Source organism: Dipodomys spectabilis, unplaced genomic scaffold, assembly GCF_019054845.1.
Source record: "Dipodomys spectabilis isolate Male_0828 unplaced genomic scaffold, ASM1905484v1 ptg000178l, whole genome shotgun sequence".
NCBI lineage: Eukaryota > Metazoa > Chordata > Mammalia > Rodentia > Heteromyidae > Dipodomys > Dipodomys spectabilis.
Genome location: NW_024870855.1, coordinates 13,944,078 through 14,015,052, shown reverse-complemented (window position 1 = coordinate 14,015,052; position 70,975 = coordinate 13,944,078). Strand labels below are relative to the sequence as shown.

Sequence of the window (70,975 nt, the reverse complement as noted above, 5' to 3'; positions counted from 1 at the left end):
CATCCTGGAAGTCACCTCTCTAGTGCCGGTGCAGAACCACCTAACCCAGAAACCTGGTCCACAACTGTCCTCAGGACAGGCCCATTCCTCACCCCACCAGTAACCCTCCCCCAAACCCTCAACCCCATGGAGTAGGTCTACACCTAAGCTCAAACCTATCCCAAGTCTCACCCTAACCCCATCTTCCATACTGAAATCGCACCTGACCCCTGTCCCCCACCTCTTCCCTAAACCTCACCTAACCCAAGCCTAAGGCCAATGCTGACCCCAATTCACAGCCAAAAGCTGAAGCCCAACGGAACCCCCGCCCTAACACCTAATTGGACCCTTCAGCCCAACCTCTGATCAAGACCTGCACAGCAGGTCTCTAGATGCCACCAGGGCCCCAAACCAGCAAGGAAAACCAGGGAGGACAGGACTCCCTTGGACGGTACATGAAATGGGAGGTCCCCAGTGTGGGAAAGCACGGGCGTGAGGCTGGTGCCTTGTCCTCTTTCTGTCCATCCAATCCAGCCTTGCCAGCCTCCTGAAACCACTGTGACTCTGTGTTTGCGCGAAGGGAGGGGTGATTCTCTCCCTAAACCAATTGCTCTGTCTTTCTCTCTCTCTCTCTCTCCCATGTCTCTCTCTCTCTCTCTCTCTCTCTCTCTCTCTATCTCTCTCTCTCACTCTCTGTGTGTGTGTGTGTGTGTGTGTGTGTGTGCCTGCACCGAACTTAATTCCAGGCTTCACTAGATCCCACAGGGTGGGGATGGCTTGCATACATTGGAGGTGGCTGCACAAGGCCCCCTGGGCCTCTGTCCTTCTGAGCACAGCCCAGCTCCCATGCCAACCCTCCCACCGTACTTCGTTGCGGGGACTGAGCATTCCAGCCCTGGTGGCCAACTGCTTCTTCTGACTGCCAGGCTTCTTCTTCACCTCGTGTCTTCTCAAGGTGGCAACTCCAACAGCTTCCAACCCATCTCCCTTGTGCTTCCTAGGGTGTGTGTTGGCAAGGCGGTGTGTAACTGCAGGGTCATTGGGCTCCTTCCCCCAAGGATCCCAAATCACTGGGGGTTCTTCTTCACAACAGCAGCCCGCACCTCTCACCCTGCAAAGTGGGATCCCACTTTGCAGTATGTGCTTCCCAGGGGGAGACACTGTGTCCCAGCCCTCCTTCCTCCCCACTGCACGCATGTAGGCACCCAGCGAGGCTCTGGAATCTCTCCGTCTAGTCTGCCTGCTGGATGTGCTGACAGCAGAGACTCCTCCTGGGGGCTTGTGCATGGGCTCAACAAGATGGCAGGCATACCAGGAGCCTCAGCTTTCTAGTCAAGCAAATGGCTGGAGTGTGCTCTATGCTTCTCTGTGTCCCTCCTTCTCTTGGCTAGTCTGTCCTGGCATTGAAGCTCAGGGTCTTCAAGCTGCTAGGAAAGTCCACAGGCAAGCAGGCCGGCAGGCAGGCAGGCAGGCAGGAAAGGCTTTCTTGGAACACTTGAGCCAAGCCTCATTTCAGTGATAGCAATTCATCTATTCAAGGAGTAGGCATCCCACATAGAGAAGGTTGGGCAAAGCCACAAAGAAGCCCCTCAGGTACCCACAGGAAGTCATGCCAGGCAGTAGAGGGGCGGGTGGAGTGGCTGAGTGATGGGTGGGTACGGGTCCGGCCGGGGAGCTGCTGGCCACAGGCTAGATGTGCTTGCAGCCAGAAGCGAGAAACCAGTGAGCTAGGCAAGAGCAGTGGGGTGGGTGTGAGTGCGCCACCGTGCGGAAGTGCGGGGTGTGGCACGGGCCTGCGGTGTGGTCAGAGTGTGTGGGGTGGGCAGGGGCTCCCTAGGCAGGGCTGTGAGCACAGTGGAGCTAGGGTTTGAGTGTGTGTGGAGCAGGTGATTGTGATTGTGACTGTGAGGGAGTCAGCGTGCCAGGAGGGTGTGTGAGCATGTGTGGGGAAAGTGTGCAGAAGGCAGGCTGAGCGGTGCGGGCTGGGGTTGTGAAGAAGCCGACTAAGGTGGGCTGGCTTGGATGAAAGAAGAGGGCGGGGGGGGGGGGGGTGGAGGGCGGCGGAGGAGGCAGTAGGCCTGGGGTGGGCGTGGAGAGGTGGAAGGCCGGGGCGGGCCCCCGGGCCGGGTGGAGGCAAAAGCCTACAGCACCCGGTATTCCCAGGCGGTCTCCCATCCAAGTACTAACCAGGCCCGACCCTGCTTAGCTTCCGAGATCAGACGAGATCGGGCGCGTTCAGGGTGGTATGGCCGTAGACGCCTGCTGCCGCTGCGCGCAGCCCCAAATGCTGCTCGCCGCCTCTGCAGCCTCCGCTCTCCACGCTCTCGCCAGCCTCTGCCTGCGGCTCTCGCCTCACACACACCTGCTGCGCCTGCCTGCTCGCACAACTGCATCGGAGCACGCTCGCACCAACGCACGGACCGCAGCCTCTGCCAGCAAGCCGAGCCTGCTGCTCTCGCCGCCAAGCGCTCTCTCCCCCCTTCCACCCAACCTTCCCCACACACGCACTAATGCCCAGAAGGAGACCGGGCCGATTTCCCAGCGACTCACTGCCCTGCCCTCCTACCCCACAGCCTGCCTGCGTCAGCCTTGCACATTCAAGCGCTTAAGGCAAGTGCACTTGCAAGGCTCCCCACCTGTCTTCTCCGGCCGCCAGGCTACTGAGGGACCGCTTCCATCTCTCGGTGCATGGCTGTGCATTTGGCTGCTTCCCCATGCTTTGCATCTCACTGCGCTTGCCTCCCTCCCTCCCTCACCTCGCTTTGCCCTCACCGGCCATGCACTCAGCAGAGGCCTGGGCTTTGCAGAGCATCCTGGAAGTCACCTCTCTAGTGCCGGTGCAGAACCACCTAACCCAGAAACCTGGTCCACAACTGTCCTCAGGACAGGCCCATTCCTCACCCCACCAGTAACCCTCCCCCAAACCCTCAACCCCATGGAGTAGGTCTACACCTAAGCTCAAACCTATCCCAAGTCTCACCCTAACCCCATCTTCCATACTGAAATCGCACCTGACCCCTGTCCCCCACCTCTTCCCTAAACCTCACCTAACCCAAGCCTAAGGCCAATGCTGACCCCAATTCACAGCCAAAAGCTGAAGCCCAACGGAACCCCCGCCCTAACACCTAATTGGACCCTTCAGCCCAACCTCTGATCAAGACCTGCACAGCAGGTCTCTAGATGCCACCAGGGCCCCAAACCAGCAAGGAAAACCAGGGAGGACAGGACTCCCTTGGACGGTACATGAAATGGGAGGTCCCCAGTGTGGGAAAGCACGGGCGTGAGGCTGGTGCCTTGTCCTCTTTCTGTCCATCCAATCCAGCCTTGCCAGCCTCCTGAAACCACTGTGACTCTGTGTTTGCGCGAAGGGAGGGGTGATTCTCTCCCTAAACCAATTGCTCTGTCTTTCTCTCTCTCTCTCTCTCCCATCTCTCTCTCTCTCTCTCTCTCTCTCTCTCTCTCTCTCTCTCTCTCTCACTCTGTGTGTGTGTGTGTGTGTGTGTGTGTGTGTGCCTGCACCGAACTTAATTCCAGGCTTCACTAGATCCCACAGGGTGGGGATGGCTTGCATACATTGGAGGTGGCTGCACAAGGCCCCCTGGGCCTCTGTCCTTCTGAGCACAGCCCAGCTCCCATGCCAACCCTCCCACCGTACTTCGTTGCGGGGACTGAGCATTCCAGCCCTGGTGGCCAACTGCTTCTTCTGACTGCCAGGCTTCTTCTTCACCTCGTGTCTTCTCAAGGTGGCAACTCCAACAGCTTCCAACCCATCTCCCTTGTGCTTCCTAGGGTGTGTGTTGGCAAGGCGGTGTGTAACTGCAGGGTCATTGGGCTCCTTCCCCCAAGGATCCCAAATCACTGGGGGTTCTTCTTCACAACAGCAGCCCGCACCTCTCACCCTGCAAAGTGGGATCCCACTTTGCAGTATGTGCTTCCCAGGGGGAGACACTGTGTCCCAGCCCTCCTTCCTCCCCACTGCACGCATGTAGGCACCCAGCGAGGCTCTGGAATCTCTCCGTCTAGTCTGCCTGCTGGATGTGCTGACAGCAGAGACTCCTCCTGGGGGCTTGTGCATGGGCTCAACAAGATGGCAGGCATACCAGGAGCCTCAGCTTTCTAGTCAAGCAAATGGCTGGAGTGTGCTCTATGCTTCTCTGTGTCCCTCCTTCTCTTGGCTAGTCTGTCCTGGCATTGAAGCTCAGGGTCTTCAAGCTGCTAGGAAAGTCCACAGGCAAGCAGGCCGGCAGGCAGGCAGGCAGGCAGGAAAGGCTTTCTTGGAACACTTGAGCCAAGCCTCATTTCAGTGATAGCAATTCATCTATTCAAGGAGTAGGCATCCCACATAGAGAAGGTTGGGCAAAGCCACAAAGAAGCCCCTCAGGTACCCACAGGAAGTCATGCCAGGCAGTAGAGGGGCGGGTGGAGTGGCTGAGTGATGGGTGGGTACGGGTCCGGCCGGGGAGCTGCTGGCCACAGGCTAGATGTGCTTGCAGCCAGAAGCGAGAAACCAGTGAGCTAGGCAAGAGCAGTGGGGTGGGTGTGAGTGCGCCACCGTGCGGAAGTGCGGGGTGTGGCACGGGCCTGCGGTGTGGTCAGAGTGTGTGGGGTGGGCAGGGGCTCCCTAGGCAGGGCTGTGAGCACAGTGGAGCTAGGGTTTGAGTGTGTGTGGAGCAGGTGATTGTGATTGTGACTGTGAGGGAGTCAGCGTGCCAGGAGGGTGTGTGAGCATGTGTGGGGAAAGTGTGCAGAAGGCAGGCTGAGCGGTGCGGGCTGGGGTTGTGAAGAAGCCGACTAAGGTGGGCTGGCTTGGATGAAAGAAGAGGGCGGGGGGGGGGGGGGGGTGGAGGGCGGCGGAGGAGGCAGTAGGCCTGGGGTGGGCGTGGAGAGCCCCGGGTGGAGGCAAAAGCCTACAGCACCCGGTATTCCCAGGCGGTCTCCCATCCAAGTACTAACCAGGCCCGACCCTGCTTAGCTTCCGAGATCACACGAGATCGGGCGCGTTCAGGGTGGTATGGCCGTAGATGCCTGCTGCCGCTGCGCGCAGCCCCAAATGCTGCTCGCCGCCTCTGCAGCCTCCGCTCTCCACGCTCTCGCCAGCCTCTGCCTGCGGCTCTCGCCTCACACACACCTGCTGCGCCTGCCTGCTCGCACAACTGCATCGGAGCACGCTCGCACCAACGCACGGACCGCAGCCTCTGCCAGCAAGCCGAGCCTGCTGCTCTCGCCGCCAAGCGCTCTCTCCCCCCTTCCACCCAACCTTCCCCACACACGCACTAATGCCCAGAAGGAGACCGGGCCGATTTCCCAGCGACTCACTGCCCTGCCCTCCTACCCCACAGCCTGCCTGCGTCAGCCTTGCACATTCAAGCGCTTAAGGCAAGTGCACTTGCAAGGCTCCCCACCTGTCTTCTCCGGCCGCCAGGCTACTGAGGGACCGCTTCCATCTCTCGGTGCATGGCTGTGCATTTGGCTGCTTCCCCATGCTTTGCATCTCACTGCGCTTGCCTCCCTCCCTCCCTCACCTCGCTTTGCCCTCACCGGCCATGCACTCAGCAGAGGCCTGGGCTTTGCAGAGCATCCTGGAAGTCACCTCTCTAGTGCCGGTGCAGAACCACCTAACCCAGAAACCTGGTCCACAACTGTCCTCAGGACAGGCCCATTCCTCACCCCACCAGTAACCCTCCCCCAAACCCTCAACCCCATGGAGTAGGTCTACACCTAAGCTCAAACCTATCCCAAGTCTCACCCTAACCCCATCTTCCATACTGAAATCGCACCTGACCCCTGTCCCCCACCTCTTCCCTAAACCTCACCTAACCCAAGCCTAAGGCCAATGCTGACCCCAATTCACAGCCAAAAGCTGAAGCCCAACGGAACCCCCGCCCTAACACCTAATTGGACCCTTCAGCCCAACCTCTGATCAAGACCTGCACAGCAGGTCTCTAGATGCCACCAGGGCCCCAAACCAGCAAGGAAAACCAGGGAGGACAGGACTCCCTTGGACGGTACATGAAATGGGAGGTCCCCAGTGTGGGAAAGCACGGGCGTGAGGCTGGTGCCTTGTCCTCTTTCTGTCCATCCAATCCAGCCTTGCCAGCCTCCTGAAACCACTGTGACTCTGTGTTTGCGCGAAGGGAGGGGTGATTCTCTCCCTAAACCAATTGCTCTGTCTTTCTCTCTCTCTCTCTCTCCCATCTCTCTCTCTCTCTCTCTCTCTCTCTCTCTCTCTCTCTCTCTCTCTCTCACTCTGTGTGTGTGTGTGTGTGTGTGTGTGTGTGTGCCTGCACCGAACTTAATTCCAGGCTTCACTAGATCCCACAGGGTGGGGATGGCTTGCATACATTGGAGGTGGCTGCACAAGGCCCCCTGGGCCTCTGTCCTTCTGAGCACAGCCCAGCTCCCATGCCAACCCTCCCACCGTACTTCGTTGCGGGGACTGAGCATTCCAGCCCTGGTGGCCAACTGCTTCTTCTGACTGCCAGGCTTCTTCTTCACCTCGTGTCTTCTCAAGGTGGCAACTCCAACAGCTTCCAACCCATCTCCCTTGTGCTTCCTAGGGTGTGTGTTGGCAAGGCGGTGTGTAACTGCAGGGTCATTGGGCTCCTTCCCCCAAGGATCCCAAATCACTGGGGGTTCTTCTTCACAACAGCAGCCCGCACCTCTCACCCTGCAAAGTGGGATCCCACTTTGCAGTATGTGCTTCCCAGGGGGAGACACTGTGTCCCAGCCCTCCTTCCTCCCCACTGCACGCATGTAGGCACCCAGCGAGGCTCTGGAATCTCTCCGTCTAGTCTGCCTGCTGGATGTGCTGACAGCAGAGACTCCTCCTGGGGGCTTGTGCATGGGCTCAACAAGATGGCAGGCATACCAGGAGCCTCAGCTTTCTAGTCAAGCAAATGGCTGGAGTGTGCTCTATGCTTCTCTGTGTCCCTCCTTCTCTTGGCTAGTCTGTCCTGGCATTGAAGCTCAGGGTCTTCAAGCTGCTAGGAAAGTCCACAGGCAAGCAGGCCGGCAGGCAGGCAGGCAGGCAGGAAAGGCTTTCTTGGAACACTTGAGCCAAGCCTCATTTCAGTGATAGCAATTCATCTATTCAAGGAGTAGGCATCCCACATAGAGAAGGTTGGGCAAAGCCACAAAGAAGCCCCTCAGGTACCCACAGGAAGTCATGCCAGGCAGTAGAGGGGCGGGTGGAGTGGCTGAGTGATGGGTGGGTACGGGTCCGGCCGGGGAGCTGCTGGCCACAGGCTAGATGTGCTTGCAGCCAGAAGCGAGAAACCAGTGAGCTAGGCAAGAGCAGTGGGGTGGGTGTGAGTGCGCCACCGTGCGGAAGTGCGGGGTGTGGCACGGGCCTGCGGTGTGGTCAGAGTGTGTGGGGTGGGCAGGGGCTCCCTAGGCAGGGCTGTGAGCACAGTGGAGCTAGGGTTTGAGTGTGTGTGGAGCAGGTGATTGTGATTGTGACTGTGAGGGAGTCAGCGTGCCAGGAGGGTGTGTGAGCATGTGTGGGGAAAGTGTGCAGAAGGCAGGCTGAGCGGTGCGGGCTGGGGTTGTGAAGAAGCCGACTAAGGTGGGCTGGCTTGGATGAAAGAAGAGGGCGGGGGGGGGGGGGGGTGGAGGGCGGCGGAGGAGGCAGTAGGCCTGGGGTGGGCGTGGAGAGCCCCGGGTGGAGGCAAAAGCCTACAGCACCCGGTATTCCCAGGCGGTCTCCCATCCAAGTACTAACCAGGCCCGACCCTGCTTAGCTTCCGAGATCACACGAGATCGGGCGCGTTCAGGGTGGTATGGCCGTAGACGCCTGCTGCCGCTGCGCGCAGCCCCAAATGCTGCTCGCCGCCTCTGCAGCCTCCGCTCTCCACGCTCTCGCCAGCCTCTGCCTGCGGCTCTCGCCTCACACACACCTGCTGCGCCTGCCTGCTCGCACAACTGCATCGGAGCACGCTCGCACCAACGCACGGACCGCAGCCTCTGCCAGCAAGCCGAGCCTGCTGCTCTCGCCGCCAAGCGCTCTCTCCCCCCTTCCACCCAACCTTCCCCACACACGCACTAATGCCCAGAAGGAGACCGGGCCGATTTCCCAGCGACTCACTGCCCTGCCCTCCTACCCCACAGCCTGCCTGCGTCAGCCTTGCACATTCAAGCGCTTAAGGCAAGTGCACTTGCAAGGCTCCCCACCTGTCTTCTCCGGCCGCCAGGCTACTGAGGGACCGCTTCCATCTCTCGGTGCATGGCTGTGCATTTGGCTGCTTCCCCATGCTTTGCATCTCACTGCGCTTGCCTCCCTCCCTCCCTCACCTCGCTTTGCCCTCACCGGCCATGCACTCAGCAGAGGCCTGGGCTTTGCAGAGCATCCTGGAAGTCACCTCTCTAGTGCCGGTGCAGAACCACCTAACCCAGAAACCTGGTCCACAACTGTCCTCAGGACAGGCCCATTCCTCACCCCACCAGTAACCCTCCCCCAAACCCTCAACCCCATGGAGTAGGTCTACACCTAAGCTCAAACCTATCCCAAGTCTCACCCTAACCCCATCTTCCATACTGAAATCGCACCTGACCCCTGTCCCCCACCTCTTCCCTAAACCTCACCTAACCCAAGCCTAAGGCCAATGCTGACCCCAATTCACAGCCAAAAGCTGAAGCCCAACGGAACCCCCGCCCTAACACCTAATTGGACCCTTCAGCCCAACCTCTGATCAAGACCTGCACAGCAGGTCTCTAGATGCCACCAGGGCCCCAAACCAGCAAGGAAAACCAGGGAGGACAGGACTCCCTTGGACGGTACATGAAATGGGAGGTCCCCAGTGTGGGAAAGCACGGGCGTGAGGCTGGTGCCTTGTCCTCTTTCTGTCCATCCAATCCAGCCTTGCCAGCCTCCTGAAACCACTGTGACTCTGTGTTTGCGCGAAGGGAGGGGTGATTCTCTCCCTAAACCAATTGCTCTGTCTTTCTCTCTCTCTCTCTCTCCCATCTCTCTCTCTCTCTCTCTCTCTCTCTCTCTCTCTCTCTCTCTCTCTCACTCTGTGTGTGTGTGTGTGTGTGTGTGTGTGCCTGCACCGAACTTAATTCCAGGCTTCACTAGATCCCACAGGGTGGGGATGGCTTGCATACATTGGAGGTGGCTGCACAAGGCCCCCTGGGCCTCTGTCCTTCTGAGCACAGCCCAGCTCCCATGCCAACCCTCCCACCGTACTTCGTTGCGGGGACTGAGCATTCCAGCCCTGGTGGCCAACTGCTTCTTCTGACTGCCAGGCTTCTTCTTCACCTCGTGTCTTCTCAAGGTGGCAACTCCAACAGCTTCCAACCCATCTCCCTTGTGCTTCCTAGGGTGTGTGTTGGCAAGGCGGTGTGTAACTGCAGGGTCATTGGGCTCCTTCCCCCAAGGATCCCAAATCACTGGGGGTTCTTCTTCACAACAGCAGCCCGCACCTCTCACCCTGCAAAGTGGGATCCCACTTTGCAGTATGTGCTTCCCAGGGGGAGACACTGTGTCCCAGCCCTCCTTCCTCCCCACTGCACGCATGTAGGCACCCAGCGAGGCTCTGGAATCTCTCCGTCTAGTCTGCCTGCTGGATGTGCTGACAGCAGAGACTCCTCCTGGGGGCTTGTGCATGGGCTCAACAAGATGGCAGGCATACCAGGAGCCTCAGCTTTCTAGTCAAGCAAATGGCTGGAGTGTGCTCTATGCTTCTCTGTGTCCCTCCTTCTCTTGGCTAGTCTGTCCTGGCATTGAAGCTCAGGGTCTTCAAGCTGCTAGGAAAGTCCACAGGCAAGCAGGCCGGCAGGCAGGCAGGCAGGCAGGAAAGGCTTTCTTGGAACACTTGAGCCAAGCCTCATTTCAGTGATAGCAATTCATCTATTCAAGGAGTAGGCATCCCACATAGAGAAGGTTGGGCAAAGCCACAAAGAAGCCCCTCAGGTACCCACAGGAAGTCATGCCAGGCAGTAGAGGGGCGGGTGGAGTGGCTGAGTGATGGGTGGGTACGGGTCCGGCCGGGGAGCTGCTGGCCACAGGCTAGATGTGCTTGCAGCCAGAAGCGAGAAACCAGTGAGCTAGGCAAGAGCAGTGGGGTGGGTGTGAGTGCGCCACCGTGCGGAAGTGCGGGGTGTGGCACGGGCCTGCGGTGTGGTCAGAGTGTGTGGGGTGGGCAGGGGCTCCCTAGGCAGGGCTGTGAGCACAGTGGAGCTAGGGTTTGAGTGTGTGTGGAGCAGGTGATTGTGATTGTGACTGTGAGGGAGTCAGCGTGCCAGGAGGGTGTGTGAGCATGTGTGGGGAAAGTGTGCAGAAGGCAGGCTGAGCGGTGCGGGCTGGGGTTGTGAAGAAGCCGACTAAGGTGGGCTGGCTTGGATGAAAGAAGAGGGCGGGGGGGGGGGGGGTGGAGGGCGGCGGAGGAGGCAGTAGGCCTGGGGTGGGCGTGGAGAGCCCCGGGTGGAGGCAAAAGCCTACAGCACCCGGTATTCCCAGGCGGTCTCCCATCCAAGTACTAACCAGGCCCGACCCTGCTTAGCTTCCGAGATCAGACGAGATCGGGCGCGTTCAGGGTGGTATGGCCGTAGATGCCTGCTGCCGCTGCGCGCAGCCCCAAATGCTGCTCGCCGCCTCTGCAGCCTCCGCTCTCCACGCTCTCGCCAGCCTCTGCCTGCGGCTCTCGCCTCACACACACCTGCTGCGCCTGCCTGCTCGCACAACTGCATCGGAGCACGCTCGCACCAACGCACGGACCGCAGCCTCTGCCAGCAAGCCGAGCCTGCTGCTCTCGCCGCCAAGCGCTCTCTCCCCCCTTCCACCCAACCTTCCCCACACACGCACTAATGCCCAGAAGGAGACCGGGCCGATTTCCCAGCGACTCACTGCCCTGCCCTCCTACCCCACAGCCTGCCTGCGTCAGCCTTGCACATTCAAGCGCTTAAGGCAAGTGCACTTGCAAGGCTCCCCACCTGTCTTCTCCGGCCGCCAGGCTACTGAGGGACCGCTTCCATCTCTCGGTGCATGGCTGTGCATTTGGCTGCTTCCCCATGCTTTGCATCTCACTGCGCTTGCCTCCCTCCCTCCCTCACCTCGCTTTGCCCTCACCGGCCATGCACTCAGCAGAGGCCTGGGCTTTGCAGAGCATCCTGGAAGTCACCTCTCTAGTGCCGGTGCAGAACCACCTAACCCAGAAACCTGGTCCACAACTGTCCTCAGGACAGGCCCATTCCTCACCCCACCAGTAACCCTCCCCCAAACCCTCAACCCCATGGAGTAGGTCTACACCTAAGCTCAAACCTATCCCAAGTCTCACCCTAACCCCATCTTCCATACTGAAATCGCACCTGACCCCTGTCCCCCACCTCTTCCCTAAACCTCACCTAACCCAAGCCTAAGGCCAATGCTGACCCCAATTCACAGCCAAAAGCTGAAGCCCAACGGAACCCCCGCCCTAACACCTAATTGGACCCTTCAGCCCAACCTCTGATCAAGACCTGCACAGCAGGTCTCTAGATGCCACCAGGGCCCCAAACCAGCAAGGAAAACCAGGGAGGACAGAACTCCCTTGGACGGTACATGAAATGGGAGGTCCCCAGTGTGGGAAAGCACGGGCGTGAGGCTGGTGCCTTGTCCTCTTTCTGTCCATCCAATCCAGCCTTGCCAGCCTCCTGAAACCACTGTGACTCTGTGTTTGCGCGAAGGGAGGGGTGATTCTCTCCCTAAACCAATTGCTCTGTCTTTCTCTCTCTCTCTCTCTCCCATCTCTCTCTCTCTCTCTCTCTCTCTCTCTCTCTCTCTCTCTATCTCTCTCTCTCACTCTCTGTGTGTGTGTGTGTGTGTGTGTGTGTGCCTGCACCGAACTTAATTCCAGGCTTCACTAGATCCCACAGGGTGGGGATGGCTTGCATACATTGGAGGTGGCTGCACAAGGCCCCCTGGGCCTCTGTCCTTCTGAGCACAGCCCAGCTCCCATGCCAACCCTCCCACCGTACTTCGTTGCGGGGACTGAGCATTCCAGCCCTGGTGGCCAACTGCTTCTTCTGACTGCCAGGCTTCTTCTTCACCTCGTGTCTTCTCAAGGTGGCAACTCCAACAGCTTCCAACCCATCTCCCTTGTGCTTCCTAGGGTGTGTGTTGGCAAGGCGGTGTGTAACTGCAGGGTCATTGGGCTCCTTCCCCCAAGGATCCCAAATCACTGGGGGTTCTTCTTCACAACAGCAGCCCGCACCTCTCACCCTGCAAAGTGGGATCCCACTTTGCAGTATGTGCTTCCCAGGGGGAGACACTGTGTCCCAGCCCTCCTTCCTCCCCACTGCACGCATGTAGGCACCCAGCGAGGCTCTGGAATCTCTCCGTCTAGTCTGCCTGCTGGATGTGCTGACAGCAGAGACTCCTCCTGGGGGCTTGTGCATGGGCTCAACAAGATGGCAGGCATACCAGGAGCCTCAGCTTTCTAGTCAAGCAAATGGCTGGAGTGTGCTCTATGCTTCTCTGTGTCCCTCCTTCTCTTGGCTAGTCTGTCCTGGCATTGAAGCTCAGGGTCTTCAAGCTGCTAGGAAAGTCCACAGGCAAGCAGGCCGGCAGGCAGGCAGGCAGGCAGGAAAGGCTTTCTTGGAACACTTGAGCCAAGCCTCATTTCAGTGATAGCAATTCATCTATTCAAGGAGTAGGCATCCCACATAGAGAAGGTTGGGCAAAGCCACAAAGAAGCCCCTCAGGTACCCACAGGAAGTCATGCCAGGCAGTAGAGGGGCGGGTGGAGTGGCTGAGTGATGGGTGGGTACGGGTCCGGCCGGGGAGCTGCTGGCCACAGGCTAGATGTGCTTGCAGCCAGAAGCGAGAAACCAGTGAGCTAGGCAAGAGCAGTGGGGTGGGTGTGAGTGCGCCACCGTGCGGAAGTGCGGGGTGTGGCACGGGCCTGCGGTGTGGTCAGAGTGTGTGGGGTGGGCAGGGGCTCCCTAGGCAGGGCTGTGAGCACAGTGGAGCTAGGGTTTGAGTGTGTGTGGAGCAGGTGATTGTGATTGTGACTGTGAGGGAGTCAGCGTGCCAGGAGGGTGTGTGAGCATGTGTGGGGAAAGTGTGCAGAAGGCAGGCTGAGCGGTGCGGGCTGGGGTTGTGAAGAAGCCGACTAAGGTGGGCTGGCTTGGATGAAAGAAGAGGGCGGGGGGGGGGGGGGGGGGGGTGGAGGGCGGCGGAGGAGGCAGTAGGCCTGGGGTGGGCGTGGAGAGCCCCGGGTGGAGGCAAAAGCCTACAGCACCCGGTATTCCCAGGCGGTCTCCCATCCAAGTACTAACCAGGCCCGACCCTGCTTAGCTTCCGAGATCAGACGAGATCGGGCGCGTTCAGGGTGGTATGGCCGTAGATGCCTGCTGCCGCTGCGCGCAGCCCCAAATGCTGCTCGCCGCCTCTGCAGCCTCCGCTCTCCACGCTCTCGCCAGCCTCTGCCTGCGGCTCTCGCCTCACACACACCTGCTGCGCCTGCCTGCTCGCACAACTGCATCGGAGCACGCTCGCACCAACGCACGGACCGCAGCCTCTGCCAGCAAGCCGAGCCTGCTGCTCTCGCCGCCAAGCGCTCTCTCCCCCCTTCCACCCAACCTTCCCCACACACGCACTAATGCCCAGAAGGAGACCGGGCCGATTTCCCAGCGACTCACTGCCCTGCCCTCCTACCCCACAGCCTGCCTGCGTCAGCCTTGCACATTCAAGCGCTTAAGGCAAGTGCACTTGCAAGGCTCCCCACCTGTCTTCTCCGGCCGCCAGGCTACTGAGGGACCGCTTCCATCTCTCGGTGCATGGCTGTGCATTTGGCTGCTTCCCCATGCTTTGCATCTCACTGCGCTTGCCTCCCTCCCTCCCTCACCTCGCTTTGCCCTCACCGGCCATGCACTCAGCAGAGGCCTGGGCTTTGCAGAGCATCCTGGAAGTCACCTCTCTAGTGCCGGTGCAGAACCACCTAACCCAGAAACCTGGTCCACAACTGTCCTCAGGACAGGCCCATTCCTCACCCCACCAGTAACCCTCCCCCAAACCCTCAACCCCATGGAGTAGGTCTACACCTAAGCTCAAACCTATCCCAAGTCTCACCCTAACCCCATCTTCCATACTGAAATCGCACCTGACCCCTGTCCCCCACCTCTTCCCTAAACCTCACCTAACCCAAGCCTAAGGCCAATGCTGACCCCAATTCACAGCCAAAAGCTGAAGCCCAACGGAACCCCCGCCCTAACACCTAATTGGACCCTTCAGCCCAACCTCTGATCAAGACCTGCACAGCAGGTCTCTAGATGCCACCAGGGCCCCAACCCAGCAAGGAAAACCAGGGAGGACAGAACTCCCTTGGACGGTACATGAAATGGGAGGTCCCCAGTGTGGGAAAGCACGGGCGTGAGGCTGGTGCCTTGTCCTCTTTCTGTCCATCCAATCCAGCCTTGCCAGCCTCCTGAAACCACTGTGACTCTGTGTTTGCGCGAAGGGAGGGGTGATTCTCTCCCTAAACCAATTGCTCTGTCTTTCTCTCTCTCTCTCTCTCCCATCTCTCTCTCTCTCTCTCTCTCTCTCTCTCTATCTCTCTCTCTCACTCTCTGTGTGTGTGTGTGTGTGTGTGTGTGTGCCTGCACCGAACTTAATTCCAGGCTTCACTAGATCCCACAGGGTGGGGATGGCTTGCATACATTGGAGGTGGCTGCACAAGGCCCCCTGGGCCTCTGTCCTTCTGAGCACAGCCCAGCTCCCATGCCAACCCTCCCACCGTACTTCGTTGCGGGGACTGAGCATTCCAGCCCTGGTGGCCAACTGCTTCTTCTGACTGCCAGGCTTCTTCTTCACCTCGTGTCTTCTCAAGGTGGCAACTCCAACAGCTTCCAACCCATCTCCCTTGTGCTTCCTAGGGTGTGTGTTGGCAAGGCGGTGTGTAACTGCAGGGTCATTGGGCTCCTTCCCCCAAGGATCCCAAATCACTGGGGGTTCTTCTTCACAACAGCAGCCCGCACCTCTCACCCTGCAAAGTGGGATCCCACTTTGCAGTATGTGCTTCCCAGGGGGAGACACTGTGTCCCAGCCCTCCTTCCTCCCCACTGCACGCATGTAGGCACCCAGCGAGGCTCTGGAATCTCTCCGTCTAGTCTGCCTGCTGGATGTGCTGACAGCAGAGACTCCTCCTGGGGGCTTGTGCATGGGCTCAACAAGATGGCAGGCATACCAGGAGCCTCAGCTTTCTAGTCAAGCAAATGGCTGGAGTGTGCTCTATGCTTCTCTGTGTCCCTCCTTCTCTTGGCTAGTCTGTCCTGGCATTGAAGCTCAGGGTCTTCAAGCTGCTAGGAAAGTCCACAGGCAAGCAGGCCAGCAGGCAGGCAGGCAGGCAGGAAAGGCTTTCTTGGAACACTTGAGCCAAGCCTCATTTCAGTGATAGCAATTCATCTATTCAAGGAGTAGGCATCCCACATAGAGAAGGTTGGGCAAAGCCACAAAGAAGCCCCTCAGGTACCCACAGGAAGTCATGCCAGGCAGTAGAGGGGCGGGTGGAGTGGCTGAGTGATGGGTGGGTACGGGTCCGGCCGGGGAGCTGCTGGCCACAGGCTAGATGTGCTTGCAGCCAGAAGCGAGAAACCAGTGAGCTAGGCAAGAGCAGTGGGGTGGGTGTGAGTGCGCCACCGTGCGGAAGTGCGGGGTGTGGCACGGGCCTGCGGTGTGGTCAGAGTGTGTGGGGTGGGCAGGGGCTCCCTAGGCAGGGCTGTGAGCACAGTGGAGCTAGGGTTTGAGTGTGTGTGGAGCAGGTGATTGTGATTGTGACTGTGAGGGAGTCAGCGTGCCAGGAGGGTGTGTGAGCATGTGTGGGGAAAGTGTGCAGAAGGCAGGCTGAGCGGTGCGGGCTGGGGTTGTGAAGAAGCAGACTAAGGTGGGCTGGCTTGGATGAAAGAAGAGGGCGGGGGGGGGGGGGGGTGGAGGGCGGCGGAGGAGGCAGTAGGCCTGGGGTGGGCGTGGAGAGGTGGAAGGCCGGGGCGGGCCCCCGGGCCGGGTGGAGGCAAAAGCCTACAGCACCCGGTATTCCCAGGCGGTCTCCCATCCAAGTACTAACCAGGCCCGACCCTGCTTAGCTTCCGAGATCAGACGAGATCGGGCGCGTTCAGGGTGGTATGGCCGCAGACGCCTGCTGCCGCTGCGCGCAGCCCCAAATGCTGCTCGCCGCCTCTGCAGCCTCCGCTCTCCACGCTCTCGCCAGCCTCTGCCTGCGGCTCTCGCCTCACACACACCTGCTGCGCCTGCCTGCTCGCACAACTGCATTGGAGCAAGGTACATGGAATGGGAGGTCCCCAGTGTGGGAAAGCAGGAGGGTGAGGCTGGTGTCTTGTCCCTTTTCTGTCCATCCAATCCAGCCTTGCTCAGTTTTGAGAAGCCAGGGAGGTTGGCAAGAGCCGTGTGCTTATTCGTGTTGTGGGGTCATTTTGAGTGTTCCATGGTGTGCCAGTGTAGATGTGCATGGGCTTCTGGTGTGGTTAGAGTGTTTTGGGTCAGGAGGGGCTCCTTTGGCAGCACTGTGACCGTGGTGTTGCTAGAGGTTGAGGTTGTATGGAGCAGGTGATTATTAATCTGAGTGAGTCAGGTTTCCTGGAGGATGTATAAGGCTCTGTGCAGATTGCAGGGTGATAAGTTTGGACTGTTGTTGTGAAGTAGCAGGCTAAGGTTGGCTAACTTTGATGAAAGAAATGTGGGGCATGGTAGGGAGGGAACGAATATAGGAGGAGGCAGGCAGTGGTGTAGTGGAATCCGCGGAGACAAGTGCCTTCAGCGCCTGATATTCCCAGGTGGTCTCCCATGTAATTACTAATTTGGCTAGACTCTGCTTTGCTTCCATGTTCAGATGAGATCAGGGGGGTTCAGACATAGATGTCTGAATTCTCTTGTTCAGCCCCATCTGCTGCTGACTGCTTCTGCCTCCTCTGCTGTGCATACGGTTGCCAATTTCTTTCTCTCTCTGCCGCTTTACAAACCTGTTGTGGCCACTTGCTTGGGGAACTTTATAAGATAGAGTGACAGACAGATGGAAGGTCCCCAGTGTTTTCCAGAAAGACTGCTCTTCTTTCTGTTGTCACTGCTCCTTCTCTCCCCCACCCCCACCCCATCTCTATCTGGTGCCATCTTTTTCTCTGTCTCTCTCCCTCCCTCCCTTTCTTCTTCTGTCTCTCACTACGTGAAAGAATGAGATGGCGATATTTTCTCTTTGTTTCTTCTATATTCTTCCTGCTTAACCATCTCTCTCTCTCTCCCTTATCCTCAGGGATCAGTATTGTATTCTAAGATCCTAGAAATTCATTCAAGTTGTATTTGCTTATATTTTCTCCTTTTTTTCTTGCTGGGCATTATTCCATTATGAATGTAAAACAGTGTTCAGTCATTTAGGCCTATAAGGACATGAACACTTTTCTTTTTGACTTACTATTATTTTTTACTTAATCATAGTAAGGTTTGAATTCAGAACCTTTTGGTCCCTCACTTTGCTTAATTCATTTGTGATTTACCATACTTCAAGCCCAGCTTTAACTGGTTATTCTGGAGATGGAGCTTAGTATTCTTTTCTCCCCAATCTGGCCTTGCCTAATCCTCTGTGTCTCAGCCTCCTGAGACATAGCTCCTGGTGTCACATACTGTTAAATCTTCTGTGAATATTCACATTCAAGTTTACTTACTGTTAAATCTTTTTTTTTGATCTGGTCGTGGAGCCTGAACTCGGCCTGGGTGCTGTCCCTCAGCTCTTCAGCTCAAGGCTAGCGCTCTACCTCTTGAGCCACAGCGCCACTTCCAGCTTTTTTCTTTTTGCTTATGTGGTGCTGAGGAATCGAACCCAGGGCCTCAGGCATGCAAGGCAAGTGCTCTACCACTGAGCCACCTTCCCAGCCCTTACTGTTAAATCTTGAATATTTATATTCAAGATTTTGTGCAAACCTGTTTTCCTTTCCCTAGAATACATGTTAAGGAGAATCACAGTTGAGTTATATGATAAATGTGTATACCAATTTTAACAAAGTGACTAATCTATTTCCAGAGTTCTACTTTGCCATCTTACTGGCAAAGTGTGAGAGATTTGATTTATCTGCATCTTTGGCATGTATATTTCCTCACTGGTTATATTTGTTGTTTTAAGTGGTATCTGATGATATCATGATTTTAATTGGTATTTCCCTGGAGGCTAGTGTTAAGTTACACTTTGTAGGAGGCCTTCATTTGAACTGGGCTCCTGTACTGGATGTAATAGACCAAAGCAATGAAGTGCCAAATCACAGTAAGTGAGCTTTAACACTGTAGCTAGTTATGATTAGGTGGCAAATAGTTAAGTAGTTAACCTCGAAGGAACTGACTGGTCAGTTGACTTGGCTATAGTCAGGTGATTTGTTTTCTGTGAGTCTTTTCCCCCCTATAAATGCTGTCTAAATATGTGGTTGGTGTTCTCAGAACCTGCTCTGGGTTTAGGAATTACTTGATTCATGAATTTTTTTGTTGTACTGGTGTTAAATTTCATGTATACTAACCCATCATTGATATTTATACTGGAAACTTGATATTGTCTATAGGCTGCTGAAGATCTGGTTGTTCTCAGTCTTTTCCCCTGTGGTATTCAAGTCAGTTAACGCCTACTGATCTTTCAAAGTTGTTATCTTTCATTTTCTTTCTTTCTTTTTTTTGGGGGGGGGGGTCCGGCCGTGGGGCCTGAACTCTGGGCCTGGGCGCTATCCCTCAGCTCTTCAGCTCAAGGCTAGCGCTCTACCACTTGAGCCACAGCGCCACTTCCAGCTTTTTTTCTTTTTGCTTATGTGGTGCTAGGGAATCGAACCCAGGGCCTCATGCATGCAAGGCAAGCACTCTACCACTGAGCCACCTTCCCAGCTCTTATCTTTCATTTTCATATCAACTCTAAAATTTGTTCAGATAAATTCTACCAAGTTTAGTCTGTAAAAATAAGTTTTATTTCAACCTTGCTGATGCAGTATCTTTTTTCATTTACTATCTATACATTTTTTCAGATTTCTGTCTTCATATCTATTGGCCAACTCTTTTTTTTTTGTCAGTCGTGGGGCCTGAACTCTGGGCCTTGGTGCTATCCCTCAGCTCTTCAGCTCAAGGCTAGCGCTCTACCACTTGAGCCACAGTGACACTTCTGGCTTTTTCTGTTTATGTGTTGCTGAGAAATTGAACCCAGGTTCTCATGCATGCAAGCCAAGTACTCTACCACTGAGCCACCTTCTCAATCCCTACTGGCCATCTCTTAATTGCGTTGTTTTTACTCCAGTTTTTATAACTATTTATATCATCTAAATATGAGCACATTGTCATATATATGGCTTGAAAATATTTTCTATAACTCTATATTTTGTTCTTTTCTTGGAGTTACTAAGCATGAGATTTTAATTTATGGGTTTTTCCTTTTTGTACTGTTGTAGTGTTAAATTTCTTTGTATACTAACCCATCATTGATATTTACACTGGAAACTTTGACATTGTCTATAGGCTGCTGAAGATCTGGTTGTTCTCAGGCTTTTCCCCTGTGGTATTCAAGTCAGTTAACACCTAATGATCTTTCAAAGTTATCTTTCATTTTCATATCAACTCTAAAATTGAGCATCTCTAGTGCATTATTTATTACATATATATTTACATATGGTCTCACAATGTATGGCAGGCTTTCTTTGAAGTGTCCCCAACTTTTTTTGAATTGAACTTTGGTTAAGCTTGGTTGAATATGGTCTTACTAAGCTTACCCTCTCAGTGCTGGTGCTGTACAACTTAGTCTACACCTCCAGTTAAGCTTTTTCCTGGTTAACTGGAGATGGAGTCTCATATACTGTTCTAACCATGCTAATTTAGAACCTTGATCCTTAATGTCAGCCTCCTGAGTTGTTAGGATTATAGGCATGAGCCACAAATGCCTGGCTGCCCAATCTATGAAGGGAAGAAATTGAAATACCAGATTAAAAAACATGGTAAAAAGAAGTAGAGAAAGGCAACTTATTACAAGATCCAGGTATGTCCTGGAAAGACAGCAGTTCAGTGTATTTTCAGCCACCTGTGGGGTACTGACATGAGCTAGAAGATGAAAGGGAACTGGTGAAAGGGAAGAGAGGCATGTATAATTACTACGCAGTTCTGCAAAGTATGGTCTGGTTTGTCAGAATTTCAGTCCTCCCAGAGAGATTAACACTGTCATCACTGATTAGAATGAGTTCGTTCTCATTGCCTGGTTGGTGGTTGTCCTGAGGAGGCACTAATATTCCTAGGGGATCATTTCTGGTCCCTTGTCATAAAGATATAGTCAACCCGTTCAGTCTGTCCCCGATCACAAGGTGATTACAATAAAGTCACTGCAGAGAGAATTGCTCAGAGAAAAGACACAAAATGCAAGCAGAGATGTCAAGATTTTCTCCTGCTTTTTGTTAACTTCTTTCCCCTATTACAGGTTTGAGTTCAAAGTAGTTTGGGCACAGAAATTCTCTGAATCATTGTTCTGTGCATTCTCTCTCCAATCTAGGATTTCCCACATGGATCAAAAGGGTTTCTCTGTAAGTCAGGGTCTGCCCCAGAGCAAATGAGCAAGAAGCTAGAGCTGCAGGCCTGCCATGTCTGTCACTGCTACAGAGGTTCAGAATTGTGACAAGGTCAGAAGACATCATGTTGGGAGACTTCACGCTGCATTCTACAGTGTTCTGGCTCTGGTTAGTGCAGAGGTGATTTTATTGGCACCTTTTCTATTTGTAGTTGTTCAAAATTCTAAATAATGATGGTTGACTCCACAAACACACAAGAAAATAACCATGGACTTAGTGGTTCTTTGAGTTTCATGTCTCTCTACAGTCTGCTCTGATTTAATTTTGAAAGTTTAACCCAGAGATGACTTTAGTTTGCAGTAAGTGGAACAGGCCAAATCCCTAAATATTGGCTTTTAAATAAAGAAGGTCATGGTCCAGATGTAAAGTAGAATAATTAGAGAAATATGAACTAGTTAAAAAAATATCCTCTTAAACTTCTCTGAAGAGGAAATAAGAATGGCCAATAGACACATGAAGAAATGCTCAACCTCTCTAGCCATAAAAGAAATACAAATCAAGACAACATTGAAATTCCACCTCACCCCAGTTAGAATGGCTATAATCAAGAACTCTAATAACAGCAGATACTGGGGGGGATGTGGACAGAAGGGAACCATACTGCATTGTTGGTGGGAGTGTAAACTTGTTCAATCACTTTGGAAAGCAGTATGGAGGTTTCTCAAAAGACTCCACATAGAGCTCCCCTATGACCCAGCAATCCCACTTTTGGGCATTTACCCAAATGATCACAAACAAGACCATACTAAAGCTACCAGCACAACTATGTTTATTGCAGCATTATTTACCATAGCTAAGATATGGAACCAATCCATATGCCCCTCAGTAGATGAATGGATCAAGAAAATTATATATATATATATATATATATATATATGAATTCTATGCCTCCATCAGAAAGAATGACATCGCCCCATTTGTTAGGAAATGGAAAGACTTGAAAAAAATTATATTAAGTGAAGTAAGCCAGGCCCCAGGAAATAAACATAGGTCCTACAGTTTCCCTTATTTGCAATAACTAGTATATGTCTAGGACAAGCAGAAAAGGTCAAAAGCTATGTACATATGACCAGATAAGATGATGTTAAGTGAAATGAACCCCAAGATAGGGACACAAGTGGTTTTTCCTTTCTTGTTATTGTTCCTAACATACTTATAATGTACCATGTAATTTTTTTTTCTGCTTATGTGGTGCTGAAGAATCGAACCCAGGGCCTCAAGCATGCAAGGCAAGCGCTCTACCACTGAGCCACCTTCCCAGCCCTCATGTAATTTTTTTTGTTTCTTTGTATGTTCCTCCCGCACTGTATAACCCCTGTTTTCACTGTATTTGATGTCAGTGCCCTGCATCTTGTATATACACTTCTCTGGCTGGGGGAGGGGAAGGGAAAAACAAAATGCTTAAATAGAGATACAGGTTGACCCATTGTAACAATGAGATGTACAAGACACTATGTTGAAACTCGAACTTTACAATTTAGGCGGTGAGGGGGGGTGTAGTTGTAGTGGTGGGAGGGAAGGGAGAATAGGGGAAAAACAAAGGAGGAGGTAACAATGCTTGATAGGAAATGTACTCATCACCTTGCTCATGTAACTGTAACCCCTCTATACACTATTTTTACAATAAAAAGTATTTAAAAATATCTTGTATGTGTATAGATAAACCTGTGTGGTGTACAATGAATGGTTCAATTGGGGAAAACTGAATGGGAAATTTATTTAAGAAGGGATCCTATACCCATCGCTTCTCCTCGGGAGTGTTATTTCCAAGACGGGGTGAGGACAATGTAACCCCAAATAGCAACTGTGATTTGAGGAATAGGAGGCTGAAGTCTTTGGAGGTGAAAGCTTTCCATGTGGTAGAGATGTCAGTGGAAAAGAGTGAGAGAGAGAAGAGAGAGAAAGAGAAAGCGGGAGAGAGAGAGAGAGAGAGAGAGAGAGAGAGCACTCAATGCTCACCTGGAGTTGGTCTGGACTCTAGAAAGCCTACTGTGCCTGGAGGTCCACATGATCCAGGATGCAGTAAGGGCAGGATAGGAATACCTTCTTCTGCTTCACCTTCTTCTGCTTCCAGACTCAGCTGAGCTGGGTTTAGCTGTAATCCCAAGTGCCTTTCTGAAACAAACTAGATAGATTTCAGCAGAGTATGTTCCCAGTCAGGCACAGGTCCTTGTAGTCCTGGAAGTAGATTGGAGGGATTTCAGGATCATGGCTCAGATATGGTATGCAGGAGTGTCTGCCAGTCCCTGCCAGTACTGCTGACTAGCCCTGTAGTCCCTCTTTCATCAGATCTGAACATCCCTGACAATGTTATGAACAATATGACCAACTACTACCTTGTGCTCCAGAAGTGGTATATCACCCAGTAGACAAATGTCAAGCATAGGCCCAGGTCCACCATTTTTCACCTGAAGAAAAAGGGTGAAAAACTTAAGCATTCCATGTAGGGATGTTTTTTCCTAGGTCTGGCTGGCTAGAGGATAAGCAGTTACAGACTGGAGTAGTACCTTTCATTTACTTCAAGTTTAGGACATGGAATCATTGGCACACACACCTATCTTCAGGCCAAAATGACATTGGCATTGGATATACTGACTTGTCCTCCCTCAGTGTTACAGGTGGTGCCCTCTATGCTGGGTTGACCGAGACAGGGTATTGTCTACCACAAAAAACCCAAGGATCCTGAAACCATACAGAAATGCTTCTCCTAAACCCTATTCTTCACCCCTGAAGGGCAGATAGTCAGATTGGGTGAATGTCATGCTAGTTAAAATGCCATTTAAAATGAAAACATCATCTTGGGATGCAGGAAACCTTGGAGATTTGAATTTGTGGAAGCACAGGTTCTTGGTCTGTTTAGAGATTATAGTAAATACATATTTGTATGAATAGCAGAAAATCAAATGTTTAGAGATTGGAGTGGGGCAAGTTTAGTTCTGTACAAAGAAAATGTCAGTCTTGAATATTGATATTAAAATTCTGCATTTACTGTAGTCTAGACATTGTGGCTTTAGTCTTTCACTGCTGGTGGTAATAAGATGCCTTCTTACCTGCTGTAAAATAGGAAACTTTGCAGGAAACAAAGTGGGCTTTGTCCAGAAGCAGGGAAGGCCACCATTTTTCCACTCTAATGAATGAAGTTCCTGTCCACCCTGAACAGAGCCAGTATTCATTTTACTTTCACTATACTTGGTGTCAGGCTGCTGGAGGGCAGAAGCAGCCAAGAAAAGCCACTTTCTTATACACCATCTGTCCTAATCATCCTTCAGGGCACTAGCCTGAAACCACTCAAACTTGCAAAACAAATTATCTACTAAAAGTTCCTGCTGACCCTGGCCATATAAATCCTGTGACAACCAGATTCTGTGTGACCTATCTGATCCCAATCAGGGAGTTTGCCTGGGAGTGTATCCCAATAAGATTTTCTTTTATTCACCTTTATCTCCTCCTGCATGGTCTTTCCTTGCCTAAAACCTTACATCTGGTGCCAGAAACCCAGGAAGGTGGTAGTGTTTCGCTTTGCCCTTGGGCGACCAGTGGGCACTGCCCCTTCTTGGTCTCTCTTTTCCTCTCCTCCTTTTCCTGAGGTCTTCTCCATTGGGAGCATGGAGCCTGCTGAGCTTACTTTGGGCTAAACAGCCACTTGACAGAGCTCATGGCCTCTGCCCCTGTAAGTGGTGCATATCCCATGGATAGCCATCAGGTGGCTTGGGATAATATTGGTCATCCATGTAAACTCATCTGAAGCCTCCCCCCCCCTCTCTCAGACCAGGACCTCAGCCCAGCCTTCTGAGTATCCATCACATTCAGATTGGGTGAGTCCCTGCCTACCCTCCCAGGGTGTCCTGAATTGCTCTCTGGGAACTCAGTTCCTTCCCTTTCCATGCCCAAATCTCCCTCCAGCCTTTGGCCTCCCTTGGTGCTGAAAACGATCAGAGACGTCTGATCTTCTCTGTTGCCCCTGTTTTTATTTGGTAACTCTGGCTAAGACAGGGATGCCTTCATTAGCCTTAGTTTTACCCTGGGCTGCCTGGGCCCCATGGGAAACCAAAATTCCAAACCTGACCCACAAACTCTTCTGGGTTGCTTATTGGCTAATCTCAAACCTTTAGGCCTAAGACCTGACCTTAATCTTCCTCTGTAATTGGGAATGGTCTATGTACCAGCTCGATAACCAGTCGCACTGGCCTGAAAATGGGACTTTCAATTTCAATATACTAACCAATCTCTGCAATTTCTGGGAGCAGACAGTAAAGTGGGCTGAAATTCGTTACACCCAGGGATATAACATCCCTCCATCCCTCCCTGTCTCTACTGCCCCCTATCTCAAATCTTGCTCGTGTGGCAAGATCCCTCCAAAATCTCTCCCTCTCTCTCTTCCTCTCCAGACCCTCTGGACTCTCAGTTATCCTTCCCACCTGTGGCACATCCACTGCCTTATGTGCCATCTGACCCCACTGGGCTGAAGGGTCTAATATCTCACCTGGCATGATCTCCATGTTATATTTTCCTCTGCTTTTACTGTGGAGGAGCGTGAGTGTGTCTATCAGGCTACCCAGGCTCATGGGAATGAGATCCACTTTACAAATATAACCATGTCCGTGGGAACTGAGGCAGTCCCCAGATAGGACCCTCATTGGCAATATCAGATAGACATAGCTGAGGGTCACAATGGCTGCTTGCATAGAGATGTAATGATTCAGTGCCTTTGGGCTGGATTACAGGCTGCCTCCCATAAGGTTGTTAACTTCAACAAACTGTGGGAAATTACTCAACAACAAGATGAGAATCCTGCTGCCTTTCTAGCTAGATTTACTGAGGCCCTGACCAAGCACACCTGCTTGGACCCCACCTCTTTGGCTGGTGCAAGGTTTTTGGCCTCTCATTTTAGATCTCAGTCAGCCCCAGACATAAAAATCTTAAAAAGGCCGAGGATGGCCCTCAAACTCCAATCTGTGGCCTGGTGAACATGGCCTTTAAAGTTATCCATGCCCATGAAGAACAGGAAAAGGCTGACAGGGAAGCCAGCTCTCGCCAAAAGGCATCCTACCAAGCCCAAGCTCTGGTCACTGCCCTAAGGCCCTCTACAACATGTGGCTCTGGAAGAATGCATCAACCACCCAGACCTTGCTTCAAGTGCAGCCAGGAGGGGCACTGGGCAAGGCAATGCCTTAAATCCCATTCTCCTCAGAAACCATGTCTGCTGTGCAATCAAAAGGGACACTGGAAGACTGACTGACCCTCTGTGCCTAGCCACAGAGGTATAGTCCTTCCTTCCCCTGATTTGCCACCTTTGGTCCTAGGCCTGGCCACTGAAGACAGGATGCCCTGCTTTGCCAACCCTGATCACCCTCGTTGAGTCTAGGGTAATGATCCAGGTAGCAGGTAAGGCCATTTCCTTTTTAGCTTATATGAGGGCTACCTATTCTGTCATCCCTTCCTATTTGGGTCCCTTAATTCCTTCCCAGGTCTTAGTCATGGGAGTTGATGGCCCTTCCTCCCAGCCACCATCAGTGGACTCTCCTACATGCCTAATCTATGACCAGCCATTTGTCCATTCCTTCCTGGTTATGCCTTCCTGTCATACTCCCCTTATGGGACAAGACCTACTTGTTAAGTTACATGCCACCTTGACCTGGGGACCTCCTAATTGGGCCCCAGCAGCTCCTCTGTTATTAGTTCTGTCCCCCAATGACCCTCCATCTTCCTCCTCCTCCTCTTCCTCCTCCTCCTCCTCCTCCTCTTCCTCCTCCTCCTCCTCCTCCTCCTCCTCTTCCTCCTCCTCCTCCTCCTCCTCCTCTTCCTCCTCCTCCTCCTCCTCCTCTTCCTCCTCCTCCTCCTCCTTCTTTCCCCTTCCCCCTGATTTGGTGGATCCCATTGTATCCCTGTGGTGGGAACATACCATCAGCCTGTTCTTATCCAACTAAAACATCCCTCCTCTTTCCCTGCTTGATCTTAATTTCCCATCTCCTTAAAACACCGCCAGGGTCTGTTGCCCATTATTAATCGCCCTAAAAGTAAGGGCATGTGGTGTGAGGAGAGAGGGGTCAAGATGGTGACAGAACAGTAGGGAAACACCACAGCTCTTTCCAACCAAATAGAGTTCAGGCTTCAATGCTCCATTTCTCCAAGAGACTGACAACGACAAAATGGTGAATACTCAGACAGAAACAGGAAGTGAAAAAAAGAAAATGAAAAAACTTCAGAACCTACACAAAGATGGTAAAGCCGGAAGACCCTTAACCAACTCCTTGCTGGTGGCTGGCTTCATGCCGAGCTGCCCAAGCAGCCTGGCTCGGGACCCACCGGGGACCACAAAGCCACAAGGGTGCCAAAGCTCCCAGAAGACTCCCAAGAGCCAGTGCCGACCCAGAGAAACAGAAAACTCAGAGCTCAGAACACACACGAAGACCCCTCCTCCACCTACCGTGGCGCAGGCAGCTTGAGGCAGCCCAGCCCAGGGTGGTAGTGGCAGCAGCGGCAGTGACAAGAGACCCCAGACTTGCAGCACGGCGCCTATCTACTCTGCCTGTGGAAGCAGCCTAGCCCAGGGATGCAGCGGTGGTGGCAGCGGTGAGGGACCCCAGTCTCCTGGCACAGCATCTATCTGCTCTGCCTCACAGAAGCAGTCCAGCCCAGGGCGGGGGCAGCAGTGGTGGTGGCAGTGGCCAGGTACCTCAGGTACTCCAGACTCGCAGCCTGGGGCCTCTCTGCTCTGTCCTGCAGAACCGGCCTGGCCCACGGAGGGTGGTGGCGGCAGGGGACCCCAGAGCCATGGTGTGGCTCTGCACAGCCCTGTGGAAGCAGCCCGAGCCTGTGGTGGTGGCAGCATTGGCCGAGGACCCCAGAACCAGAGTGGTCCAACCCGTAGGACAGAGCAAAAAACATCTGCAGTGCCGACCTGGACAGCATAAACAGTGGCAAAGATTGTGAAACACAGACCCAGCCTGCACCACCACCCAGCACAGCGAACGTGGAACTCAGTGGTGACCAGTGACCTACAGCACACAAAAACAGTTATCTGCCACAGCACTGCTGGACAGCTCCCAACCAGTACCAGCATAAATGAGTATCCCACAGGGGATGGCCTCCCTCACCTCCCCTGCCATGGGAGACCACCCCCAGAACTTGACTGGGACCCTCCCTACCACCTGGGCTACAGGTCCTACATAAGCTGGGACCTGTGCAAGTGCACCAGCAACCATCAGGCACACCTAATCCACCAGACTTGACCAAGTGCACCCCTGGGAGGGAACATGAGCAATCTAGGCTGCTGGTCCTTGACTGAAGGCAGGCACTGCCTAGGATATCCAGTAGGCAGCTGAAGGAACCCTACCTGCATCCCAGGCAGGAACTGGAGCTATCTTAATCACATGTCCCTGACTGTTCAGGATCTGAGTGCATACCCCAGTAGAGGGCAGAGTGTGTCTGCCCACCACAATCTAACAAGAGTAAGCCCTATGTGAGTCAGACCAGCAGCTGGAAAGTGGCCCCTCCTGCAACAGAACTGAGACCAGTTAAAGTACTTGCCAAGAGCAAGCTGCATCAATTAATCCAGGAACAAATCCAGAACCAAGCAAAGGTAGCCACCTAGTGACCAAAACAATCAGAACCTGGAATTGGTCTCCAATAATCCCTGAATCTACATGTGAAAATCACAGCAAAAAATTACAAAATTCATCAACAGCCAAGATAGCAAACCAGCAACCATACAAGGGAGAACACCAGTGGAAGCGAAAAAGAAATGGAAGACAAAGAGATCCAAGAGATGATAGAGGTAATCACTCAAGAATTAAAGGGAGAAATAGATCAGAAATTTAAAGAACAAAGGAACAAGTTATCAAAAGAGATCCAGGCCTTCAAACAAGAAACATACTCAAAAATAGATGCAGTAACACCTCACTAAACAATGAGATTACTACTCTAAGAAATGACATAGAAATTATAAATGGCTCAATTTCCTCCATGCAAAACTCAATTTCATCCATGCAAACCACAATGGAAGCCACAGTTAATAGAGTGAATGAAATCGAAAATAGAATATTAGCTACTGAAGACAAAATGACTGGAAAAAAAAGTTACAGATATGGAAAAAAAAAACACTCAAAATATGCCAAAGGGAAGTCCAAGAACAAGTAGACAGTGCCAAGAAATTTAACCTTCATATAATTGGGGTGGATAAAGGAGAGGAATACTAGAATAAAGGAATGCAACACTTATTCAATAAGATCATCACCAAAAATATCCCGTCTTAAAAGAGAAACTCTTACCTACATAACCGTGGCTTACAGAACAAACAAGATCCCAGGAGGAACACTTCTAGGTACATTAGAATAAAAATTTTAGACTTTAGCAATAAAGAAACAACCTTGCATGCAGCAAAAGCAAAGGAGGAGCTATATTACAAAGGGAAAAATTAGAATCACTGCAGATCTCTGCAGATCTCTCCACACAGACACAATGCAAGGAAAGCCTGGGAAAGCACCATCTGAGCCCTGAGAACCAATAACTGCCAGCCCAGACTGGTATATTCAGCAAAGCTAGCACTCACACTTGATGGCATAACTACAATTTTTAATAGTAAAGAAAAACTAAATGAATTCATAAATAATAAGCCAGCATTACATAGAATATTAAGAGGGGGATTACAATCTGAGGAAAACAATCAAGATCAGGGACCCATACCAGATACATATCACTAGGAGACCAAATTAGTAAACACAGGAGGAAATGAAAGAAGAAAAACTTAGGAAAGTAGGAAAATAACAGGAAGTACAATATACCTTTCTACAATAATCATAAACATTAATGCACTCAATTCACCAATGAAAAAATGAACTGCAGATTGGATCAGAAAATAAGATCCATCCATTTGCTGTCTTCAAGAGACCCACCTCACAGCCAAAGATAAAAGCAAACTCAGAGTGAAAGGATGGAGGAAGATCTACCGTGCAAATGCTCCCAGCAAGAAGGCAGGAGTTGCCATCCTGATATCTGATAAAATAAACTTTACATTTAAATCATTATGAAAATACAAAGAAGGTCATTATATAATACTACAGGGAACAATCCAAGAAGAGGATTCACCATTATCAATCTATTCGCCCCAATCACCGGTGCACCCAAATATGTTAGCAAATACTCTCAGATTTACAGGAAAAGATAGATCCAAATACAATAATACTAGGAGACTTAATACTCCACTCTTCATCAAAAGACAGGTCTATCAACCAAAGAATTGGCAAAGATGTCTCCGAATTAAGTGATGCCATATCTCAAGCATATACTGACATATACTGAGTTTTCTATCCAACAACCTAGTACACATTCTTCTTAGCAACCCATGGAACTTTTTCAAAAATAGGACATATCTTAGTTCATACAAGGAATTTAAGCAAATACAAGAGGATCAACATAATCCCCTGTATTCCATCTGACCATAGTGGAATCAAACTAGTTCTCAATAACAAGGCATACAGTAGAAAAAACTCAAACACATGGAAATTAAATAGCACACTTCTGAGCAACACCTGAGTCACAGAAGAAATTAAAGAAGAAATTAAAAAGTTCCTACATTTCAATGAAAATGAAGATATATCACAAAGAAACCTAGGGGACATGGCAAAAGTAGACCTGAGGGGCAAATTTATTGCTCTCAGTGCACACGTGAAGAAAACAGACAGACCAAGTAAACAATCTCATGATGTAACTAAAATTGCTAGAGAAACAAGAAAAAGTTGAACCTAAAATTGCTAGATGGAGTGAGATAACCAAAATAAGAGCTGAAATTAATGAGACAGGGACTAAGAAAACTGTAAATAGGGACTGGGAAGGTAACTCAGTGATAGAGTGCTTGCTTTGCATGCGTGAGGCCCTGGGTTTGATTCCTCAGCACTACATAAATAGAAAAAGCTGGAAGTGGCACTGTGGCTCAAGTAGTAGAGTGCTGCCTCGAGCTGAAGAGCTGAGGGGCAGCACCCAGATCCAGAGTTCAAGCCCCACAATGGACAAAAAAGAAAGAAAGAAAGAAAGAAAGAAAGAAAGAAAGAAAGAAAGAAAGAAAGAAAGAAAGAAAGAAAGAAAGAAAGAAAGAAAGAGAGAGAGAGAGAGAGAGAGAAAGAAAGAAAGAAAGAAAGAAAGAAAGAAAGAAAGAAAGAAAGAAAGAAAGAAAGAAAGAAGGAAGGAAGGAAGGAAAGAAAGAAGGAAAGAAAGAAAGGAAAAAGGAAGGAAAGGAAAACTATAAATAAAATTAATAAAACAAAAAGCTGTTTTTTTTTAAAAAAAAATCAATAAAATTGATGGACCACTGGCAAGATTAACTATAAAAAGAAGAGAGAAGATCCAAATCAATTAGATCAGGGATGCCACAAGAAAATTATAATAAACATCCAAGACATCCAAACAATTATAAAGAACTTTTTCCAGACTCTATACTCACTAAGGAAGGAAAACCTAGCAAAATGGATGAATTTCTAGAGAAATACAAATTGCACAAACTGAACCAAGAAGAAATAAATCAATTAAATATGCCAATAACTTACAATGAGATAGAGGAAGGAATCAGAGGGGTTCCAACAAGGAAAAGCCCAGGACCAGATGGATTCACTACGAAATTCTATAAGACTTTTAAAGAGGAACTAATATCTATACTCCTCAAACTCTTTAGAGAAATAGAAACAGAGGGAGCAACCCCAAACTCATTCTATGTAGCCAATATCACACTAATCCCCAAACCAGGCAAAGACCCAACAAAAAAACAGAACTACAGACCAATTGCTTTGATGTTCCTCAATAAAATTCTAGCCAATAGAATCCAGAAACATCTAAAAAAAAAATCATTCATTAGGATCAAGTAGGCTTCATCCCAGAGATGCAGGGATGGCTTAACATAGGTAAATCAATAAATGTAATGCATCACATCAACAGATCCAAGGTTAGGAACCACATGATTATATCCATTGATGTGGAAAAGGCTTTTGATAAAATACAGCACTTATTCCTGTTGAAAGCTCTGGAAAAAATAGGAACAGAATGAACATTCCTTAAAACAATAAAAGGCAGTCTGGGAAGGTGGCTCAGTGGTAGGGTGCTTGCTTTGCATGCATGAGGCCCTGGGTTTGATTCCTTGGCACCACATAAACAGAAAAAGCCAGAAGTGGTGCCATGGTTCAAATTGTAGAGCGCTACCCTTGAGCTGATTGGTGAGGCCAGAGTTCAGGCCCCAGGACTGACAACAAACAAACAAACAAACAATAAAAGCCTTATATGACAGACCAATAGCCAATATTATACTTAATGGGGAAAGACTACAACCAATTCCCCTAAAAACAGGAACAAAGCAAGGATGCCCACTTTTTCCACTCCTTTTCAATATAGTTCTGGAATCCTGAGCCAGAGCAATAAGGCAAGAAAAAGACATTAAAAGGAACCACATAGGGGAGAAAGAAGTTAAACTATCTCTTTTTGCAGATGACATAATTTTATATCTTAATGATCCCAAAAGTTCCATCCCCAAACTCTTAGAGCTTATAAACCACTTCGGCAACATAGCAGAATACAAAATTAACCCACAAAAATCAGTCACCTTTCACAAGGAGAAAGTGAAATCAAGGAAACAACCCCATTCACAATAACCTCAAAAAAAAAATGTGAAGGATCTATTTCATGAAAACTATAAAAGCCTATAAAAAGGAATCACAGAGGATACCAGGAAATGGAAAGACCTCCCACGTTCCTGGATAGGCAGAATTAATATAGTGAAAATGGCCATACTGCCAAAATTGATACACACATTCGATGCAACTCCCATTAAAATCCCAATGACATACTTTACTGAAATAGAGAAAACAGTCCAAAAATTCATATGGAACAATAAAAGACCTAGAATAGCCAAAGCAATTCTAGACTAAAGAAAGAATGCAGGAGGGATCACAATACCAGATGTCAACCTCTACTATAGAGCCATAATAACAAAGACAGCTTGGTACTGGCACAAAAAGAGACCTGAAGACCAATGGAACAGATTAGAGGACCCTGAAATAAAACTGCATACATGCAGTCAGTTGATATTTGACAAAGGAGCTAAAGACAAACAGTGGAAGAATCATAACCTCTTCAACTACTGGTGCTGGGAAAAGTGGGTGGCCACACGCAGAAAACTAAAAGTGAACCCCAGCCTGTCACCATGCACTAACATCAACTCAAAATGGATTAAAGACCTTACCATCAAACCTGATACTCTGAAACTACTGCAGGACAGTAGGAGAGACATTTGAACTTATAGGCACAGGCAGGAACTTCCTGAACAGAGTCCCAGGGTCACAATAAATTGGTGAGAGACTTGATAAATGGGACTGCCTTAAAATAAAAAGTTTCTGCACAGCTAAAGAAATAGCACCAAACTAGAAAGATAGCCAACTAATTGGGAAAAATAGTTACCAGCAATATATCATACAAGGGCCTGTTATCCATTATATATAGCAAACTCAAGTAACTAACCCCTCCTAAATCTAACAAACCAATCATGAAATGGGCAAGGGAGCTAAAGAGAGACTTTTCAGAAGAGATAAAAATGGCAAGGAAACACATGAGGAAATATTTATCATCCCTGGCTGGAAAGGAAATGCAAATAAAAACAACAGTGAGATACCACCTTACCCTAGTCAGAATGGCCCACATCCTAAATTCAGCCAATGACAAATGCTGGAGGGGATGCGGAGAAAGAGAAACCCTACTGCATTGCTGGGGGGGATGTATACAACCACTTTGGAAAGCAGTCTGGAGGTACCTCAGAAAGCTTAATATAGACCTCCCTTATGACCCAGCCATACCACTCCTAGGCATCTACCCTGAACAACAGGAACCAGGATACAAGGACACATGCACCTCCATGTTCATTGCAGCACTGTTCACAATAGCCAAGATTTGGAAACAACCCAGATGCCCCACTACTGATGAGTGGATCCAAAAATTGTGGTACCTATATACAGTGGAATATTATGCAGCCATTAGAAAGGACAAAATAATGGCATCTGCAGGAAAATGGATGGAACTAGAGTGAATTATTTTGAGTGAGGTAAGCCAAAAACAAAGAGACAAATGGCACATGGTCTCCTTGAGATGTGGATGCTAAAGCCAAAATGCAAGGAGATATGACAAAGTAAACAGGACTCAACAAAGGACTTCCACTCATTTTGTCGTATCATTGCTAAATGACTCCATGTTCTTGACCATATATATGGTACACATTTATATGCATGTAACAGAGGGAAGCTAGGACACTGAATAAGTGGAAATGGAACAATATACAACAAAGGGGCCCATCAGCTGCACTGGACATAGATGAAATTGAACTAAGCAACCCAAAGACAGTGATGGAAAGGGAGGAATGAGAAGGAAAGAGGGAACAGCTTACACTAAGCAAAAGGAAAGGAATGTAAATATCACTTGATGTGGAAGAAATAATTGTATTGTCAAAGCTCATAGAATTCATAAACTTTATAGACCATGATTATGACAATTTGCCTTGTGAAGGTTAAAATGTGTTTGTGACTTTAACTATCACTATTCCACAATACTGTGGAATATGTGATATTTATGTAATCACCTAATCTCAATTTTAAAAAAAGATAAGAAAAGTGAGAGTGGATGGGTTAGGAGCGATGGGTGACAATGTTGTCAGACAATATTAATATACTGTTTTGTAGAATGGGAACTTCTTTGTACAACTACTTAAAGATAATTTTTTTTTAAGGTAAGGGTATGGATTCCCAGGGAAAAAGACAGGCCTCCTATGCAATTGTCTCCAACCAAAGGGAGACAGTAGAGTTCTAGCACCTCCCTGAGGGAACAACATCTCAAAAGGCTGAATTGGTGGCCCTTACTAGAGCCCTCCATCTAGCTAGAGGAAAAAGACTCTAAGTATGCCCATCTCATTGTCCATGATCACTCGGCAATCTGGAAAGAATTGGGGTTCTACAAAAGGGAACCCTATTGTTAATGCTTGCCTTATTTTAAAACTAACTCAGGCTCTTTCCCACCCATCTGCTGTGGCTATCGTCCATTGTAAAGGACATCAGATGGATGATTCCCTTGTAAAACGACGCAGTGGCACTCCAGCTCACTCAATCATCAGTGGCTTCTGCTTCCATTTTATCTTTATAGGTCCCAGATTTGACTCCTCAGTATTCCACAGCTGAAAAAAATTCTTCTCTCACACAGCAGGTTCATGCCTCACTTCATATTGGGCCCAAGGCACTGTTTCAATTTTTAAAGCCCTTTTTACATCACCCTCTACCTCTACTCTCCACCATAGTTCAGTCTGCCTCTTGGGCATGGTTTACATGCTCTACCACCACCCCTCAAGGGTGACTCAGGCCAGCTTTTCTAATCCCATCAAATGTGGGGCTATTTGCTGGGCCAAGACTTGATTTTAGGTTGATTTCACCCATATGCCCACCCTCAGAAGGATCAGGTACCTTCTTGTCCTGGTAGACACACTCATGGGGTGGGTTGAGGCCTTTCCAACTCCCAAAGAGATTGCAGGAGTTTTAACCTTATCTTTACTTTCAGATATTATTCCTCATTTTGGCCTTCCTTCTTCCCTTCAATCTGATAATGGCTCCGCCTTTATTTCCCCAGTAGTACAAACAAGTTTCTTTGGCCCTAGGACACAACCAAGTCTCAGCTCAGGAATTTTCAGATAAATCCCAGGTGACCTTGGAATCCACCTCGGTACATCTAGCCTCACTCCAGCACCAACTTACTTACCTCCCTGGCACAGGTTGCTCTTCAAAACTGCCAAGTCCTGCACCTCCTAACGGCCAAAAAAGGTGGGACCTGCCTATTCTTGTGGGAACAATATTGCTATTACATCAATGAGTTGGGTTTGGTAGACCAAAATATTGAGGCTCTAAATAAGCTAAAAGAGGAGCTCAAACATCAGCAATCCAGGTGACCTATTCTGGATTGGTTGCATAGCCTCCTCGCTAGATGGTCACTACCCTTAGTAGGCCCATTAATTTTAAGTTGTCTTTTCATTTTATTTGCCCCACGCCTCTTGAGGTTTTTCCAGAGCTGCATCCAAGAAATGACCAGAGGGATGGGTAATCAGCTTCTTCTCCTCCTGTACACTCGCCTATATACTACCCCTCTGCGTCCTAGACAACTGCACTACAGCCCCATGATGCCTCTGTCCAGCAGGAAGTAGTTAGATGATTATCGTTGCCCTATTACCAAACCCAAAATGCCAGAATGTCAGGCCACTGGAGGGCAGAGGCAGCCAAGAAAAGCCACTTCCTTATACACCATCTGTCCCAATCATTCTTTGGGGGCACTGGCTCAAACTTGCAAAACAAGTTACATGCTAAAAGTTCCTGCTGACCCTGGCCATATTAAACCCTGTTACAACCAAACTCTGTATAACCTATCTGATCCTGACCAGGGAGTTCACCTGAGAGCATTCCCCAATAAACTTTCCTGCCAATCTTTTTATTCCTCTCTGCATGGTCTTTCCTCGCCTAAAACCTTACACTTGGTGCCCTGTCAATGCCCAGGCAATTCTGGGTCCTTAAGTTCTAGGTTCTTCCACAGAATTTTAATCAGTGTCTGATGTTTGGGTGTTTTTGTTTTTGTTGGTCTTGGGGTTTGAACCCAGGGTCTGGTTGCTATCCCTGAGCTCTTTTGTTCAAGGCTAGTAGTCTACTACTTAGAGCCATAGCTCCACTTCTGGTTTTTGAGTGGTTAACTGAAGAAGAGTCTCACAGGGACTTTTCTGCCTAGGGTGGCTTTGAACCATGATACTCAGATCTCAGCCTCCTGAATAGCTAGGTGCACAGGTGAGAACCACCAGCACCCCAGCTTTGGATGCCTTTGAAAAAGCTAAAAATAGGGGCTGGGAAGGTGGCTCAGTGGTAGAGCGCTTGCCTTGCATGCCTGAGGCCCTGGGTTCGATTCCTCAGCACCACATAAGCAAAAAAAGAAAAAAAGTCAGAAGTGGTGCTGTGGCTCAAGTGGTAGAGCGCTAGCCTTGAGCTGAAGAGGGACAGCGCCCAGGCCCAGAGTTCAGGCCCCACGACTGGACCCCCCCCCCCCCAAAAAAAGCTAAAAATACAGCCAAAATGTCAGGGCCCACGACTGGACCCCCCCCCCCAAAAAAAAGCTAAAAATACAGCCAAAATGTCAGGGTAGAAGCCCCAGTGCTTGGTCTTTCTGGGAAAATATCCATTACACGGAGGGCCAGGGGTGATGGAGAGAATCCACACATTGTGGCCTCTGCAAGATCAGGCTTGTAATCAGGGATAGAAAGTTCAAACCTTGGGCAAAGCACTAAACCAAATTCAGGGGGACACTGTCTGAGTAGCAACATTGTAATGCTCAATGTTCACTTCTCATTTTCTGGTAGTTAATTGGAGATAAGAGTCTCACGGACTTTCCTGCCTGGGCTGGCTTTGAACTGCAATCCTCAGATCTCAGCCTCCTGAGTAGCTAGGATTACAGGCATGAGCCACTGGTACCCAGCATAGTTTTGAAATGACTAGTGCTTTTTCTTCCTATTCTTGCTTATTCAGGGTCCTCATAACAACTGTCAATGTATAACCCACTGAAAATGCATAATTACTTGCATTTTCATGGAGGAAAGCAGGTCAAAGGAAGTAATGATTCATATACGTTCAGATAAACTGCCTGAGAGAGTTTAATTTCTGAGAGTAAGTGAATGGCAGAGTGACTTGCCACAAGTTAGCTTTTTGTGTGACTGTATTTACTTGAACTGGGTCTTGAATTTAGAGCTTCATGTTCTCACTTGACTTTTTCCCTCCAACAATACAATTTGAGCCACTTTTCTAATTCTGCTATCATCTTGTTAATTAGAAATAAGGGTGATGTAGCTTTGTCTGTAGATTCCTCACCAGACTGGCTCTGAAACATAATTTTTCACGTCAGACTCTTGAATAGCTAGGAGTATATGCAGGAGAAACCAGTGAATACCTTGATGTGTCTTTAAATATAGTAAATACTCCTTCGGCTCATATTCCACTCCAGATTATTGGGAATCGGATATTACTGTTGTGACAAGTATTTATTCTAGGACTAATTTCAATTTACTTGGCAAGAAAATTGAACCCATCTCCTCTTCAATTACTTGGTAGTATCTGGCTTTTTTGTGTATTTCCCTGTATTCTTTAAATTTTTTTCATTTACATGCTTCATGAGTTTTTATTTTTCCTCTTGACTTTGTTTTCCATGAATAGTTAAGTGTGCTTATTGAAAAAAGAAATCAAGAAAGAATTTAAATGCTGGGGGTAGCCAGGTGCTCACGGCTCACTCCTGTAATCCTAGCTACTCAGGAGGCTGAGATCTAGGATCATGGTTTGAAGCCAGCCCAGGCAGTAAAGGCTCTAAGACTGTTAACTACAATTAACTGCCTGAAAACTAGCAGCAGAGCTGTGGCTCCATGTGGTTAGAGCAAGAAAGCTAAAAGGGGCTGGGAATATGGATTAGCATTAGAGTGTTGCCTAGTATGCATGAAGCCCGGGTTTGATTTCCTAATACCACATAAACAGAAAGAGCTGGAAGTAGCACTATAACTCAAGTGGTAGTGCTAGCCTTGAGCAAAAAGAAGCTCAGGGCAGAGCCCAGTTTCTGAGTTCAAGCCCCAGGACAAGAAAGAAGAAAGAAAGAAAGAAAGAGAGAGAGAAAGAAAGAAAGAAAGAGCGAGAGAAAGAAAGAAAGAAGGAAAGAAAGAAAGGGAGGAAAGAAAGAAAGAAAGAAAAAAGGAAGAAAGAAAGAAAGAAAGAAAGAAAGAAAGAAGGAAAGAAAGAAAGAAAGAAAGAAAGAAAGAAAGAAAGAAAGAAAGAAAGAAAGAAAGAAAGAAAGAAAGAAAGAAAAGGAAAGAAAGCTCAGAGACAGCACCCAGGCCCTTAGTTCACACCCACAACCTACAAAAAAGGGGGGGGGGGCAAGTGATAAACTGTAAAAACATATCACAAATCTTTCAGAAATGTGGGAAATGGGCCAAAGGAATGTCCCATCTTCTTAAGGAAATAGGTGTGACTGGGGGCCAGGTAACAAATGATCTTGATTTTAATTGTCTATCTGAGGGATGTAATTGGCACCAAGAAAATCTGTATTGTATACCTTCAACAAAAGTGATTCTTCACTTGGTGCTAGAAAATAATCAAATATTTAAAAGAAGTAGTCTGGGTCCTTACTGAGACCCTGACTTCAAACTCTAAAGACCAGCACACAAAAAAACTTACTTTAACGATACTCACCCACAATCACTATCTCCATGGTCCCTCCCTCTAACACTCACCTCAGGTCCCAACAGAGAATGTTTACTTACCTCTCATACATTCTTTTTTTGGGGGGTCCAGTCGTGGGGCCTGAACTCTGGGCCAGGGCACTGTCCCTCAGCTCTTCAGCTCAAGGCTAGTGCTCTATCACTTGAGCCACAACGCCACTTCCAGCTTTTTTTTTCTTTTTGCTTATGTGGTGCTGAGGAATCGAACCCAGGGCCTCATGCATGTAAGGCAAGCCCTCTACCACTGAGCCACCTTCTCAGCCACCTCTCATACATTCTTTAGTGTATATTCATTGCACACAAAGTTTCACCAATGTATTTCACACATACAGCTTTAATAATTGAGTCAGGTTAACCTCCTTTACTGTTCTCTTTTCTTATGTTCCTGTGTACTCCAGTGGTTCAACAGCTTTCAGTAAAATTCCTTATGCCATCTTCACACAGGCATAATGTATTTTAAAACTTTTCCTCCATCCTTCTTTCACTCTTGTTCTGCTAAACAACCCCAATGTCACAATCATGTTTTACAGTGTGTGTGTGTGTGTGTGTGTGTGTGTGTGTGTGTGTGTGTGTGTGTGTGTGTGTGTGCAGACATGCAATCATATGCTCTTTTAGGGCTAGATTCCACAAATTAATGAGAACATACTATTTGGCTTTCTGATGTTAGCTTATCTCCTCTAGTTCCATCTATTTTTTTCTGAAAAAGAAAAAAGCTATTGCTTTTTATCACTTAAAATACTCTTTGTAAGAATTTTATTTTAGAAGTCAGGTGCCAGTGGCTCACACCTGTAATCCTAGCTACTAGGGATGCTGAGATCTGAGGATCATGGCTCAAAGCTAGCCTGGGCATGAAAGTCCCTGAGGTTCTTTTTTCCAATAAATCACCAAAAAACTGGAAGTAGCACTGTGGTTCAAGTGGTAGAGTGCTAGCCTTCAAATGAAGAGCTGAGGGGCAGCTTTCAGGCCCAGTGTTCAAGCCCCATGACCAACAGAAAAACATTATTTTAGCAATTTTACTAACTTGATATCTGGAATTATGAAAAGAAAACCTCCAGTACCTTACTGATATCTGCACTGCATATGCAAAGTAAAGGAAACATAAATGCTAGCTTTTTAAAAGGATCTACTATTCAAACCCATACATTGAAAAATCAGCTTGAACAGGAGTCAGGGATCTTGACAAAGCAAAATTGACTAAGACCTCATCCATCAACAGTACATACAACCAATGTGTGAGTCACTGGCCTGTTAATCCCTACAAAACTGCTCACATCTTGCTCTTCTTCACTTTCCCAAGTGCCTGGCCTTTGCCCCCACACTGCTGTTATGCCAACTATGCACAAGTTCTTTTCCTAAAGACCAAGTTCTAACAGTTTGTTATTTTTTTCACATTGACAAGACTAACTATTTATTTAACTTGGGGTAACATAGCATATACAGCTGGGAATATAACTTAAAACAACAAATGAGGTAGTAGTTTTTGCTAGTTCAGTTCACAAAGATTAAGATAGACTACTTTCAGATTTAACAAAGATGCAGAGAAAAGCATTATATACACTGCTGACTATGCTGAGAAATTCATCTGGCTCTGCCTGAACACATATACTTTGGGAAGTCTATCATATCAAGAAAAATGGTATAAAATAAACTTTAACCAACATTATACAGGCAATGAGCAAATCCAGTCTACAGAGCAATAGTCATGTATATTACATACAATATAGCCATAGTATGTGAGGTATAAATTCAGAAAGGACATGTTGGAAGGAATGTTGCTATATACACAATGGACCCATTAAAAATCTCTCTACAGCAACTCATGGATGTTTACAGAGGGTTGGGGAGAGTAGATGCATCTTAATCTGTTAATATCCTTCAGAAAGATGAGATTCAAAAAGGTAGGGCAAATTATCATTTCTGTTCTTGACATCTTGTTTTGTTTACTTAACCAATAAACAAAAACACATACATAAAATGAAAGCTGGATTTAGAATGCACATTTTTTAGAAGTGAGACAGTTAAAAAAAGAAGTTTGATAACTCAAGAAAGAGGTGAGAGGGCTGGGAAGGTGGCTCAGTGGCAGAGCGCTTGCCTTGCATGCATGAGGCCCTGGGTTCGATTCCTCAGCACCACATAAGCAAAAAGAAAAAAAGCTGGAAGTGGCACTGTGGCTCAAGTGGTAGAGCACTAGCCTTGAGCTGAAGAGCTGAAGGACAATGCCCAGGCCCAGAGTTCAAGCCTCACGACCAGACCCTCCCCTCCAAAAAAAAAAAAAAAGAAAGTAGTGAGAACAGGAGCAGGGCAGCAAGCAACTGAAGAAACAGAACATAAGTGAACTAGGGATGAAGTGCAAGCTTTGACTGAAAATCATGACTAGGTAAGAAGTTCTCCAATATGATGAGCTCACACAGAGTTATGACCTATGGTATCTTCACCATATTAGAAGTAAAATCCAGGTACATAAAACAAGAGCCAAGTATATAAACATATAAGTGACATATACATTAAGTTGGAGTTAAAAGCAGCTTCATGATTTTTTTAAAAATACTCATTTTTATGACTTCCATGTTACCCTACAGTAGGAAGTAATGATATTCAGATGAGTTAAGCTATTAAAGGTAAAAATGGCCACAACCATCATTAAAAACTCAGTAAATACAGTATAGTATGTACAAGTGCACATGGTGACAAGTTTGCAGCTATTATTGTACTCCAACTCAAGTTGACAAGTTACACCTTTGTCACAGCCTTATCTAAATCTTGAACTAGTGTAGAATCCAACTGTGATGGAATGCTAACTTGGTATGCCTAGATGTAGCTTACTTGTTCTTGAGAGTCATGTACTTTGTAAGCCCCCAATTCACCATGACTATATTTTTAACCAGGTGCTGCATAACAGGAAGAAGGAATTCTTCAGTGTAAGACAGGTAAATGCCAGAGGTATTATCCATACACCATCATCAGGAATTTCCAAGCCAAGCACTGGTGGCTTACACCTGTAATCCTAGCTATTCAGGAGACAGATCTGAGGATCACGGTTTGAAGCTAGCCCAGGCAGGAGACTCCATTGAGGCTCTTATCTCTAATAAACTACTAAAAAAAACCTGGAAGTGTTGCTGTACCTCAAATGCTAGAGTGCTTGCCTTGAGCAAAAGAAGCTCAGGGACACTGCCCAGGTTCAGAGTTTAAGCTCCATGACAGACAAAAACAAAAAAACAAACATCAACAACAACAACAAAAGCAATTTCCAGTGCAAAGCAAAAAGCTTCTATTGCAATTTGAGAAGGCAGAAAGTGCACCATTTCATAGTCCAACATAGTTGGTTCCATTAAGTATTTGGCCAAAGTATGCTGGCTCAACGTCAACCTTTCCAATTTTTGATACTCTTAAAAGAGGTGTAGGGGTTGAAGGTGTCTCATACAAAAATTCAAAGCTCTTAGAAGCTTCATTTCCATCTGTCCAATTTAGTGTAGAGCTCTCTCCTGTGTAAACTCTGATGTCTGCTAACATCTGACTTGTAGGTGAATTCTTTCCACATTTCTTTCATAAGGTTTCTCTCTTGTGTGAATTCTGATGTTGAACTTCTGCTTGAAAGACCTTCCACAATTGTTACATTCATAAGGTTCCTGTCTGTGTTCTCTGATGAAGGTTGAGGCTTCACTTGTAGTAGAAAGACTTCCATATTTGTTATATTCCTAAGATTTCTCTCCTGCATGTGCTCTAATGCATACAGAGATTTTCTATTTGCCTGAAAGACTTTCCACATGTCTTACATTCATATGGCATCTCTGATGCTTAGTGAAGGCTGAATTGTTCTTGAGACTTACTATATTTTTTTTACATTCATAAAGTTTTGCTTATGTGTGAATTTTCTGATGCCTGCCAAGGTTTGATTTCTGGCTGAAACACTTTCCATTCATAAGATTTCTCTGTGTGTGTGCTCTGGTACTTGTAGAGACATGACATCCTGCTGAAAGACCTTCCATGTGTTACATTCATAAGGTTTCTCTCATGTGTGTGTTCTCTGATGCCTGCAGAGATGTGACATCTGTCGGAAACACTTTCCACACGTGTTACATTCATAAGGTTTCTCTCCTGTGTGTGTTCTCTGATGCACACTAAGGCTGGACTTGTAGTAGAAAGACTTTCCACATTTGTTACATTCATAGGATTTCTCTCCTGTGTGTGTTCTCTGATGCATACGAAGATGTGACGTGCATCTGAAAGACTTTCCACATGTGTTACATTCATATGGTTTCTCTCCTGTGTGTGTTCTCTGATGCAGAGGAAGATGGGACATCCATCTGAAAGACTTTCCACATGTGTTACATTCATAAGGTTTTTCTCCTGTGTGTATTCTCTGATGAACATTGAAGTTTGACTTGGAGAGGAAAGACTTTCCACATGTGCTACATTCATATGGTTTCTCTCCTGTATGTGTTCTTTGATGCATACGAAGATGTGACATCTCTCTGAAAGACTTTCCACATGTGTTACATTCATATGGTTTCTCTCCTGTGTGTGTTATCTGATGCATATGGAAGTTTGACTTGAAGACAAAAGACTGTCCACATGTGTCACATTCATATGGCTTCTCTCCTGTGTGTGTTTTCTGATGTTTATGGAGATATGACATCAGTCTGAAAGACTTTCCACATGTGTTACATTCATATGGTTTTTCTCCTGTGTGTGTTGTTTGATGCATATGGAGGTTTGACTTGAAGACAAAAGAGTGTCCACATGTGTTACACTCATATGGTTTCTCTCCTGTGTGCGTTTTCTGATGTTTGTGGAGATATGAAATCAGTCTGAAAGACTTTCCACATGTGTTACATTCATATGGTTTCTCTCCTGTGTGTGTTTTCCGATGCCTGCAGAGATATGACATCTGGCTGAAAGACTTTCCACATGTGTTACATTCATATGGTTTCTCCACTGTATGTTCTCTGATGTACACTGAGCTGTGATTTCCATTTGAAAGACTTTCCACATGGTTTACATTCATTAGATTTCTTTCCTGTGTGTCTTCTCTGATACACACTGAGGGATGGGGTCTTCTTGAAAGACTTTCCAAGTGTGTTACATTCATGTGATTTGGCTCCTGTGTGAGTTCTCTGAAGCCTCCTGAGATCTCACTTCTGATAAGTACATTCATTGTATTCATAGAGTATCTCTCCTCTGTGAGTTTCCTGCTGTACAGTGAGGTATAGTTTGTAGTAAGATCTGCTCCGTTTTTTACACTTAAAAACTTAACTCTTTCCTCCACTGTGTTGCTATTGGTGATTACAACTTGCAACCGCTGTATGTCTGGACTTTCCTGGCACATTTTAATCAAACCATCTACTTGCTGGCCATCTAAAATGTTTAACAAAAAAGCAGAATAAAATCATGATGACATGCAAGCACTTCTTAGCGAATATTCATGTAAAGGAAATACATTTCCTCCCATTCTATTTACTAAAGATTAAAAAAAAAGTACTAGGAATAGATTTATGAGAACAATATAATTTCTCCCTAATGAGTTACTTAACAAAATACTGATATAGTCATATTTTTCTCAGATTCTTTAAGTTTTAGTCTCTGTTTGAAAGAGGAAACATTTAGTTAAAACACTCAATACCTGACTGCTAATGCTTTTAAACTGAGTACATATAATCTGCCACTTATTTCTCCTTCTCTTTTCTTTTAGGGAAGACTTTTGGGCTATTTTTTGGCAACAATTATGGGTATTTTGTGCTACTTTCCTTCTGAAACTTTAGATTTGAAGATAGAAATATGTTCCAGAATCAGAAAACCTAAGGATGTATGAAAAGTAAATTACCTGTGACCTAAGCAGGAGTGGTTCCTGAGAGTGAGGACTTATGCCTGTTTGACAAGCTCACTTCTCCCTGAAAACTCCTCTTGGCATCTATGGGGATTTTGAAGTCTCTTTTTCTCTTGTTCTAAAAAATGTCTTTCAAATGCCTATTTTCATAGTGTTGCCTCCCAGAACCACAGCCTACATGGGAGACACCAGGCCCCTAAACTTAGTCATATTCTTTTCACTTAAAGCTTTGATTCTGAATCCCGGGTTTGTGTGCCAACCTTTGAGCAGCCTTTTTTTTTTTTTTTTTCCCACTTATCTGAGGCCTGCAAATCTGCTGTCCTCCTTAGTTCCTGGTGCCTTCTAGCTTCAGGGTCAACAGAAAATGGATCTCGTAATTTTTTCTTTCTTTTTTTAAAAATGATTTCCACATAGAAACAGCAAAGATGCTAACCTTAAATACTAACACAAAATTCAGGATGTTCCACAGGAACTGTTGGTTCACTGGGCCTTGAGTCCAAAGAACTACTCTGCCACACCCAGCGTGGGAACCCTAGAGCCCTGTGGGAACTGAGTACTTGGAGAATGACTGATGATTGCAGAAAACTGATGGTTTTATGAGTCTGTATTCTGTGTTTCAGGAAAGATGGGATTATGTGTTGTCTAACCTCATGCAACAATCCTCTCAATGATAGGAAAAGTGTCTGTGTAGGCCTATCTTTTTTTTTTTTGGTCAGTTGTGGGGTCTGAATTCTGGGCCTAGGTGCCATCTCTGAGTTCTTCAGCTCAAGGCTAGTGCTCTACCATTTGAACCACAGTGCCACTTCCAGCTTTTTCTGCTTATGTGGTGCTGAGGAATCGAACCCAGGCCTCATGCATGCAAGACAAGCACTCTACCACTGAGCTACCTCTCCAGCCCCTGTGTGCAACTATTTTACTGCCTCTGATATCTTGTTTTGTAATGCTGAGAATATGCCCTTTTGATCTGTTCCTATAATTCCCTTAAGCTAGCCCTGGTAAAATCTGACCATATGGAAGCAGAAAAAGGGGAGATAGTTTCTGTTGTTAGTTATGTCTGCCAGTTAAATTCATTCCTCCTCTAATAATGTTATTAAAAATTATGGAATGATATTACACAGGCAATGTCTTCATCTGTTGCCCCAGTACCTGCTGAAGAGAACCAGCAACATAGGAATCCAGGAGCTGGGACATGAATGAGAACATCTCAATGAGGTCTGCTCTTTTTAACATCCATGTCCAGCAAAAGCTGACTCACCTGTGATACTCCTGTCTGGGGCTTCTCCCAGCCATGGCTCTGACCCTTGCTCCAGCTTCACAATCACTTCAGGTTTGGGAACACAGTGCCCTGTTAATGGGAAATATTACAGAACTATGGTCCGGTAATGATCTCAGACAACCTGGTAGAGAAGGCTTCTCTGGAACCTATTTTCTCATTTCTCATCAATTTTAAAGATGACCTTCTCCATAAATATGTGCTTTTGATTTTAAATATCAGCTTTAAATGAACGATTTCTAAATCATGTCTCTAATATATATCTATCAAGAACAAAACACTTGCTCAAGAGAATTAATGTGACCTTTGCTCACCCAAGGACACCAGGTTGCTATAGATCTCCAGCATTACATCCTTATACAGGGTCCTCTGAGCATAATCCAGGTCCTTCCACTCCTCCCAGCTGAAGTCCACAGACACATCCTCAAATGATACCAACCCCTGTAATGGCACATTTCAAAGTCATTAGCACTGAGTCATGGAAAAACCAAGTCTAAGGATTTCATTCCTCTACACGTATGTTTCTGACTTACATAAAATAGTTCAAGTTTGCTCTGTTATCTATACAGTATGGGAAGGAAAAGTCAAAGTACAAATATCTACCTTTATACTACCTTATTGATTACTAAAGCAAAGTTTCCCTTATCAATCAGAGGAAATGCTTTTAGTTACTGTAAACTAGAGAAACAAGATAAAACTTTTCTTCTAAGCCGGGCTCCAGTGGCTCACGCCTGTAATCCTAGCTACTCAGGAGGCTGAGATCTGGGGATCGCGGTTCAAAGCCAGCCCAGGCAGGAAAAGTCCGTGAGACTCTTATCTCCAATAAACCCCCAGAAAACCGGAAGTGGCGCTGTGACTCAAGTAGTAGAGCCCTTGCCTTGAGCTGAAGAGCTGAGGACAGTGCCCAGGCCCAGAATTCAAGCCCCATGACAGAACAAAACACTCTCTCTCTCTCTCTCTCTCTCAAAAATACAAAAACAAAAACAAAAACAAAAACTTTTCTTCTAAGGAGCTAATGATCTGCTAATGATCAACTATAACTAGATGCCCAGAATCTAGGATATCCAGAGCTTAGTCAGGAAATCACAAGGGGTACAAACCACATTAGCAGATCTACAAAAACACAGTGTCTAGATAAGTGTTAAAGGAAGTGACAGTATTCAAGAAACTTATTAGTAATGATTTGGGACATAGAAGACTTTACTTATTTCTCACAATAAAAGCTTCATGTGCTTATTGTTGTTGTTATATCCCTAAAGATGGTTTTAGGCCACCTTATACTGCATCCCTAAAAACAAAAGAACTAGTAGCATCATTATTATCATATTCTACAATAAAGAATATAAATGAGAGGGGGATAAAATTTATCTTGACCAGATTTGCATTTAATAGTCCTTATGGAAAGATGGAAAGGATATGGGCAAAGAAATAGAGACAGAATAAAAGAAAGCAGTGTAAGACATGATGACCCCCAGCAGGATAAAGAAAAATAAGAATAAAGTTCAGGGAACTGATCCAAAAAAATGTGGAAGAAAATAAAGAATGGTGAGAATTTTATTCCCAAGCTCTCACTACAAAAACAGAATGGCTAACCATTTTTCTACTGTCACTATGCTTAACAATACCAGAAATGAATGCTGACCCCCAGCATACAAAAAGCAAATATATATGTAAAGGGTTTAATGAAAATAACCTTCAACTCAAAACAACTCACAATCTTCTGATCAGAGGAATTATTCTAAAAATGTGGATTGAACATATTTTCAGATTAAGATAATTCAGCAGCAGCAAAGCTGCTTTACCAAAGTGCTACACAAAATTGTCCTGTTTAGAGAATGACAAATGATGCCAACTTACATGTACTGATGGGACAAGGATCAGAAAAATAGTAAATTAGTAGATAGGCATAAAGGAATACAACACAAACCTATTTTGTGTAATTTTTAAAATGATGGCTTATAGCAAAAAGTACAATAGTAATTCATATGATTCATATGAATGAAAATTCAATATATATATACATATATGTACTGAAAACAAAGTACATGAACTAGGGATACAGATGAAATATACAATTGCTACTATACTTGCCTTGCACATCTCATGCTCTTAAGTTCAAAGCCACAACATTACCTGTGGAGCACATGGGCAGCAAAGATGGCGCTGGGAGGGGGTTGAGTGGGCAGAGCCTAATTTACTGGAGAGCACATGGCCAGCCAAGATGGCTCTGGGAGGGGTTGAGTGGGCAGACCCCAATTGATCTTCTGATCAGTGCCTAACCAGCCCGTGAGGGCTCAGGTGAATGATAGGGTGTGACCTTGACAGTGATTGGTTCCTCTTCCTCCCTTACCATACCACCCACCCTTGTTGTCCTTAAAAGGGGCTGCTCTCTGTTAATAAACGAGTTTTTCTACCTGCTGGATTTGGCTCCCCGCTGTGTCTGATTGTCTCCTGGGCTGAGGGAGGCTAGGGAACGGGCGAGCGCCGCACTTACCTTTCCTCGGACCCCGTCCGTCTTTCGTGGGACGGACGAAGACCCAACATCTGGCGCCCAACGTGGGGCACGAAAGGAAAAGATACCGGCCGAGGCTAAGCGGTCTCTCGGGGTAAGTGAAACCCTAAATATGGGTAATGCTATATCACAGAAGAAGGAGGAGGAGGCAACATTAGGCCTAGAAGGAGTACAGGAGGACTTGGGAAGTAAAAAGGAAAAGGAAAAGGTCAAATTCAACCGGGAACGCACTATCTGTGCATGCAGGGGCGGAGGCAGCTACTCAGGTGCCCCGGACGGTCCTAGGCCCCCTCCCTATTCCCCTGATTGGACGGGAGGTATGGCGCCCTACGAGACCTGCGAGAGGGACTTGCAAAGCCCAGACCCCTACCACATGGAGGGACCAAGGGCTGAGGAAGTAACCTACTCGGAGACCTCCTCTGGAAAGGAAGGGCCACCCAAGAGCTCTGGAAAGGAAGGGCCACCCAAGAGCCCAGACTCTCGGCCACAGGATTCGCTTCCCCAAGCGTATCCGGTCAAGGTGGCATCAGGGGCTAACAGGCCCTTGGAATGGTATCCATGGGAAGCTAAGGATCTTAAAGAGCTCCGCAAGGCGGTGGCGGAGGATGGCCCAAACTCTCCCTGGGCCCAGACCACTAGTTCTCAGTTTATTAAATGGTGTGCTTTCTTTAAGGAGGAATGCAGAGTGCAAGCGGAGAGTAACCGGCAGGCTCAACCAGCAAAACCTATTACTTATGCCATGCTAGCAGGGAAGGGGGAAGGGTACTCCACCGGCATCCAACAGGCCGCAATACCTGGCCCGTACTGTGACCAGGTGAGGCAGGCAGGACTTGCCGTGTGGTACAAACTAGATGATGGGCCTACTGAGTCCTCCATGGCAGAAGTGAGACAAAAACTGGGTGAGCCTCGACCTGATTTCATAGACCGAGTCCAACAGAGTGTTCACCTCAAGCTGCCGACAGGGAACCTCCGAGATCAGTTTGTAAAGCTGCTGGTCTGGGAAGGGAATGCAGACCACCGCATGGCCTGCACGGGATTGAGAGAGAGTTCCCTGAGCAGATGGGTGGTGGCTTCACAGGATGTGGGAATGCAACAGCACCAGTCCCAATCACTAGCTTTAGCTTTACAGGCTCAGGCATCTACAATGACTGAGGCCATTACTCAGGCGCTGGCAGCCCAGGGCCAAGGAACCCCAAGGCCATCGGGGAGAGGGACTTGTTTTAAATGGGGGCAGGAAGGGCACTTTAAGAGGGATTGTTTACAACAATCCCCTGCCAACTGGCCCGTGGGCAAACCGCCCCCTATACCCTACCCCAGGGGCAGGGAGGGATACAAATTTGATTTAGATGGGAAGTCTTTAAACTTGGGGAGGGGCATCCTCTAGCCCCTTTAACTCAAGGAGGAACCCCCTCTGCTGTGAGGCCCAGGCAGCCTTGTGGCAGGGCGACCCAGGCCCATTGGACCATCCCCCTGGTGGACAGACTCCGCCCTAAAATGATTCTCATAGGCGGAAAGAGGTTTCACTGCTTAATTGACACTGGGGCAGACCAAACCATACTCAGGGAGGAGGAAGTGCGCTTGGACTGGAAGCTTGCACCTCGGCCCCCAATATTGGGGGTAGGGGGCAACTCCCAGACCAAAGAAACGGTTGCCCTTATGACATGGACTAGCCCAGATGGAGAACAAGGAAAGATATGCCCTTTAGTGGCAAAGAACCTCACTGCCAATTTACTAGGGCAAGATATGCTAAGACAAATGGATGCCGTGGTCACTACAGACCATCGAGCATCATATGATGATATCTTGGATGGGGAAGAAGCACAAAGGCTTAAACAGGATCTAGAGGGAGTTAAGGAAGGGGATTTTTTTAACTTTCATAATTACAGAGAAGAACATAGGGGACCCACTCGGGTGCACCCCCAATCCTAAAGGCCACTGCCCCCCAAGTACCTCCCATTAGGTGGAAGCCAGGAAGCCCAATCTGGGTGGAGCAGTGGCCATTGACCAAACCTAAACTTGTCCACCTTCTGGTGGAGGAACAGATAAGCCTGGGGCATATCCGCCCTTCTATAAGTCCTTGGAACACACCCGTATTTGTTATTCAAAAAGCCTCTGGGGCTTGGCGGATGCTCCAAGATCTGCGGAAGGTAAATGAAAGGATGGAGCTAGTTGGAACGCCCCTAAGAGGCATGCCCTGGACTCCTGCTATACCTTCAGAATATACTTTGGTTGTGATTGATATTAAAGATTGTTTTTTTTCTATCCCTCTGCATCCAGATGACTGCGAGAAGTTTGCTTTCTCTATACCTTCTCTTAATTTTTCCCAGCCTGATCGGAGGTTTGAATGGACAGTGCTGCCACAGGGTATGGCCAATAGCCCGGCCTTCTGCCAACAATACTTGGCTACACTTTTAGGGCCTGTGCTGGGTTCAGATACCTCCCTTGCCTATGCCTACATGGATGATATAATTCTGGGGCACCGAGACCCAAGCTGCCTGGAGGGCCTTCTGGCCCAGGTCCTCGACATACTAAAAAAGGGGGGTTTTACCATAGCCCTTAATAAAATTCAAAAGGTAGCTCCTTTTAAGGTGCTCGGGACCCACCTTACCTTGACTCAGGCCAGCCCCCTTAAGCCTTTGCTGGATATTCCAGCCTCTCTAACCTTAACCCAACTTCAGAGTCTTTTAGGGGAAATCAATTGGCTGTTGCCATGGGTTTCTGTCCCTAAAGATAGTCTTGTGCCCTTATTTGCCCTGCTAAAAGACAGGATGCCACAAGAAGTTATTACAATTACAGACAGCCATAGGGCAATATTTTTGCAGTTCCAAAAAGCCCTGGATGAAGTTTCCCTAAAGAGGTATTCTATTAGTGAGCCCATTTCCCTTTGGTTGTTTGCAGGGGTCACATTAATATCTGCAGTTTTAACTCAAAATGGGGAGCCATTAGAGTGGGTTCACACTCCCCTGGGGGGCACACCTTGGGTGTACTCTCAAGCAGACCAACTTGCAGAGGCTATTGTGAAGGGAAGGACTCAAGCCCAAAGGCATTATGGCCTCGACCCTCACTCCATTGTTTTTCCTTTTCGGATGGCAGACGTTGAGTGGCTCACTCGAGCCAATGCTCGTCTTGCTCTCTCCTTGGAGGGGTTTCTAGGCCAAACTGACTGCCATTATGGGCCATCCAAATGGACTGTCATGTTATGGCGACTTCCCCTCAAAATACCATCCCTATTTTCTCCTACGCCTATTCCTGGCGCCCTCCAGGTTTTTACTGACGGAGGTAAAGCGGGCTCTGCATATGCAGCCTTTGAGGAACAACAAAAGACCCCGAGCCAACAAAGATTTCAACCTTGTCAAGGGTCAGCACAATATAAGGAAATGCTGGCCGTAATTATGGCTCTTCAGGACATTCAAAAACCCTTTAATTTGTATGCTGATAGCCTATATATGATTAACTTGCTCCCTCATATTCCCCAGGCACATATTAAGCTGGATAAAAACCCTATTTCCCCCCTTATGGTTACCCTTAAGGGCCTATTAGAAGGGCGGGGAGCCCCTATTCATATTCAGCATTTGAGAGGGCATTCAAATCTTCCTGGGTTTTTCTCCCTAGGCAATAAGTGGGCGGACCAGTTAGCTACTGGCCCACAAACATTAACATTACAAGAGGCTACCTGTTTGCATGATTTAACCCATATTAATTGGAGAGGTCTTCAGCATAGATTTCCTCAGATTCCTGTAAAGGACCTCAAAAGGATAGTACATACCTGTAAAACATGCCAGCCTTTCTTAAAAGTACCCCCGTTACAACCCCCGGGGGTAAATCCCAGAGGCCTTAAACCCAACGTCCTCTGGCAAACGGATGTTACCCATTTCCCGGCCTTTGGTAAGTTTAAAGATATCTTTGTCTCTATAGATACCTACTCAGGAGCATGCTGGGCCACAGCACATACTGGAGAAAGAACTAAACATTCACAAGCACATTTTCTTCAATGCTTTGCTACCTTGGGTCTACCAGCACAAGTTAAAACCGATAATGGACCCTGTTTTGTTAGCAAAGCAATGTTAGAGTTTTTTGACAAATGGCATATTAATCATACTACAGGAATTCCCTATAATCCCCAAGGCCAAGCAATTATAGAAAGAAATCATCAATGTCTTAAAGAGCAATTATTAAAACAAAAAATGGGAATTAGCCCCCATGTACAGTTACAGATAGCTTTGTTTACCATTAACATCTTAAATTTTTCAAAAGGGGCAACTGAATCCAGATTTCAGAAGCACTGGGGACAACTAAACCCTAAGCCCCAAGTGAAAGTCAGGTGGAAGCACCCCTGACACAACAATGGAGAGGACCTGACCCCCTAGTTACCATGGGCAGGGGATTTGGATGCATTTTCCCCATAGGGGAGTCCGCTCCCATTTGGATCCCTGCCAGGAACCTTAAGTTTTTACCCATTTCCTCTATACAGGAGGATGCCCAAGAATAAGCTAACCAACAAGAAAAAAAAAAAAAAAAGGGCCCTGACCGAGGCTTGTGTTTTAAAGACAAAAGCCAGAAAGACAATTATTAACCATCCCCAAGGGCAACCAGCCCTTGAGAAGCTCTTGTGTTCTCTAACAATTGCAGATGGTGACACTCCAGCTGTTGGCTGTCCTGACTCTCCGAATCCTGTGAACGGCCCTACGGAACCTGCATCAACCTCAACGGGTGACCTGGGCAGTGATCAATGCTGGCAATGCAGAAATCGTCAGGAGCACCACAAGAGAAGCTGTCCCTTCGAGCTGGTGGCCTGACCTTCATTTTGATCACCACCCTATGGATTGTTTAATATTTTTGTAGGAGTTAATTATTTTAATGTTACCTGCTTTAATTGTTCTTTTACTAATTGCTTGTATAGCAGCATTGAATCCATACTTAATTGTTAAACAACCACCTTTTGTTATGCTTCCAGCTTAGATTTTGTCCAACCCCACCTCTGGACTCTGAAGTGGCAAAGACTGCTATCCCATCCTTCACTAAGGTTAAAGGACTAGTAGTGACATTTCCTGGCCTGGGAATGCTTTTGCTGATGGTTTTTCTATGCCTTCCTTGCATTATACGTGCACTGCAAAACTCTTATGAGCCTAGCCAGCCAGTTATCAAGCTCCAAATGAATGAATTCCCCCCCCCCCCCAGAGGAATCGCAGCCAGAGACGGGTAAGAGGGGGGTGTCAGTCTGACCAACCTAAGACAGGGCCTTCAGCTTCGCTCTGAAGAAGTTCCCGATGACGGGTAAGGCAGACAAGGCGATCCACCCAACCTAAGACAGGCGGGTTCGCTTCTTTAAGCAAAGACGGGGGGAGATGATGTTGGGAGCAATTGGGAGCTGACAGTAAAGCTCAAAGGTCATCTTGACTCCTGTGCTAGCTTAAAGGCACATACAAGGAACTGGCGTACTTAAAAGACACCAGGTGCCCAGGAATTAGTTGAACTGCTTCGGACATTTCTAACTGTGGTGGGACTGATGTTTATTACTGTGCTAGGTGGGTCTGCCATTAAAACAAAAATAAAAGGGGGAATCTGTGGAGCACATGGGCAGCAAAGATGGCGCTGGGAGGGGGTTGAGTGGGCAGAGCCTAATTTACTGGAGAGCACATGGCCAGCCAAGATGGCTCTGGGAGGGGTTGAGTGGGCAGACCCCAATTGATCTTCTGATCAGTGCCTAACCAGCCCGTGAGGGCTCAGGTGAATGATAGGGTGTGACCTTGACAGTGATTGGTTCCTCTTCCTCCCTTACCATACCACCCACCCTTGTTGTCCTTAAAAGGGGCTGCTCTCTGTTAATAAACGAGTTTTTTCTACCTGCTGGATTTGGCTCCCCGCTGTGTCTGATTGTCTCCTGGGCTGAGGGAGGCTAGGGAACGGGCGAGCGCCGCACTTACCTTTCCTCGGACCCCGTCCGTCTTTCGTGGGACGGACGAAGACCCAACAATTACCAACTGCTTTTAAATGTATAAAGGATCAAGTTTACACATGAAACTATTGCCTTGAAAAGTACCTATAGATTATGATGTGGTATGACAGCACTCTAAGGATATTCAAAACTCAGAATAACTAATAATAATATAATGAATTCCGGTATATTAGTTTCCTATGGCTGCCATACTAAACAGATTAGGAGAAAAATACATTTTTTTAGAGTTCTTAAGATCAAGTTGCCTGAGGGTTTGTCTTCTTCTGAAACTCCATGATTCAGCCTGAGGGTGAGCTTCCAATAAACGTAAAATCTCTGGTTTCTCATGAGGAAAATACACTAGCACGTTTGATTAGTGCTCATACATGATAACCTTGAAAAAATTAAAGTAGGCCTTGCATATTTGTGCGTCCCACAAATTCACCTGTGGATCCAAAATTTTGAAAACATATGGCTCCTGTACTGAACATGTACAGACTTAAAAAATTGTTAGTCCTGCTGGGTGCCAGTGGCTCATGCCTATAGTCCTAGCTACTCAAGGGGCTGAGATCTGAGGATCATGGTTCAAAGCCAGCCTGGGCAGGAAAGTCCATGAGACTCTTATCTCCAATAAACCACCAGAAAACCAGAAGTGGCGCTGTGGCTCAAGTGGTAGAGCGCTTGCCTTGAGCTGAAGAGTACAGGGACACCACCCAAGCCCAGAGTTCAAGCCCCACAACCAACCAAAAAAAAAAATTGTTAGTTCCCTAAAAAATGCCAAATAACGTTGCATTTAATGACTAGGTGTCAGAGGTAATCGAGGTGATTTAAAGTGTATAGCTGGATGTGTAATCATTGTATAAAATCATAATACAGTTTTATATAAGGAACTTGAACAACTATTTTGGTAGCTGTATGGGTTTCTGGAACCATTCCTATGGATACCCAGAGATGACTATGCTAGAAGTATTTAGTTAACATCCCCTAAAAATATAGGAACTAAGAAATAAATATTAGATGAGAGAAGGAGAAAATAAGTAGCAAAATGGTAGACATAAATGAAATCACATTAGTATTTTAATCTAAATGGAGTAATGCAATCTGCCACAACCAGGGGCAGTACAATAATAAGAGACCTGTCTGAAGAACTGAAATTTAGGAGGACCAGGAGACCTGATGCTAATCCTGCCATAAGATCCTGGGACCCCATTAAGGAGTATTTTTATTGAGGTTAGTACAGGGGGAAGGGATTGAAGGTATGTAGGAAGGCTAGGGTTATAACATGAAGTATAGTTTATATAGAAGTGATAATTGACTTCGTTTTCTTAGGAAGCCTAAGGGAAGCAATAAACATTTCAACGTTAACACAGACTCATCTTACACACACTTAGGGTAGTAGTCTGCGCCTCTGAATTGCCTAGACTGGCATTCCAATCTCTCTGCCCCTTTAGACCTCACAGCTTCAGTTTGGCTACAGGGCTCTTAATAGAGTAAAAGCATAGGCATTGTCAGATATAACCCAAAACAAAAAAGACCTCAACAATATATTACTCACAAAAGCATAACTTAAAGGATGTAAAAATGAATAAAAACAAAGATGCCACAAGGAAAAACCAACACTGAAAGCTTAAATAGAGATACTATGAGAGGAAATAAACATCAACACAAACTGTATGGCCACAGATAAAGACATAATGATAACAGACAGACCATATATCAAAATAATAAAAGTTATATACTTAAAAACAAAGTCTCCCAAAACAAGTAATAAAAGCCATGGAATAAAAAATATTGTTTTTAAATTGAAAGTTACAATGGCATAATTAATACTCTTAATTGTTAGGTTTAATTAGGTCTAGGAAGCTACCATGCGGTCTTCAGGCAGAAAAAGAAAAGTTTATTCCAAATTGCTGGCTCCACATACTGTGGAGTCATGCACAGAAAAGGGCTAACACTTGGCGGGGTTGGGGGTTAAGGGGGAGGGGGTGGGAAGAAGGTGTGGCCACAGTGGACAGGGACATAACCTCAGAATCTGGTAACCTTGAAGGCGGTGTGACCAGGGTGGTCCAGGATAACCTCAGAGAAAGAGGAGGTAACTGCCCCCATGTCACTTAGGTAACAGGTGTTGGGCAGAGACTGCTGGAGTATAGTACATGGGAGAGGGGAAGAAGATATGCAGACTGCATAGAGAAAAGCAGCTCTTTTCAGAGCAGACCTAACATTCTGGCCTTTTGATAACTGACTGACTGACAAATACTTGTCAGAGTTATTTTTCTGTGAGTCTGGCTAAATACTGCAGAGGGTAAAATCTGAAATAACAAACAAAACTCAGTAGATGTGATGAAAGTTTTCTCTTTCTTTAAAATTTTTTATTATTATTTTTAAGTAGTTGTACAAAGAAGTTCGCATTCTACAAAACAGTATATATACAAGGTGTCTGACAACATTGTCATCCATTGCTCCTAACCCATCCCTTTATGAGAGTTTTCAAACAGCAACTGATTAACTGAATATAGCACTTTAGAATATTACTTAACATTGAAACCATTGTTAGCTCTGAATCCAAGGTAGCTTACATACTTGGAAAACACATATTAAAAACTTGACAAAATTAATAGTATGCAATTAATTTCATAGATGGAGTGAAGAATGAAACATTGATTTTATATCAATGTCCTTTTTTTTTTTTTGCCAATCCTGAGTGTCTCTGTGCTCAAGGCTGGCACTCTACCACTTATGCCAGAGTGCCACTTCCAGCTTTCTGTTTATGTGGTACTGGGGAATCGAACCAAGGGCTTCATGCATGTTAGGCAAGCAACCTTCCACTAAGCCACATTCCCAACCCTACATCAATGTCTTAATGTAAGTTAATAACCCTTAGACACATTCCTTTCTTTTTGTTGTTGTTGTTGGTTGTGGGTCTTGAACTCTGGGTCTGGGCACTGTCCCTCATCTCAAGGCTAGTGCTCTACCACTTTAGCTACAACACCATTTCCCGTTTTCTGGTGGTTATTGGAGATAAAAAGTCTCATAGACTTTCCTTGCCTGGGCTGGCTTTGAACTATAATCATTGGATCTCAGCCACCTTGAGTAGAATTACAGGCGTGAGCCACCAATGCCCAGCTTAGACACATTTCTCATAAGACAACATTTCTCATTTGGTTTTAAAATAGGGAGATTAGGAGAATTACATGTAAACTTGTCACTATACTAAGGATCCAAATTTAACAAACCTGAGGAATATCAGACCATTATTTGCTTTTTACAAAATGCATCTAATTGCAAAATAATATTGAAATTTAAAGTTCTATGTTAGGCCATGGTACAAATGTTAACTTACATTGAGACCGAATTGGATTACACCAAGAAATTAACATTTTTTTCCTCATGATCAAAAGAAACCTTTAACAGTGGACAGGTTTGAAATGTTAAAAATGCTAAGTCCTCAAGAAACTTATATTTTGCTAAGCCAAATGGTGCAAAGAAACATTTAATAGCTGGGCGCCAGTGGCTCACGCCTGTAATCCTAGCTACTCAGGAGGTTGAGATCTGAGGATCACAGTTCAAAGCCAGCCCGGGCAGGAAAGTCCGTGAAACTCATCTCCAATAAACCACCAGAAAACCAGAAGTGGCGCTGTAGCTCAAGTGGTAGAGCTGAAGAGCTGAGGGGCAGCACTCAGGCCCAGAGTTCAAGCCCCACAACCAACAACAAAAAAAAAAGCAAAAAAAAAAAGAGAAGCATTTAATAGTGGAGGATTGAAATTTTTGAAAAAACCCTAAGTCCTTAAACTTGTATTTTGCTAAGCCAAATACCCTTGATTACAGTACCAGATTACCTTGAACAAGTTTACAGAGACACAGACATACATACATGTATGCACACACACACACAAACACACACACATACACTTGTGTACATATGTTTTAAAGTGCACAAAAGTTAATATTGGCTATAGACTCTTGGAATTCCAGCAGCAAAATGACATTATTTTCCCCACTATGTTAGAAATCTTAAAATTTTAAAAACAAATACTTTTGCCAACAAACATAATTTTACACAGCTAACCAAGACCTAGCTAACACATATTAGCATACAAACTCATCTTTGAGCACTTGACTTGAATAGGTGGGGATAGCATGAAGACCCATCACAAGGCCAAGATGGCAGAAAACAAGTTGGAATGTAAGACTTGACAGAGTTTTGGGAATGGTAAGATTTGATGGAGTTTTATAAAGGGTTTTGTTTTTTTGTTTTTTTCTTTTTCCAGTCCTGCAGCCTGAACTCTGGGCCTGGGCGCTGTCCCTCAGCTCTTCAGCTGAAGGCTAGTGATCTACCATTTGAGCCACAGTGCCGCTTCTGGCTTTTTCTGCTTATGTGGTACTGAGGAATCAAACCCAGGGCCTCATGAATGCAAGGCAAGCACTCTACCACTGAGCTACTTTCCCAGCCCCTGGAATTTTATAAAGTATTCAAGCAAGTAAGTAGATGAGAGGGGGGAGGGAGAAAGAGAGAAAGAAAGAGGAAGAGAGGGAAAGAGAAAAAGAGACAGAGAGAAGAGCAAGAAGGAGGAGATTGAGCTCCTAACAAGACAAGGAAAGTTACCTTTCTAGAGGAGATGGCTGGGAGGCCATGAGTAGACATGAGCAACTTGAAAAAAACACCCTGGGCTTCTCCATTGTGATGTTCTTTCATTAGGTCCCTGGGTAATTGACAGATTCTCTGGTGACTTGGCAGGGATGGGCTGCTCATGTGCCATGGGAGTAAGGGAAGTTATACAAGATTGGCAGGGGGAAGATTAAGTACAGAGGGTAAGGAACACCTGAAGACTGAACTCCTACAAGTAAAGTGCCAGGTGCTGGTGGCTCATGCCTGTAGTCCTAGCTACTCAGGAGGCTGCAATCTGAGGATCATGGTTCAAAGCCAGCCCGGGCAGGAAAGTCTGTGAGACTCTTATCTCCAATAAACCACCTGAAAACCAGAAGTGGCTCTGTGGCTCAAGCACTAGAGTGCTAGCCTTGAACTGAAGAGCTGAGGTACAGCACCCAGGCCTAGAGTTCAAGCCCCAGGACCAGGACAAAAAAAAAAAAAAAAAGACAAGGTAAAGTTTCTAGAGATGACTGGATGGCTTATGAGCCAAGAGACAGGCAGAAAGAAGAACAGATCTGAAATATAGAACTTCTGGCCATTTACCATTGCAATGGCAAAAAATTGCCCAATCTCTCAGAATATTACAATCAAAAGTCCAGTTTATGGGCCGATGAGATTGATTATCTAGTCTATATGTTGGCCAGGCCTTATTGCAATTAAAAAATATGTGCTTTGCTGCTGGTGGGAATGTACACTTATACAACCACTTTGGAAAGCAGTCTGGAGGGTCCTTAGAAAGCTAAAGATTGACCTCCCTTACGACCCAGTCATACCACTTCTAGGCATCTACCCTGAACAACAGGAACCAATATACAAGGACACGTGCACCTCCATGTTTATTGCAGCACTGTTCGCAATAGCTAGGATATGGAAACAACCTAGATGCCCCACCACAGATGAATGGATCCAAAAATTGTGGTATCTATACACAATGGAATATTATGCAGCCATTAGAAATGACAAAATAATGGCATTTGCAGGGAAATGGATGGAGCTAGAAGGAATCATGTTGAGCGAGGTAAGCCAAGAACGAAGAGACAAATGGTACATGGTCTCCCTGATAAGTGGATGCTAAATCCAAAATGTTAGGTGATATGACAAAACTAACAGGACTTAAGAAACAAAGAACTCCCGCTCATCTGGTTGAACCACTACTAAATATCCCTATGCTGCTGATCACATATATGGTATATAACATGTGAGCACCGTTATATATTACAGACTGTGATAGACAATTTGCTCCAGGGAAGTTAGAATGAACTTGTGACTTTGAAATTATGTAATCACTTAATCACAATCAAAAAAAAAAAAAAAAGAACCTCGGGGAAGGGAGGGAGGGAGGGAGGGGATGGTAGGGGGAAAACAATGGAGGGGGTAACAATGTTCAAGAGGAAGTGTACTCATTACCTCACTCATGTAACTGTAACCCTCTGTATAGTATCTTTACAATAAAAAAAAAAATATATGTGCTTTGGCTTTATAGAGTTCTTAAGGGAAATACATCTAGAGAGCAGAGGAATCACCCAGAGGGGTGTCCCAGCTCAGGCATGACCAGCAGCACCTCATTGGAAACACAAGAGGTTACCAGATGGAAGGCATCCCTGTCCACCTCAGTCTCTTAAAAGCGAGGAACCTCTGAGTCCAGCAACTCAGACCTGCAACATGACCAGCTGAGACCATAGCAGCTCTCTGGCATAAGAGAGAGGGGGGAGGGGGGAAGGAGAGGGAGAGGGAGAGGGAGAGGGAGAGGTATGGATGTAGGGCCCAGCAATGGAAAAAGCAGGAAGTCCAGTGTGGAGTTCCTACAGCAGTTCAGCCTTGAACAGGGGTGATCAGGAACTTATAGCCCTCCGAAAAAGAAAAGCCGGGGGAATTATGCCATTCCTGACTCAAAGTCCCTCCCGGGTTTTCAGCACTGTATGTTAGGTTTATTTATTTATTTTAATTTTTGGGTCCAGTTGTGGGGCCTGAACTCTGGGCCTGGGCGCTGTCCCTCAGCTCTTCAGCTCAAGGCTAGTGCTCTATCACTTGAGCCACAGCGCCACTTCCGGCTTTTTTTTTTTTCTGCTTATGTGGTGCTAAGGAATCAAACCCAGGGCCTCAGGCATGCAAAGCAAGCACTCTACCAATGAGCCACCTTCCCAGCCCTCCCAGGTCTCAGAAGCTACAACGTGGTCTTTAGGCAGAAAAAGAAAAGTTTATACTGAACTGCTGGCGCTGCACACACAAGAGATACACATAGAAAAGGCCAACACTTGCCAGGTTGGGGTTAAGTGGGAAAGGGTGGGGAGGTGTGGCCATGGCAGATGTAGATGTGACCTCAGTCTGGGAATCTCCCACGGGGCACAAGAGGCATAACCAGGGTGGTCCAGGGTGTGACCTCAGAGAAAGAGGAGGTAACTGCCCCCAGGTGTGCCAGTCACTTAGGTAACAAAATAGATGGGGTACATGGGAGGGAGAAAGAATATATGCAGAATAGGATGGAGAAAAATGGCTCTTTTCCTGGGCACACTTAACATTAATTACCAATAGAACAGACAAAAAAAGACATCAGGAACACACACATTGATAACATTGTCTTGACCTCACTGTTGTTCCTAAAGCATTGTGTGTTACATTTATCAAGACACACTGAAAGTGAAAATGAATCCCCAGGCAAAACTTAGTGGATATATTCCCTGACCAGGGTGGAAGTACAAATCAACAAGGAAAACCATAATTTGTAAGTATATTATAATTAAATAATATATTTTTAATAATCCACAATTCAAGAAACTTGCAGAGAAATTAGAATGGGTCTGGAACAAAATATATTGTAATACTAACATTTGTTGTTTATTCATGGTGGCCACAAACTCAATATCTCCACCATTGGGGTGAAAGCAAATTCCTCCTTGGAGGTGGGTTGGACTTACCAATTTACTTTGGAAAACCTATCACAGCCAGAAAAAAGTTAACAATTACAAGAGATGAAAGACAGTGCTTACTTTGAACAAAAAATTTCAAATAAAAATTATAATGAAATGCCTCCTTTATTCTCAGTAGTAGGGACACATTAAAAATAATCAAAAGTGCATGGTACAGAAACCAGACAAGTAAAAAATATATAATTAGGGCTGGGAAGTCGCATGCATGAGGCCCTGGGTTCCATTCCTCAGCATCACATAAGCAGAAAAAAGCCGGAAGTGGCGCTGTGGCTCAAGTGGTGGAGCACTAGCCTTGAGCTGAAGTGCTAAGGGATAGCACCCAGGCCCAGAGTTCAGGCCCCATGACCAACAAAAAATATATATATACATATATATTTATTATATGTTTATATTTATGTTTGTATTTATATTTATATATAATTAAAATATGTTTCATCAAAGGCATAATAACAACAGAATCCATGAAATTTCAGAAAATATTTGTTTATATGTCTTAATAGATTAATAAACAGAATTCACTTCAAAGATTATAAAATAAAATCCTGTAACAAAAACAATCAAAAACTGATTTTAAAATGGGCAGATGATGGGCTGGGAATGTGGCTTAGTGGTAGAGTGCTTGCCTCCCATACATGAAGCTCTGGATTTGATTCCTTAACCAGAAAAAGCCAGAAGTGGTGCTGTGGCTCAAGTTGTAGAGTGCTAGCATTGAGCAAAAGAAGCTCAGAAACAGTGCCCAAGCCCAGAATTCAAGCCCCAGGACTGGCAAAAACAACCAACCAAACAAATAAATAAAATGGGGCAGATGATGAAAGAGACTTTCCCACAAAGAATATAGACAAATGGTTAATTAATATATAAAAAGGTGTTCAGTATTAGTAGTAACAAAAAATTTCAAATAAAAATTATAATGAAATGCCTCCTTTATTCTCAGTAGTAGGGACACATTAAAAATAAACAAAAATATGAAAAGTATTGTTAAAAATGTGGAAAAGTATGAAGTTTGGTAGATTTCTGACAGGAATGCAAAATGCTCAAAGATGTTAAAAACAAACAAAACAAAATCCAAACAAACAAAAGAGCAGAACTAAATGAGCTGGGCACTGGTGGCTCATGCCTGTAATCCTAGCTACTCAGGAAACTGAGATCTGAGGATTAAGATTTCGAAGACAGCCCTGGCAGAAAACAAGTCCCCATGAGACCCTTATCTCACATTACTACTCAAAAATCAAAAGTGGCACTGTGGCACAAATGGTAGAGTGCTAGCCTTGAGCACAAAGAAGCTCAAGGATAGTGCGGGGGGGGGGGGGGGGGGGGGGGGGGGGGGGGGGGGGGGGGGAGGGGAGAGAAGGGAGAGAGGGGAGAGAGAGAGAGGGGGGGAGGGAGGAGAGAGAGGGGAGAGAGAGAGGGGGGAGGGAGGAAGGGAGAGAGAGAGAGAGAGAGAAAACTAATTTTGGTTCAGAAGTTGTAGCTTTGTATCTAACCAAAGAGAAAGCAGGGGTTTGAACAGGTACTGGGAGAATCATTTAATACCCACTAATCACAATAGTGAAAACATAGAAGAAAACCACATATCTACCAAGAGATAAATAGATTTTAAAGGAAATGTAATCCAAATGCTACAGCATTGATAAATAATGAATACAATAAGCTAAATAAAACAACTGAGTCAAAAATAAACAGCCATGATAGGCTGGGCACCAGTGCCTCACAACTATATTCCTGGCTACTCACTGGGCTGAGATCTGACTGCTGTGATTTGAAGGCAGCACAGTCAAGAGTGTCCCTGAGACACTTATCTCTAGTTAACTACCAAAAAAGACATAAATAGAGTTGTAGTTCAAGTGGTAGAGTGCTAGACTTGAGCAAAAGAAGCTCATGGATAGTGTTTAGTTACTGAGTTCAAGTGTTAGGACTGGTACACACTCACATTTCTCTTTCTATCCCACACACCCCCTCCACAAGAGCCGTGGTAGAATTTCCCTTACTGAGTTTCCCAGGGTCAACAAACACATAGGAACAAAAGGCAAAATGATGATTCCAAGAGACTGGATTAGAGAAAAATGAGAACTGCATATTTCATATAGGGAAGATGGAAAATAGTATAGATGGATGGAAGAGGAAGTTGTGCAACAATGTGAATATATGCAATATCAATAAACTGTACATTTAAATAATATTTAAGTAATAAACTGTGCAGTCCGAGGCATGGCACAGGTAATAAAACCTAGCCAATGAGAGGAAGTGTCAGATACTAAGCTCAAGTCCAAGTCTCAGACAATAATAATAACAATAATGGCTAATGTAGCCAAGCATGGTAACAAGCACCTAAAATCCAAGAATATGGGAGTATAAGGCAAGAATACAAGCCAGCCTAGGCTATTTATCAGGTTCAAGAAAAGTTTGGGCTACACAGCAATCCATTTTCAAACTAAGAAAGTAATGTGACAAATATTAGGTTATGTGAATTATATCAAAATATATGTGATATGTGTATCTATTTTCCTTACTGACTTTAAGTAATTAATGGAAATTAAAAAGAAAAAGGAAAAAAAAAAGCAATTTCAAAGAGTTTGAAAGAAGGGCATCAGTGGCTCACATCTGCAATCATGGCAAGTCAGGAGGCTGAGATATGAGAGTTACAGTTTGAATTCAGCCCGGGCAGAAATGTACATTAGACTCTTATCTCCGATTAACCAGCAAAAAGCTGAAAGTAAACCCATGGTTAAAGTGGGTTTAGGGACAGTGCCCAGCCCTGAGTTCAAGTGCTATTTTTGCCAGCAGAAAAAATCGAGAGAATTTGAAACACATGTCAAGTAAGATTTAGCTAAAAATACAATGATATAATACAAACTTCAAATAGAATTACTAATAAATACACAGGAAAGAGATGAAAATTAGTTTAATATATGACTAATGAGCATGAGATTTCAGACCAATGACCAGCAAATATTCACATTCCATAAAAAGTTAGCGTGCTGGCTTCTAAGTGTCAGTGGATAATTTAACAAGTGTAACTACTTTTTTTCACATTAGAAAAACCAGAGACAAATTCAAGATAAATTTGCACTCGACTTAGATTGACTCTTAAGATTTCGTAACCTGCTAAATCTATAAGCCATCTTTATCTTATTTATGAACATTTCTCTGAGGCTATATATATTTTTCACTTTTTCATTTTAACTCTTGGACCCCATTAAACTTTATAAAAAGTTTATAAAAAAAACAAAGAAGGAAATGAAACTCACCAAAGATCCATTCATTTTTTTGTTGCTGTTGGCAATGCAGAGAAGATTCTGAAGGCATAGCTGGAAGAGAAGGCAAATGAAATGGAGTCAGGAAAGAGCCAATGTGGCTTTGTCCTGGACTTTCCTGCTCAAGACACTATACATACATACATACATACATACATATATATATATTTTTTTGACGGTCTTGGCGCTTAAACTCTGGGCCTGGGTGCTGTCCCTCAGCTCTTCAGCTTAAGGTGAGCACTCTACCACTTGAGCCACAGTGCCACTTCCTTTTTCTGGTGGTTTATTGGAGATCAGAGTCTCAAGGACTTTCCTGCCTGGGCTGGCTTTGAACCCTATCCTCAGATCTCAGCCCCTTGAGTAGCTAGGATTACAGGTGTGAGCCACTGGAGCCAAGAAAACAAAAACAAAAGCAAAAAACCCTTTCTGTGAGAGAAGACCCTTTCATGTCTCAAGTAGACACATTATGTTCTCCCTTAATGATGCATTCAGGGCTGGGAATGTGACTCCGTGGTACAGTGCTTGGGTAGTACGCATGAAGCCCTGGCTTCGAGTCCTCAGTACCACATAAACACAAAAAGGCTGGTTTGTAGTGGTGCTGTGCCTGAAGTGGTAGACTGCTAGCCTTGAGCAAAAGAAGTTTAGGGACAGTGCCCTGAATTCAAGCCCCAAGACTGGCAATAAATAAATAAATAAAGATGTATCCACAGTACATTAATTGGTAGATATTATAAATGTAAATTCATTTCTAGGTGAGGGAATAACAAATGTTCGCTCAAAAATAATTGACTAAAACTAAGGAAAAACATATGATGTTTTTACCAAAATTAGTAATTACAGAAATACACAGGAAGCTGGGCGTTGGTGGCTCACGCTTGTAATCCTAGTTACTTATAGGAGGCTAAGATCTGAGGATTTCGGTTCAAAGCCAGCCCAGACAGGTATGTCTGTGATACTCTTATCTCCAATAAACCATTCAGAAAACCGGTGGCTTAAGTGATAGAACGCTCTCCTTGAGCTGAAGAGCTAAGGGATAGCTCCCAGGCTCAGAGTTCAAGCCCCACAACTGACGGGGGAAAAAAAGAAAGAAAAATATACAGGAATGTTTGAACAGTTTTCCTGTTAATGTAAAGATATGATAGAAGACTCCACTGAGTATTTCAATATACCTCCTGTTTTGCAATATTTAAGCATCATAGAAAGCATGTTTGTTACAGTTCAGTATTTTTCACTCAGAATTATAGAGGAAGAATGTATGGAATATATATTTCTGTGGTTTCCTGTTCCAATAATGGATCCCAGTTGGCACATCTTCCTCTACCCAGAATAGCCTGAAGCACTGATGTGGATTTCGCTATTTAATCAGCTTTGGCCAAAGGAACATCTGTGAACACGATGTGAAAAAATGTTTGAATATTCCTTAGTGCCTGCCTCCCTTAACACAATTACACTGTGAAGATCCTTGGCTTTTCTGCTGGATATACAGGGCTTAGTCAAGAATCAGGATAAATTATAGTCATAGGAATAATACCATTCTAAACCAACTATCACATGTGTAAAGCCTCATCTATTGAACAATACTAACAGAAATTCAATGACGAGCCCAGCTCCAAATGTAGCTCCATAAAACTTAAAACACATGAAATGGCTGCATGTTTTTGTACCATGTGTTAGTTGATTTACTACATAGGAAATGCTGGTACCAGCCACAGTTGTGTGGTTTTTAACAAAATTATTTAGGAGACAAACTTCTGGAATAAAATTCAGTGTACTTTTCAACCAAATGGAGGAATGATGTAAATCATCATGAAGGTCAATTATGGGGAATTCAATGAGGTTGCTGCTGCTAGTAAAGACTAAATAAATCGTTAAAAAGCAAAGTATGGGACTGGGAAGGTGGCTCAGTGGTAGAGTGCTTGCCTCACATGCATGAAGCCCTGGGTTTGATTCCTCAGTAGCATATACACTGAAAAGGCCAGAAGTGGGTGCTGTGGCTCAAGTGGTAGAGCACTAGCCTCAAACAGAAGAGTTAAGGGACAGCTTCCAGGCCCAGAGTTCAAGCTCTACAAAAAAGGCAATGTATGCATTTTAGTTTTAACTTTTTCTGCATCAAAATAAAGTTTATTTACTTTAGGAAAAATAAAATGAATTTGTTATAGGCTGAATATCTCAAATTATGGGAATAGGATTTTCATAGATTTCATGGGGGGAATTTTGTTGTTGTTGTTTTCAATGTGGAACAGCCCTAAAGCAAAAAAAAAAAAAAAATGAGTTTCATATTACAGAATTTCTGTTTAAGCCAGGCGCTGGTGGCTCATACCTGTAATCCTAGCTACTCAGGAGGTTGAGTTCCAAGGATCGCAGTTCAAAGCCATCTGGGGCAGGAAAGTCCATGAGACTCCTATCTCCAATTAGCCACCAGAAAACCAGAAATGGCACTGAGGCTCAAGTGGCAGAGCACTAGCCTTGAGCTGAAGAGCTCAGGGACAGCGTCCAGGCCCAGAGTTCAAGTCCCATGACCGACAAATAAATAAATAAATACATAAGCAAATAAAAATAATTTGTTTAAAAATGTAATCTCCATTTAAAAGAGTAAAACTGGTTTATACTAGAAGTCTATCCAGTCCTATTTTAAGTAATGTAGAGTAAGTTAATTATTGTACTACAGAATTTGTAATATTTCAAGAACATATTTAAAGAAGAAAATACTCATGTTAATAGTATTTTTTTAAGTCACAAAAGCCACAGGAAGTGCAGAGGATAAGAAAGACACTGAGCACATTTCAAGCAAAGTATTTTGAAGCAATGATTGTGCTGCAATGACCTCAATCAGGCCCTCCCCCCAAAAAATATTTCCAAAATGAAACAATACAACTTTTAGCAGATTGTAACTAGCTAAAACTTCAGGATACTTAACATCTACAAACCATACAGCCTCCAGCAATATACATCACCTTAAATTGTCATTTTTGTTTTAAAGCATAAGGTCCCTAGCAAGAATTTCCTGAATTGGTAGGTAAATCAGGTAAAAGCTAGTACCAAGCACATCTCTACATATAATGTTTAATAATAGGATAAGTTTGTGAGAGCCTGCATTCTAGAAATGATAGTGGGGTTGGAGTGAATGGATGTGACTGTGATTAAGGTACTTGTAGAGACAGATTCTTCCAGGTGTGACAAGGTATCTTTCCACTACAAACCATAGCCTGCTATCCCGTTTGATATAATTCAGCTCTGGCTTATGCCTCAGTCCAGTTCACCTCTCTTCTCTCAAAGTTGGAGAGAAAATTGTACCATGTGAATCTTGTGCTCTGGAAAGTCGAATCAATCATTGCTAGGGAAAAGGAGGATAACTAGATCTTTCCCTTCTAGTGCTTCTCTGCCTCTGCTCTTTAGGGCTAGTGAGAGTTCACAAGCGCAGTGTTCTTTCAGTAGGCACACTTTCAATCTGCCCCCCTTCAAATTGGCTATGATTACTTAATTCCAGGGGATACAAATCCATCAACCAGTTCTCTAATACCTTGTATAAAATTTTCTCTAGAAACGTGTACAAGCATGTGTGAACAGGAGCCAGGACATCGGCCAGGAGGGGAGTAGAAATGTTCCTACAAGAAACAACACAGAGCTGGGCGCTGGTGGCTCACGCCTGTAATCCTAGCTACTCAGGAGGCTGAGATCTGAGGATAGCGGTTCAAAGCCAGCCCTGGCAGGAAAGACCGTGAGACTCCTTTCTCCAATAAACCACCAGAAAACCGGAAGTGGCGCTGTAGCTCAAGTGGTAGAGCGCTCGCCTTGAGCTGAAGAGCTGAGGGACAGCGCCCAGGCCCAGAGTTCAAGCCCCACGGCCGACAAAAAAAAAAAAAGAAACAACACAGAACCCCACCAATACAATTGCCATATCACAAGACTCGGCCAGCACACCCTTCACGATCTCACTAGAATTGTGACTGCGTCCATCTTTCAGCTGGGAAAAGGCAACGATGACGTCACCGGTGTCCACAGCAGAATCAGGCGTGGAACAGAAGCGCAGGCCTCCCCAGCTCTCCTAGTCTGGACAACCTTCTAGCCTGCCCGCGAGCCTTCCCGAGCCAGCTAGGTTCCGGCACCTGGAAGGACACTGACTCTGGCAGAACCGACTCTTGACAAAGCAATCACGACCCCAGGCACAGTCACCCAGACCGGAGGGACCCGGCAGTGCGTGGAGCCTCCAGGCTACCCGCCCGGCTCCAGCTGCCGCCTGCAGCCCGTTTTCCTGCCTGCCTGCCATCCACTCACATTTCAGGTCCCCACGTTCGCCAGGCACGGCGGGACCTCTTGCCACCCCGCCTCCGGCGCTCAGAACACTCAACTCTACTTCAGAAACTTCCCAGGCGGGCAGAACCGGAATTCCTGAGCAGAAAACGCCGTGAGTGGGCGGGGAGGCGCCTGCATTGGAAGAGCCTGAAAGAGCCCTGCCAATGGGTCTGTGCCTTAGGGAAGACTACATTTCCCACTGTGCTTTGCGCCATACAGGAGGAAGTGGACTATAGGATTGTTATCCAGAGTAAGACCTCCTGTTCTTGGCCTGCTGTGGCAGGGTGGGGACTTAACTATCCCACCTGAGCCAGGTACTTCCTGGAAATTTATATAATAATGATAATAATAATAACAACAACAAAACAACAATAATATAAAACTGTAATGCCGGGCGCCGGTGGCTCAAGCCTGTCATCCTAGCTACTCAGGAGGCTGAGATCTGAGGATCACAGTTCAAAGCCAGCTCGGGCAGGAAAGTCCATGAGACTTTTATCTCCAATTAACCACCAGAAACCAAAAGTGTGCTGTGGCTGAAGTAGTAGAGCACTAGCCTTGAGCTGAAGAGCTGGAGGACAGCTCCCAGAGTTCAAACCCCACGACAGCCCAATAATAATAATAGTAATAATAATAAAAAAATTGTTAGCACCGGCCCGGAAAACCACGCGGACACACAGTCAAGTAAAAAGAAAAAAGCATTTATTATCAGCCAAAGCTGACAGGCTAACTCACACGGGATAGAGAGTAACAAGCTGCTCTCAGGGGAGGTAATTATATGATATCAAGAAGATTGCCAAGGGGCTAGGAGCAGGAAATCTTTGTAGTTGTTGGTGGACACTGGAGATATCAGATAGCCAGGTCAGGACATTCTACAACTGGCTTGTAGCTAGGGAAAACATACTATAGATGGCACTATATTGGGCACATAGCCAAGACAGGGCATCTTGCAGCTGGACACTAGAAATAGCCCGGACCGGGATAGGGCATCCTGGCTGCTGCAGCAACATGTTGCTAACTTGGTGGGGGGGACATAGGAGCAGTTTGGGTGGGAACAGGCAAACTGTGACCAGGCCTGGCTTGTGAATGACCCAAGATGAAGGCTGCCAAACGAAAATAGGGGTGACTATGCCAACAATAATATTAATATATTAATTAATAATATAATTATAAAATAAGTCTAAATTATCATTTAATTATTATTAGATAATATTAATAATCTTAAATAATTTGTTTCTACTTTTAATAGCTAATTGAGGCAATTTGTCCATAGCTCTTTTTTTCTTACTGCACATTCTGAAGCATTAAAGTTATGATTCTGTTTTGCCTTAAATTTTCTAATATGGTAACCCTTTTTACTTAAAACAATTGTTGTCAGCCTGGTTAACACAGGCACAGTGGCTCACACCTATAATCCTCGCTACTCAGAAGGCTAATATTGAGAGTATCCTGGTCCAAGGGCAGCCAAAGCAAAAT

The 70,975-nt window shown here is 46.2% G+C and overlaps 1 protein-coding gene and 6 non-coding genes across 7 annotated transcripts; all 7 read right to left on the bottom strand.

Annotated features, from left to right (window-relative positions):
- Positions 1-2,117: 2,117 nt before the first annotated feature.
- On the bottom strand, positions 2,118-2,236 carry LOC122120908. Its single transcript, XR_006149813.1, has one exon. It is a non-coding gene; the product is annotated as a 5S ribosomal RNA (ribosomal RNA).
- A 2,647-nt stretch (positions 2,237-4,883) lies between these two features.
- On the bottom strand, positions 4,884-5,002 carry LOC122120935. The gene has a single exon (XR_006149839.1). It is a non-coding gene; the product is annotated as a 5S ribosomal RNA (ribosomal RNA).
- A 2,648-nt stretch (positions 5,003-7,650) lies between these two features.
- On the bottom strand, positions 7,651-7,769 carry LOC122120929. Its single transcript, XR_006149833.1, has one exon. It is a non-coding gene; the product is annotated as a 5S ribosomal RNA (ribosomal RNA).
- Positions 7,770-10,410: 2,641 nt separating this feature from the next.
- On the bottom strand, positions 10,411-10,529 carry LOC122120932. Its single transcript, XR_006149836.1, has one exon. It is a non-coding gene; the product is annotated as a 5S ribosomal RNA (ribosomal RNA).
- A 2,655-nt stretch (positions 10,530-13,184) lies between these two features.
- Positions 13,185-13,303, bottom strand: LOC122120930. The gene has a single exon (XR_006149834.1). It is a non-coding gene; the product is annotated as a 5S ribosomal RNA (ribosomal RNA).
- A 2,664-nt stretch (positions 13,304-15,967) lies between these two features.
- LOC122120922 lies at positions 15,968-16,086 on the bottom strand. The gene has a single exon (XR_006149826.1). It is a non-coding gene; the product is annotated as a 5S ribosomal RNA (ribosomal RNA).
- A 26,015-nt stretch (positions 16,087-42,101) lies between these two features.
- On the bottom strand, positions 42,102-69,527 carry LOC122120880 (zinc finger protein 567-like). The gene is made up of 5 exons (XM_042695128.1): positions 69,485-69,527; positions 65,204-65,263; positions 46,248-46,374; positions 45,916-46,005; positions 42,102-44,191 (listed from the first exon to the last, which is right to left on the bottom strand). Exons 2-5 carry the CDS (start codon positions 65,216-65,218, stop codon positions 42,846-42,848), a joined length of 1,578 nt encoding a protein of 525 aa, XP_042551062.1. The 5' UTR covers positions 65,219-65,263; positions 69,485-69,527; the 3' UTR covers positions 42,102-42,845.
- Between the last annotated feature and the right edge of the window lie 1,448 nt (positions 69,528-70,975).

Bases quoted from the DNA above. Each gene is read 5' to 3' on its own strand.
- LOC122120880 (XM_042695128.1), bottom strand. The intron at 46,006-46,247 runs GTGAGCAAAGGT...TCCCATTAACAG, and splicing joins TAGCAACCTGGTGTCCTTGG to GGCACTGTGTTCCCAAACCT. The intron at 44,192-45,915 runs GTGAGTCAGCTT...TAAACATTTTAG, and splicing joins CCCAGACAGGAGTATCACAG to ATGGCCAGCAAGTAGATGGT.